This window comes from Solanum stenotomum, chromosome 7 (genome assembly GCF_019186545.1).
Source record: "Solanum stenotomum isolate F172 chromosome 7, ASM1918654v1, whole genome shotgun sequence".
Lineage (NCBI taxonomy): Eukaryota > Viridiplantae > Streptophyta > Magnoliopsida > Solanales > Solanaceae > Solanum > Solanum stenotomum.
In genome coordinates, this window is record NC_064288.1 from 58,831,105 (window position 1) to 58,902,778 (window position 71,674).

General features: G+C 32.6%; 6 protein-coding genes, 1 non-coding gene and 1 pseudogene across 12 annotated transcripts; 5 read left to right on the top strand and 3 right to left on the bottom strand.

Annotated features, from left to right (window-relative positions):
- Positions 1-17,832: 17,832 nt before the first annotated feature.
- Positions 17,833-21,204, bottom strand: LOC125870685 (NAD(P)H-quinone oxidoreductase subunit N, chloroplastic). Its single transcript, XM_049551182.1, has 5 exons — positions 20,948-21,204; positions 18,984-19,348; positions 18,776-18,892; positions 18,609-18,694; positions 17,833-18,045 (listed from the first exon to the last, which is right to left on the bottom strand). Exons 1-5 carry the CDS (start codon positions 21,084-21,086, stop codon positions 17,991-17,993), a joined length of 762 nt encoding a protein of 253 aa, XP_049407139.1. The 5' UTR covers positions 21,087-21,204; the 3' UTR covers positions 17,833-17,990.
- Positions 21,205-22,445: 1,241 nt separating this feature from the next.
- Positions 22,446-23,430, top strand: LOC125870096 (F-box protein CPR1-like; annotated as a pseudogene).
- Positions 23,431-25,577: 2,147 nt separating this feature from the next.
- Positions 25,578-29,364, top strand: LOC125870686 (F-box/kelch-repeat protein At3g23880-like). Its single transcript, XM_049551183.1, has 3 exons — positions 25,578-26,346; positions 26,490-26,994; positions 28,904-29,364. The coding sequence occupies exons 1-2, from the start codon at positions 25,687-25,689 to the stop codon at positions 26,532-26,534; spliced, it is 705 nt and encodes a 234-aa protein (XP_049407140.1). The 5' UTR covers positions 25,578-25,686; the 3' UTR covers positions 26,535-26,994; positions 28,904-29,364.
- Positions 29,365-30,129: 765 nt separating this feature from the next.
- LOC125870663 (acylamino-acid-releasing enzyme-like) lies at positions 30,130-36,948 on the top strand. 4 transcript variants are annotated; one of them, XM_049551153.1, is made up of 18 exons: positions 30,130-30,324; positions 30,852-31,027; positions 31,182-31,491; positions 31,770-31,991; positions 32,056-32,265; positions 32,429-32,503; positions 32,701-32,839; positions 32,963-33,114; positions 33,306-33,388; positions 33,621-33,742; positions 33,856-33,934; positions 34,161-34,338; positions 35,038-35,098; positions 35,211-35,333; positions 35,437-35,634; positions 35,823-35,891; positions 36,358-36,434; positions 36,510-36,948. In XM_049551153.1, the coding sequence occupies exons 2-18, from the start codon at positions 30,877-30,879 to the stop codon at positions 36,571-36,573; spliced, it is 2,313 nt and encodes a 770-aa protein (XP_049407110.1). In that variant the 5' UTR covers positions 30,130-30,324; positions 30,852-30,876; the 3' UTR covers positions 36,574-36,948. The 4 variants fall into 4 exon arrangements, with proteins under 4 accessions (XP_049407110.1, XP_049407112.1, XP_049407113.1 ...); XM_049551155.1 differs by having other exon boundaries at positions 30,132-30,324; positions 31,188-31,491; positions 36,510-36,945; XM_049551156.1 differs by lacking the exon at positions 30,130-30,324 and having other exon boundaries at positions 31,188-31,491; positions 36,510-36,946.
- A 721-nt stretch (positions 36,949-37,669) lies between these two features.
- LOC125870662 (acylamino-acid-releasing enzyme-like) lies at positions 37,670-43,946 on the top strand. 3 transcript variants are annotated; one of them, XM_049551152.1, is made up of 18 exons: positions 37,670-37,803; positions 38,406-38,564; positions 38,707-39,013; positions 39,183-39,404; positions 39,499-39,711; positions 39,864-39,932; positions 40,120-40,258; positions 40,502-40,653; positions 40,741-40,823; positions 41,062-41,183; positions 41,278-41,356; positions 41,505-41,682; positions 41,852-41,912; positions 42,017-42,139; positions 42,293-42,490; positions 42,983-43,051; positions 43,442-43,518; positions 43,603-43,946. In XM_049551152.1, the coding sequence occupies exons 2-18, from the start codon at positions 38,417-38,419 to the stop codon at positions 43,664-43,666; spliced, it is 2,304 nt and encodes a 767-aa protein (XP_049407109.1). In that variant the 5' UTR covers positions 37,670-37,803; positions 38,406-38,416; the 3' UTR covers positions 43,667-43,946. The 3 variants fall into 3 exon arrangements, with proteins under 3 accessions (XP_049407109.1, XP_049407108.1, XP_049407107.1); XM_049551151.1 differs by having other exon boundaries at positions 38,406-38,567; positions 43,603-43,939; XM_049551150.1 differs by having other exon boundaries at positions 37,694-37,826; positions 38,406-38,567; positions 43,603-43,940.
- Positions 43,947-44,308: 362 nt separating this feature from the next.
- On the top strand, positions 44,309-47,323 carry LOC125870659 (pentatricopeptide repeat-containing protein At3g23020). Its single transcript, XM_049551147.1, has one exon. The coding sequence runs from the start codon at positions 44,434-44,436 to the stop codon at positions 47,311-47,313; it is 2,880 nt and encodes a 959-aa protein (XP_049407104.1). The 5' UTR covers positions 44,309-44,433; the 3' UTR covers positions 47,314-47,323.
- A 4,574-nt stretch (positions 47,324-51,897) lies between these two features.
- TRNAK-UUU (transfer RNA lysine (anticodon UUU)) lies at positions 51,898-51,969 on the bottom strand. Its single transcript has one exon. It is a non-coding gene; the product is annotated as a tRNA-Lys (tRNA).
- A 3,606-nt stretch (positions 51,970-55,575) lies between these two features.
- LOC125870675 (CBL-interacting serine/threonine-protein kinase 7-like) lies at positions 55,576-57,254 on the bottom strand. Its single transcript, XM_049551170.1, has one exon. The coding sequence runs from the start codon at positions 57,156-57,158 to the stop codon at positions 55,845-55,847; it is 1,314 nt and encodes a 437-aa protein (XP_049407127.1). The 5' UTR covers positions 57,159-57,254; the 3' UTR covers positions 55,576-55,844.
- Positions 57,255-71,674: the final 14,420 nt, after the last annotated feature.

Sequence of the window (71,674 nt, forward strand, 5' to 3'; positions counted from 1 at the left end):
GTATCTCGATCTAATTTCTTTAAGTGTTTAGGAACGTGAAAAGGTGGTTTAGCATTTGATTAGACCCTTATTTGGGTGAAGAAAAACATGGCTAGGCTTAGAAGGACAAAAGAAAAGACCAAACTACCCTTCTAAGAACGATTGAGGTGCCTTTAGAAAAGAGGCTTCACTCGAACGGGGATAACTTTTTAATCCAAGCCGAAATGAAGCAAACTTGGTGGCGTTGGAAAGAGAACTGAAAGACCTTTAATTTGATAGGTCATGAGCCACCTAACTCTTTAAGTGCTAAAAGATATGGTCGTTTGAAGTTCACCCAAACTTAAAACTGATGGGTGAATTGTACGAACCTCTCTTTAACTCTTTCGAAATCCGAGGTGTTACATTTTGAGTTTGGACTCTTGTTATTTTTAGTACTCTATTTTATTTTTATTTTTTAATTAATTTTTATNAGCCCACACTAACAACTCTACTTCTCAAACAGCAAAGGCAAATTTACTCACTTTTCAAAATAATTCAATTTATCCATTTTAAAAAAAAAGAAATCATTATTTGACCATATTAATGAGTTTAGATTACTTGTATTGTGTAACGTTAGTATTTGATTTGACTTCTTTAATTTAGGGAAAGTACATTAAATTTCTTTTTCCAAGTTATTATTTCTCTATCAACCAAATGTCTTTGTTTCCCTATAAATACATTGCTAAGAATGACAATTAAAATCAATAATAGCAATCACATATATAGTTAAATCACTCTTGTGTTACCACAAAACTTGGAAAAGAAAATGGAGAAGGCAACATTCCTTAAGGTTTTCTTGATCTCCATTTTGCTTATGTTGTTTGGTAAGCAATTTTCTTATCAATTCATGTGTCTAAGATTTAAGCTATATGTATCGACCAGTAAAACTAATAATTTGTTTACCTTTTCAAATATTGATTATTTGTTATAAATTTTTTTTGTATATGTCACTGATTTGTTCAACAATGTAAATGTTGGTAGGACAAGGAAGTCATGCAAAACGAGGATGCACTAAGGATGCTGATTGTGATAAGACTATTAAATGCATAGATGCAGACCCCAAATGTGACTTGAAAAAACATAAGTGCTACTGTCCAGTTCCACCAAATTATGGAACAAAAAGGGTTCACAAGACTCACCAAAACTGATTTACAATGTTTGTTATTCATATGCAAAATTGAACCATGATTTATGTATTTCCTTTTCATATATATATGGTTCAATAAATTATAAAGAACCCTTTTTCATATTGATTATGTTTGAAAATGGTTTGGTTTGCTCCTTTTGACTTCTTGTTATTTGCGCCATGTATTTTATCTTCAATGAATTATGTTTAAGGATTTTAAAGAATCTTAGATTTTGACGAACCCCTAAACGGCCTTAAGAGACAAATTATTTATAAGTGTTAAAATCAAAAGAGAGTGATAAGTAGGAATTATTTAGAAGTGTTGTAATCTTGGTGCTTGCTCTTGATAAAAGAAACTTTTTTACTAAGTTCTTAGAGTGAAAGAACTTGGGAAAACCTAGCTGGGTGGGAGGCTTCTCTTTGTATCTTGATTTTTTGGCATGAAAGTTTTAGGGTTCTTCTTGGAGAAAAGGAACCCTAAACGTGAGTCTTAAGAGAATTTTCTAAATACTTGAATGTTTTGATTCATGAAAACTAGTTAGTTGAATGATATACTCAGTTAAAACACTAAAAAACGACTTAGAATAGGGTCTAAAACGACATAGGGGAAAGACCAAAATGACTCCAACTTTTAAAACTGAAAAGGTGCCTAAAACGGGCGGTTTCACAGACCGTTTAAGGCTTTAAGGACCGTGAAACTCTTTACGGACCGTCTAGCCGGTCGAGAAGCTTCACCTTCCCGACAGTGCTTCACTAAAACGGGCATAATGTTTTACTCCGGGCTCGAAATGAGGCAAACTTGGTGATGCTGCAAAGAGGGCTCAAAGACCTTTAATTTGATAGGTCATGACCACCTAATTCATTATGTGCGGAGAGATATGATCATTTGAAGTTGAGACAAAACTTAAAAATTGATGGGTGACTTGTATGGACCCCTAAACGGATCGTACAAGTCACCACGGGCCGTCTAGGGTCCCGTCAAGGTGACTTCTGTCTAGGAAACCTTGGATGGTCATTCACAATGCCCAAGATGGGTCGTGAACCCCTAAATGGACCGTCTAGGGTGTCGTGAAGGGTCCATTTTGGGTTTGTGGACTTGCTCGTTTCCCCTCTATATCCCTTTTTAAAGTTCGAGGTGTTACACGAATGATTCAAATTTTAAGAGTACAGTTGTGAGGTGTTATAGAATGATTCAGGTCATAACTTAGAAATTTTGGAAGTGTCACAATACGTCACTGACTAGTTCAACGATGTGAATGTTGATAGGACAAGGAAGTCATGCAGTAGGATGCACTAAGAATGTTGATTGTGTTAAGGGGCAAAGATGCCTATACGCACACCCAATATGTGACTTGAAAACACATAAATGCATCTATCTATTCATTCCACCAACTAATTATGGAACAAAAAGAGTTAACAAAACTCACCAAAACTGATTTATTATGTTTGTTTTATATGCAAAATTGAACCATGATTTATATATTTCCTTTTCATATATATATATATATATATATATATATATAAGGCACCAAGTGATTATTAAAAAACTCATCATGTATGTAATTGTGCAAATGAGATCTTAATTAATTTAATTGACAATAAAGAAGAGAAAAAAATGAGAAGAAAATAGTACAACAACTAACTAGGAGCTCTTATTACTGCTACAAGTTGATTGAGGATTTGGAAGTGAACAAAGTTGCATTGCTTAATTAGGAAAAATCATCAAGTTCCAATAATTAAGGAGGTGGATTTTATGAGTGAAAAAGTTGGAAAAATTTCAAACTATCACCATTTTACTAGTTTTATGTTTAAATTATTGGATATTTACCAAACATTTCTAAGCTATTATGAACTCATTAAAATACCCCCTGTATCAAGGAATATGGCATGTTATGTGAACATCACGTTGCAAAAGCTCTTTAAAAAGTTTCAAGTGATGGTACACGTTTTTTTTTTTGAGTGGTGAATAGGTTTCCCGGCAGAATCTACTACTCTCTTGGTTTCAATTTATGTGATACTGTTTGCTTTCCGAGAGTCAAACAATTTAATTTTGATCGTGAATTTGGGTATGAAATTTTTTGAAACAAGTTGTCAATATAAAATATTTAAAAGATATATGAAAAAATATTGGCAAAAATAGACTTATCTGAATCTCAAAATTTGAATAGTATCATATAAATTGAGACGGAGGAAGTACAATTTTGTGAGTATCATACCTAAACTATTGAACTGATGTGCCCAGTGAATTCATTTTTAAGACTTGTTTTTTCATCTTTCATGCACCTATAAGAAAGTTATCCCAAATATTTTCTCACATGTTCAGTTGGGCAATTTTTAATGTAAAATGAAATCATATATACACGGATAATCGAAATATTCAATAGTTTTAATATGTAACTTCCAATATGAGATAGTTTATGGGAGCTTTAACTTTTAAATTATGAGTTATTCCTCTTATGATTGTGATAAAGCTTCATATAATATTTCTGTAGCTATAAAAAAAAATTCATCAAGGACAAAATATCAAGCTTAAGTTAAACTATTCCACTTCAAAAATGTGTTAATTTTTTCATATATTCAAAGTCGACATTTTTCTAAATATTATGTCATGTTTAGTATCATATATTCAAAGTCGACATTTTTTCTAGACAATATGTCCAATAAAAATAGGTTAACATTAAATAAAACGGTGGAAGTCAATATTAAAATCGATAAGAGGACATCAATTTAAATCACGGATTTCTAAATTAAGAGAGGCATGGAGATACTATACGAAAATGATCGCGATAACTAATTAGCTGCAATAGTTTAATTGCCACTATATATATATATATATATATATATATATATATATTTTTAGAGGCAAATAATAGTTATCTTTGTAAATGTCTCTAAAGCCTATATCGATATTTAGAGTTGTTAATATGGAATAATCCATACATGCTTTGAAATTTAATGGTTCAGGTTGGGCTGGTCCATTTTACTATGAGAAAGAAAACGATCAGTCCAACCCACAAGTATGTGGACTACGGATTGTGTCGGGCCAACCCATTTTTTTAAAAGTATATTTTTGTAATTTTTAAATCAAATTATAATTTAAAAATATTTTCATAAATATCGACAAGAGAATATTATATGGTGTTAGTGTTATTACTTGTTAATCAAATCCACAAATAAAATTATTTTTATAATATTTATTAAGTTTGATTTCAAGTAAAAGTATAAATAGTTGAAAATAGAAATATATTGACTTAATTATTTTCAAATGATCACAAATTCATCATAAATCACAAAAAATATGACAATATTTCATAGGCTATGTCCTACGTAGTGATTTTCTAGAAAATTTTAGGGAATTTTTATTTTATGTAATACATATTTTATAAACATAATTTTTATTTTGGCTCATGGGCTGGCTCTACCCATATTCTCAAGCCCTACAAATCAACAGACTTATTCAAATCGGCTAAAAGCCCTTTTCTTAAATGGGCTCCAAAAATCTTAGTCCAACTCTATCAAATCACGGGTTGGGTCAGGCCAGCCCAACAGACTTAGTTCATATTAACGGCTCTAGCGACATTAGATTCATTAATGCGATAATGATTTCAGCACTCTTTACTAATGTACATATTTATTCCGTTAAAAAATATTTTTGTTATAGAGATATAAAGAATTCTCACCATTTTTAAAATGCATGCATCTACTTTAATTCAATGAGATCGTTTTTTATTGCATATTTAATCAACAATATTGAATTTAGATTACTTTTCAAACAACAAAGACAAATTAACTCACTACCAATATAATCACCGCAGAAAAAGATTGTCTTACCTTATTCATTTCTCCGTTTTTAAAAAAGGAATTAGCTATTGATTATGAGAATGTGAATGGCAAAAATTTATTTGACCATAATAATGATTTTAGATTACTTGTATTATTTGATTTCTTTAATTTATGGAAAGTACATTAAATTTCTTTATCTAAGTTACTATTTTCCCATCAACTAAATGTCTTTGTTTGCCTATAAATACATTGCTAAGACACAATTAAAATCAATAATTACAATTACTCTAGTGCTACCACAAAACTTGGAAGAGAAAATGGAGAAGGCAACATTCCTTAAGGTTTTCTTGATCTCCTTTTTGCTTATGTTGTTTGGTAAGTAATTCTCTTATAAATTTATGTGTCTAAGATTTAAGTTATATGTATCGATCAGTAAAATCAATAATTTGTTTACTTTTTTCAAATGTTGATCATCTTTTATGAAATTTTTTTGTGTATGTCACTGACTTGTTCAACGATGTGAATATTGGTAGGACAAGAAAGCCATGCGATAGAACACTATATACAAAGTCACATAAGTATATATTACTATCACTCAATTGGATGGATTTTCATTTTTTAAAATTTAAAATAAGCTCATTAAAAATAATATTTAATCACTTTTTGATATGTATAAGGCATCAAATGATTACGAAATAACTCATAATTTATGTAATTTTGCAAATCAATCTTTAATTAATTTCATTGATAAGAAAGAAGAGTAAAAGAAACAATTGGTTAAAAGTTTTGATAACTTACCAGAGGTCCACGATTCAAACATGGACAAAGTATCTTAAAGGTGCGTTGTTTCGTACTTGACCAAATGAGCTGCAATTAGGCTTAGGCATCGAATCGAGTCTAGCCTAGCTCAATCACCAAAGAATGAACATGTTAAAATAATATTCATGTTAAATTAATTTTTCTATTTAAATATGATTTAAGAAAGTCTATAATTATGAATTACTGAATGTGAATAAACAAGCTACTTTTTTAAATTTATGTAAAAAATAACTATTAGATATGTACCTATAGACTTTTTTTTATAAAATTTATTCATCTTATTAAAACTTATAGCTCTCGAGACATTTTCTCAGTAATTTAAAACAATTATAGTCACCATAATAAAAGGATATCAAAAATAAGTTGACAAAAATTTTAAAAAAAACTTTTTTAATTGGAGGACGAAAAAAAAAAGAAAGATGAACAGTATAAGATTTCTTAAAAATTGGAAACTGAACCACATTGACAACAATCAAACTAATGAATCAATATGTACTATATTTAGTTTCACTTTACTTTTAATAATTGAAAAATAGATTAACTTGAATTGATGATGAATAATTGAATATGTATTTATATTTGGTTTGACTTAGATTTCAATAATTGATTAAACTAATTTGATATTGATTATGATTTATGATAAAAAATCGATCCAAATCAAACCATGATGGATTATGTACTTAGTAATTAAATCTATTAAATGAATATTATTTCTTAATTGAGATAATTGATTCGAGATTAGACCGAGTTGAGTCAAAATTTAATTGAAATCGAAAATCAAGACAAATTGAATTTTTTTTTCGAAACAGAGTCGAGCCGTCTCTGGCTGTTGTGATCGTTAATCATTATGTCAACTGTCAAACAATGTCACTTTACCATATTTATCTTTGTTTTGTTTTTGCCTTTGAATTATATGTACATGTTTAATAACTTTTTCCACACAAAGTGGTGTCCCGTGAAACCATTTGACCTAAAATAGATTAGTCTATGATTGTATATCTAGAAAGAGTAGTTTCAAGTATCTTGAATTCATAAAATACAGTAATGGGGAAATTAATGAGGATGTTCACCATATTGGAGCAAGATAAGTAGGTATGGCAATGGGGTGGGGTGGGATGAATTTAAGGTTATGTGGGGAGGGGCGGGTTTAAGGTTGTGCAGGCGGGTAGGATGCGGGGCAGGTTAAAGTGGATTTTTATAAAACTAATGTGGGGCGGGTGGGTTGCGGGCATATGTGATTTTATGTGGGTTCAAACTTAATTTTAACTTTTTACATGTTATAAGAGTAACATAGCATTAACTATTAAGATAATTTATTTAAAGCTAAAAAATATTCAAGATAGTAATGAAAATTGTTCAATAAAAAATAATACAATTTCTTAAATGTTTTTCAATTGACCTCTAGAAAATAAATTTTTAAGTCACTATCCTATTAAACTAATACAACTTAATGAAAGAATGAATTTATTTTTAAGAATTTTTTTTTTTTTTATCAAACTTAACTAGAAAAAGAAAATATTAAAAAAAAACCCTACCCTGCACCGCTCCATTGTCATCCCTAGAGACGAGTGAAATTGAGGCTCTTTAATAATTTGGTAAATATGAAAATATACTTATATACTCCATCTGTCCAACAATAGTTGTCCACTATTGACTTGACACACCCCTTAAGAAACTATAAATAGAAGGGTAATAATTTACTATATCACCCTTTGAATATAATAAAGGGAAAAGGGTTTGATATACCCTCAACTTTGTCATTTAGAGCCAATATGCCCCTCGTTATGAAAGTGGCTCATATATACCCTTACCGTTATACAAACGGCTCACATATACCCCTACCGTTACAAAATGAGCTCACATATACCCTTCATTTAACGGAAGTAAAAAAAAATAGTTTTAAATTTATATTTTTGACTTTTGATTTTAAAAAAAAAATTATTTAGGGGAATATATGATTTTTCTAGCAAATTTCAAGGTATATTTTAATTTTTTTCGGACATAATTTTTTTTTTGACTTTTTGATTATCATTATTTGAGTTTCTTATTCTTATTTTATTTTTTCTTTCATTCCTTACTGTAAGTAAAGGAGAAAATTTAAAACTATTTTTTTCGTGGCTATATTATAATTTAAAACTATTTTTTTTGGATATATTGTAATTCAGTTTTTGTATTTGAAGAAAAAAATTGGGTCATCTATAATAAATTTTACAAGAATATTAAAAAAACTTAAATAAATTTGACCATCAAAATAATAAATCTAAATTAGTCATTGAAACAAAAAAAAGTTTTTTTTAAAAAATATATCTTTGAGGAGGATTAAATATACCCATATGAGATTATATTTTTTTTAAATAATTAGAATGATTAAACTAAAATTAATCATTATATAATAAATACAAATATATAATGTCTTGAAATATATAATAAGAAATGACTATACTTTGTCCCTGGATTTCATAAAGAGAACAATAATATTGTTGGACATATTTTTAGTATAGTTGACAAGTATTATTAGACGGGGGGAGTATTTGATAATATTATGTCTTATATGGTTATATGGTGTGAAACTCTCCTTTTTTTTTAATGAGTTTATTTGCAACGGACTTGGTTTTAGATTACTTGTCAAAACTTCAAAAGGAAATTAAGTGACTCAAGCAATCCTGTAAGAAAAGATTGTGTTACCTTTTTTTTTTAAAACAAAGATTGTGTTACCTTAATATTTATATTTTTATACAATTTCTTTAATTAGCTACACTAATTATGAAAGATACATAAAATTATTTGAACCTGTCAGATTCGAATTTAATATTTTACTATTTCTCCATCAACCAAATGTCTTTGTTTGCCTATAAATACATTGCTAAGAGTGATAATTAAAATCAATAATAACAATTACATATAGTTAATTACTCTTTGTGCTACCACAAAACTTGAAAGAGAAAATGGAGAAGGCAACATTCCTTAAGATTTTCTTGGTCTCTTTTTTGCTTATTTTGTTGGGTAAGCAATTTTTTTTAATCTAGCAACTTTTACTCTAGACAAGTTTATAACAATTTATGTGTCCTTTTTATATTATGAAAATGAAATTTAAGTTATATGACTTTCTCTATATGTTATCGTATATCAAATGTTGATTATTTCTTATGAAATTTTTTGTGTACGTTACTGACTTGTTGAACGATATCAATGTTGGTAGGACAAGGAAGCGATGCGTTAGGATGCCTTAAGGATGCTGATTGTTCACAAATGAAATGCATAGATAAACATCCGAGATGTGACTTGACATATCATATATGCACCTGTCAAGCTCCACCAGCTAGTTATGGAAGAAAAAGCATTCACAAGATTCACCAAAACTGATTTATTATGTTTGTTGTAATTCATATGCAAAAATGAACCATGATTTATGTATTTCCTTTTCATATTTATATATGGTTCAAGAAACCAAAAATATTTTCATATGCTTTAATTGGTTCAAATCTATTTTGAAGTGAAAAAATAGCATAAAGTAATCAACTCTAATTTCAAGGGACTTTGTGATTTCGTTATCAATATTTTCGTCAAATTATTTTTTACGAAATTCAGGTTCTATATCCATCTCATAAGCAATTTCCATAGTAGAAATCATAGCACTCATAGTATATAATTTTTTTTTTAAAAAAAAATGGGGGGCCCTAAAAATATGGGGCTCCAAGTGATGGCTTTAGTGGCCTAGGGATTGAGATGGCCCTGGTTGTAATTCATATGAAAAAATGAACCATGATTTATGTATTTCCTTTTCATATTTATATATGGTTCAATAATCAATAAAGATCCATTATTTGCATATTGATCATGTTGGAAAATGGTTTGGTTTGCTCCTTTTGATATGATGTCATATACTTGTATATACGTGATGTATTTTATTTTTGATAAATTTCTTCGAACCACTAATGTTGAAGGATTTTAAAGAATCTCATATAATTTGAAGAACTCCTAAATGGGCTTAAGAGAGATTATTTATATTTAGTTTACTCCCTTTGACTTGATGTCATATATATGCAATGTATATATTATAATGGAAAAATTACCTAACTACATATTCTTGTTTATTTTATTTTCTGTTATTTCATGACATTTCAAAAAATTATAAAAAATTCACTTTTCCACAATTCTCTCACTTTTCTGGACACATCATTGTAAACTAGCACCCTATGATTTTTTCCCTTTTTTCACGCTTAAAATTACTCCATGATATCACCAATTATCTCCATCACTCTATTTTATAATTTTAAATGTATTTTCTTTCCGATTTATCGATTGCAAGTTATTGAAGAGGTAGTTCTTCTTCATCCATTTTTTTCTTTCCACTTCATAAGGTATCGATTTTTTTATTTATTTATTTTAGATTTTTCATCTATAAATTTAGCCGAAGAAGAATGTATCTTCAACTTCAAAATCGATTGTGGATAAAACGCCCAAAAAAGTGGGGAAAAGGTCGAGTTGTTGGTGTCTTCGTTAAGGGCTTTGAGTCGAGATCTATGGGTGACGTCATTGTTGAAAGTGAAAAAAAGAACTATGGGAGTTGATACAGAGCAAAAGAGAAAGTGTAGAAGAATTTCTTTATCATTTTTTTGTTTTTAGCAGATCAGATTGTTGATTATTTTTTTCCAATTTTTTGTTGTTTATCTTTTTTTTATACATATAGTTTTAGTTTTTTAATGCATCTAATTGTATTTGTTTCTTAAATTAATGTATAATAACTTTGTTTCAACATTATGATACATTACAAATATATTTTATCAAGAGTTGTTGGTGGCTCCGATAAGGATTTTGGGTCTAGATCCATGGGTGACACTATTGTTGAGAGTGAAAAAATCTACAATAGTTGATATAGAGCAAAGGATAAAATGTGGATGAATTTCTTCGCCATTATTTATTTTCTTTTAGCAGATCAAATTGTTGATTTTTTTTGTTGCTTTCAACAGATCTTTTAATGTATATAGTTGATTTTGATTCTTAAATTATGTATAATTCGTTCGTTTCACCTTTATATACATTACAATTTTATCATGTACAATATATCGTTTTCAAATATTAGTTTTGATACATAACCCTATATTATGTTCATAGTTATGTATTGGATACACATCTTTTACAAATTTCGTTATCTTTTACTATCAGATACATACACCTAGCCTTATTCAACTAGAAGGCTATGTATTTGTAGACGCTATCAAATATTATTGTTTATACATAAACACTAATGTTTTATAACAAAATCAGTTTGTATCATATTCATAACTAGTATATGACACATAACTTTGTTGTGTATATAACATAATGTATCACATGTTGTTCAATATCTGCAACACTGTTTATAACCAAATTAGTGTATATCATATTCATAGTTTTTTTTTTGTATATGATACAGAACTATATATAATTGACGACTTTTTTGAATCTGTTACGATTTGAAAGAGATTTGAGAGAAGAAAATTTAAATTATTTGAAGTTGTTATAATTTGGGAGAGATTCACATCAATTTGATTTGCATGATTTGGGGAACTGACATTTCATTTTATTTCTAATTTTCTTTTTAATCTCAAAAAACTAGTTGTATAATGTATCAAATGTGATGTATCCAGAAGAATGAGATGTATCCTCATGTCAGCAATTTTAAGGAATTTTGTAAATTGAAAAAGAGTAGGTATTGAATGTAACTTGTTCCTTACACTATGTGATTCCTAAAAAAATTACTTTATTTTTTATGAATTTATTCAAGCCCATTATGTTTATGGGTTTTAGAGAATCTCAAATAATTTGAAAAACTCCTAAATGGACCTGAGGGAAGTTTTGATTTGATTTTAGTAAAATTGAAAACTAGACTAACTTGAATTGATGAATACATATTTATATTTGGTTTGACTTTTTTTTCAGAAGTTTCCTCAAGGAGATTCAATGGATAAGTCAAAAGGACAATGAAGGGGTGAAATTTGAGGGCACATTGTTACTCTTTAACTTATCAAAATTTGGTTTGACTTGATTTTAATAAATGAAAAATTGATTAAACTGATTTGATATTGATTATTATAAAATAAAAAAATCCAAATCGAATCATGAAAATCATAGTACTTTAAATTGAATTTCTATATACTTAATAATTAATCATTATGTCAAGCAATGTCACTTTCCTATATTTATTCTTAGTTTTGTTTTTGTCTTTTAATTTTATATACATATTAAAAGACACCATTTGACCTAACTATTTAATTTTGTCTTTTAATTTTATATATATGCATATTATAAAGTTTCTCATGAAACGGTGTTCTATATATGACACCATTTGACCTAAAATAGATTTGTTTATGTCTGTACCTAAGAATAGCAGTTTCAAGTATCTTAAATTCGTAATATAAGGTAACGAGGATTGACGAGGATGCACATAATATTGAAGTGAGATGAGTGAAATAGAGACTCACTTTAGTGATTCCATGTGATAAGGATGTGTCACCAAGATTTAAGAGTAAATTCGACAAATTGTTGGACCTTTTTTTTTGTATAAGGATATGTGAGGATAAATGTTGGTCATTTTGGTGATGGTGTATTGTGAAATATTTCTATGTTTGATAAATATAAAAATATTCCTATATATTTGGTAATATTATATAATATATAGTTATATGGTGTGAAAATCTCCTTCTCTTTTTTAATGAGTTTATTTGCATCGAACTTGATTTTAATTAGTCTTTAATCACTTGTCAAACCTCAAAAGGAAAGTAAGTGATTAACTTTCCTAAGTAGTTCCTGCAAGAAAAGATTTTGTTACCTTACTTAATCTTTAACATAATTTCTTTAATTAGCTACGTTATTTATGGAAAAGACATAAATAATAGTTGATCATGTCAAATTCGAATTTATCTTATTTAATATTTTACTATTTCTTCATCAATCAAATATCTTTGTTTACCAATTTAAATCAATAATACTAATCACATATAAAGTTAATTATTTTTGTGTTACCACAAAACTTGAAAGAGAAAATGGAGAAAGCAATATTCCTTAAGATTTTCTTGGTCTCTTTTTTGCTTATTTTGTTGGGTAAGCAATAGCAACTTTCACTCTAGACAAGTTTATAGCAATTTATGTGTCCTTTTTATATTTCATATACATAGGTCTATAATGATTTTCTTTTATATGTTATAGTTATCTTTTAATTGATTTGATTATACAAATATATTGATGTTGTTGTGCATAGAACTTTTTACCTAAATGAAATCTGTTGTTATTGTAGTATTATGTTTATTCATTTACTTTTTCAAATGTTGATTATTTCTTATGAAAAATCTTGTATACATTATTGACTTGTTCGATAGGACAAGGAAGCTATGCGGGAGGATGCTGATTGTATAAAGCTGAAATGCATAGATAAACATCCCATATGTGATTTAACAAAACATCAATGCATGTGTCAAGCTCCACCAGCTAGTTATGGAAGAAAAAACATTTACAAGACTCACCAAAACTAATTTATTATGTTTATTATAATTCATATGCAAAAATGAACCATGATTTATGTTTTTCCTTTTCATATATTTATATATATGGTTCTATAATCAATAAATATGTCTTATTTCATAACATGTTGGAAAATGGTTTGGTTTGCTCCTTTTAACTTGATGTCATATATACGCGATGTATGTTATTTTCAATAAATTTCTTCGAGCCAATTATGTTTATGGATTTTAAAGAATGTTAAATATTTTTGAAGAACTCCTAAATGAAGTACTTAAAGAGAGATTATTTATATTTACTTTGCTCCTTTTGACTTGATGTCATATATATGCGATTTATTTTTAATGAATTTCTTCGAGTCAATTATGTTTAAGGGTTTTAAAGACTCTAATATATATTTTGAAGAACCCCTAAAGCTTGTCAAGATTGTTCCAAAAAATTTATTGCTTTAAGATAGTAGAGGAAAAGATGTTCCATGGTTTAATTTCTGGGCTTGAATGACATTGAAAGCAAAATTATTTTGCTTTCAATGTCTTTCAGGCCATATGAAAAGGAATTGAGAAGGTGGGGAGAGAGTGGATCTCCTTGCCCTTATGTCATACGATAGTTGGAAGAAATCATTTTGAGTGCTATGTTAGGTAAATATGAAAGGGATGCACAAGTAGCCCTCAACTATACGCGAAATCCAACGACACATCTTAATTATACATGAGACCTATTACTATTTGAATTATTTTAAAGTATAATAAACTCAGCCCTTCGTGCTGAGGTGGCACAGAGAATGTGTTCACTATCTTAGAGGCATGTGAGATACGGAAAAAGGTATCAAAATCTGATTAATATGGACACGTGTTCATTTTTAATTGGACATTCTATAATTAATTAGTAGAGATAGTTAATTAACTTTAAAACTTAAATTGATATTTTTTTAAAGTTAAATTTCTTTTTTTCTTAATGAAATAGAGTCAAATTTTATCATTTTTCACAACATATTTAAATTGTCAGAGAATTCTTTTAAGTGTTTTTCATTAATTTGTATAGTATCGAGAGAATTTTTTTTTTCATTTTTTACTCAAATAAATTACTTGAAATTTGCTAATGAGAAAAAAAATTGCATATTAGGAATTTAATTTAGGCAATATATAAAGAGCATAATTTAAATTAGAGTTTTTTTAAAAAAATTATAAATAAATAATTTAATTACCATCCCCTCCTCAACTATCCATGTCATGCCCCTACCCCNCCCCCCCCCCCCCCCCCCCCCCCCCCCCCCCCCCCCCCCCCCCCCACTTCAGTTCTCCACAACCTCCATGCTGCTTCAGTTTTCCATTAATAACACCCTCTGACCCTCCCTCCTTCTCTTCCCTTCTCACTTCAATCAACCTTTATCTTAACCCAAATTCAATCAGAAAAAAATGATCTCCTATTTTGAATTCTTCTCGAATTTGGGTAGTTTCTTCAATGAAGATTTTGGATTATGTTTTATGAAATTTATTTGGACTATTTGGATTGAAAGAAAAATAAAATTGACAGTAGATATTGAATTCGGTGATAGTGAAGGGATAAATTTGGTGGTGGGTTATAATTGTCATGGTGATTGCTATGAGTTTTAATGTTTAAAATAAGTGGGTTTAGTGGTTATGGAGTGGGTGTTGATAATGAAGAAGAAGGAATCAAATGACATGAAATTTTATATATTTTTTTGATAGATCTGATCATTTATTGGCATGTCGCTGACATAATGATGACTTGGAGGCGAGTGTAAAACACCTCCCATCATGTGAGTGGCTATATAGGTTTTAGGTTGTGTTAAGGATGTATTTATTACACTTAAAAATAATTCAGGGGGTAATAGGACTCATGTATAGTTAAGGTGTGTCGCTGAGATTTCGCATATAGCTGAAGGGGGTACTTGTGCATTTTCCCAAATATGAAAATATATCCATATTTTGGTAAAATTATGTCTTATACAGTTATATGGTGCGAAAATCTCTTTTATTTTTAATGTATCTTTGGGGTAAGACTTAAAGTCACCTTTAAGTTTTCACATGGAATAGTAATAGTCTCTCATGTTTGTAACATTAGTTCACTTTTGGACCTCCCGCAAACTTTTGCCTATTTTTCAACATTGATTTTATCCACAATTTATATATGGAATGATCAACCGTCGTTTCATATATTTAGTAAAAATAATAACTCCATGTGAGAGAAGGTGAAAAGATGAGCACCTTATTTTGTTTAGTAGAAATATTATTGCAGCTTAAATTGAGAGGTTCATCACGTGGTTTTTGTAATAGTACAATTTTTTCTTTTCTTGCAACGTCATATGTCAAAGTGTTCTTAGTTTAGCCGCAATAGTATTTCTACTGAACAGAACAAGGTGCTCTTCTTCTCACCTGCTATCACATGGATTTATTATTTTTATTAAATATATAAAAAGACGATTGAACATTTCATACATAAAACTAGAGTTGTCAAAAAGGGTCATCCTAGCCCCACTCGGCCCAAGCCTTGTGGGCCAGGAAATTTGATGGGCTAGGGCGGGTCGGCCCTTCCAAAAAATCCCAGTCCAACCCAACCCTAGAAGGACCGCGAGCTGAGGCGGGCTAGCCTTTTTTTCTTCCTTTCAAACATAAAATTCTATAACATCAAGAAGATTTCAAATTAAATATGGCAAATAATAGTGTTGTTTCAATAACACTAACAAAAAAGTGTGATTAGCAAGTATCTAGGATACTAGATATATGTAATAGTGTGATGCATCCTAGATACGCGAATGTGATAAGAGATTGGCGAGTGAGATGGAAGGGAGGCGAGGGCGTGGGATTTGTTTATGTATCCCTAGATACATATGAATTCACAGAGATAGAGTGTATCTAGAACAAAATAACCTAATTTCGAGTCCATGTATCCTGAGATACATGTATCTGGACATACCAAAATTTTATAAGATTCGTAATATTACAACATAGCGTGCCTTTAAATAATTAGCTCATACACTAGAGAAATTTATGTAAGTTACCCTTAAATAAATAGTTTTGGCCCATGGGCCGACCCCGATCAAGCCTTAAGGGCCAAGGGCTTATATGGATTGGGCTTATGAGCCCTAGTTTAGTTTTAAATGGGCTTGAAAAATCCTATCCTAACCCTACCCCAATAACGGGTTGGGTTGGGTTGGACTAGCCCCATGGGCTAAGCCCATTTTGATGGCTCTACATAAAATTGTGGACAAAGTTTACAGGAGGATCAAAATTGCACCAATATTACAAACATGTGAAACTATTACTGCTCCATGTGAAAACTCAATGATGACTTGAGTATTAACCCAAAGATAAGAGACTATTTTAAGTTTTTTTCGAATTTATTTGCATTGATTTTAAATTACTTGTCAAACATCAAAAGGAAATTAAGTTACTCACTTTCCTAAGTAGTCCTGCAAGAAAAGATTGTGTAACCTTACTTAATCTTTAATATAATTTCCTTAATTAGCTACACTATTTATGGAGAATACATAAATAATATTTGATTCTGTCAGATTCAAATTTTATCTTATTTAATATTTTACTATTTCTCCCTCAACCAGATGTATTTGTTTACCTATAAATACATTGCTAAGACTGACAATTAAAATCAATAATACCAATCACATATATAGTTAATTACTCTTGTGTTACCACCAAACTTGGAAGAGAAAATGGAGAAGGAAACATTCCTTAAGGTTTTCTTGATCTCCTTTTTGCTTATGTTGTTTGGTAAGCAATTTTATTATCTATTGCATCTTATACTCTAGACTAGATATATATGATAATTCATTCGTTTGTTCACTTTTTCAAATGTAAATGTTGTTTATGAAAAATCTTGTATACGTAACTGACTTGTTCAACAATGTCGTCGATGTTGGTAGGACAAGGAAATTATGATAATTCTTTTGTTTGTTTACTTTTTCAAATGTTGATGTTGTTTATGAAAAATTTTGTGTACGTCACTAACTTGTTCAACAATATCGTCGATGTTGGTAGGACAAGGAAATTACGATACTTCATTCGTTTGTTCACTTTTTCAAATTTTAATGTTTATGAAAAATCTTGTATACGTCGCTGACTTGTTCAACAATGTCGTCCATGTTGGTAGGACAAGGAAGTCATGCGCAAGGAGGATGTACTAGCGATGCCGATTGTGCTAAGATTATGAGATGCATAGATGCACATCCCATATGTGACACAAACCATCAATGTGTCTGTCCACAAGCTCCACCAGCTAATTATGGAACAAGAAACATTTACAAGACTCACCAAAACTGATTTTATTATGTTTTTCAATTTCATATGATTCAATAAAGATCTCTTGTTTTCATATTAATCATGTTGGAAAAGGATGTTATTTGCGCGATATATTTTATCTTAAAGTAATTTCTTCGAGCCAATTATGTTTTAAGAGTTTTAAAGAATCAATAATGTTGAAGAACCCCTAAAAATGGTCTTAGGAGACAGATTATTTAGTGTTAAATAATAGATCGAAATGCATATAGGTTTTTCAATAGTTAATAAGTCGTAAAATATCAAACATGTTTTAATTGAAGTCGATGTGTATAATCAAAGTAGATGACATAATTTTGCTAAATTCATATATATTGATGTACATTGTACGACATTGAAGCATACAAATAATTCACAAGAACCAAGTAGCTCTTAAGTAAATGCCTATTTTACAGTGTCAAGTTCCAATATTGTGAACTTATATTCTTTTCCTATGACTGAGATAAACCTGCAATTTCCTTGAGTGGCTTCCACATGAACTTTCTCCTGTACATGCCATGAATAGAATAGTCATGTAAAAAGAAAGGATATGGCAGCCTGGTGCACGAAGGATCTTGCATCCATGCAACGTGCAGGGAAGGGCCGCAACTCAAGGGGATGTAAATAGAATAGTCATAATAATATCCAAACCTCTTAAATACAAAAATAAGGGGGTTCAATTCTCCAAAAAGATGAACAACAACACAACATACTTAGTCTAGTCCCACAAAGTGGGGTCTGAGGAGGGTAGAGTGTATGTATACCTTACCCCAACCTTAGAGGCAGAGAGGTTGTTTTCGATAGACCCTCGGCAATTCTCAAAAGATGAAGAAAAAGAAAACCAAAAGATGCTATCTATATTAAAATAATCGTCCTGACTCTTGCATCTACAACCTAAGAATGATAATAAAGTATGTAGCATTGACCACAGAAGGCTAAACTGAAGTAAATACAGGTAGCATTTGCATACAATGTTGTTTTAACCACAACGGCAAGATCTCAAAGTTTCCTTATTTACAAGAGAGTTGATTGATAAACAGGAGAAAAGAAGATGAAAAGGGAAATCTTACCAGTTACCACATTCAGCAATGACCCTCACGTTAGGACGAAGTGTCGGAAGTAAAGCAAGAAACTGCAGCTCTGCCTTTGATAAGACCTGAACAGTTTATGTCAAACAGTTAATAATAGATATGGTCAAAATAATTAGACTGTACACATTTGAAATGGTAGAATTAACCTTGGCTTCGATTATCCAAACCACTAGTCCTTTGGCATCCGGAGGAAGTAAAGAAAGCCTATAATCAACTTCCGGAGGAAAATACCATCTAGCTATTGGTTGCTTACCAACATGAGCCTGCACAATTAAATTTGCAAGTGAGAGTCAATTAGACACTGCAAGTTCGTGTTTGAGAATACGTATGTCATATGCGAATTGCTAAACTTACAGGGCAGACAGGGTGGAATTTGGTAAGAGTGGTTTCAGGATCACCGAGGCCACGAGCAGAAAGGTCCAAGAAATGATATCCCTGGTACTTAAGACGTGTAAGGTAGCGTCCTTCATAACCCCCTTCATGAGGAGAGTAAATTGCTATGGCTTTGTGTTCTTCCACATCTGATAACCATTGACCCAAATCAGGTTTAATGAGATCTCCACCTATGAAGTCCTGAAGTTCAATGTTACATCTAATTGCTCCTTTCTTTTGTCTTCCAACTGATCCAAGTCTTCTCGTTCTCATAGCCTTTGATATGCTATTTAATTGTACTCGTTGCTTCTGCAGACCATAAGACTGCACTGCCCCTTGATAACAGGCTGCATTTTGCCATTTTAATTCAGATTTCATGGTACACGACCGAAAGAACAGAGGCATCATAATGAAAACATTGAATGTTAAGACATCAACTCTTAAAATTTAATCAACGCGAACAGGATAACACTATCATTTTGGTGCTGCAAGTGTGCGCTTCCACATGTAAAAGGTAGAAACATTTACAAATAAGTCATTTTCCAAAGAGAACTGATAAGATTATGTTACAGGGAGACCTGAAAGGGTGCCTATTGTAAGCAACCCATGAAACTCGAGAACCAGAAGTCAGTTTTTACCATTGTCAACAATGGCTAGAAACATTGTCAATGCACTGTTTAATATGGCAGAGCATAACAGTTAGCACAAACATTTTCAGCTTTATAGACCAATATCAGGGCAAGTCTGGTTCTCATACCATGTGAAACAATAAAAATTGGGAACAAATGCGAGTTGGAGCTGAATCTCTACACACCCAAAAAACAACTTCAAAACATAATTAAGTAAAGTATACACTTTCACTCCCTACTCAACTTAATATTTACATATAACAAGCTTGAATCGCACATTATGATATCAAGTCTTGATCTTTTCAGTTCTTTAACCATCACCCTGATTTTGTAACAACACATAATAGCAACTAAGCATACATCATCACACACACGAACACCATGATATTGAACTATAAAGTTGAAAATTGGGAAGAATTTGTGAGTTGAAGCTGAATCCTCTCCACACACTAAAAACATAACTTAAAAACATAATAAAGTGAAGTCTATACTTTCACTCCCTACCCAACTTGATATTCACATTTAACAAGATTGAATAGCCCATTAAGTTATTAAGTCTTGATCTTTTCAGTTCTTTAACCATCCCCCTAATATCAAGATTTTATAACAACACGTTATACATCTTCACACACACACGCACACGCACACCATGATATTGAACCATAAAGCTGAAAATTGGGAACAAATGTGAGTTGAAGCTGAATCTGTACACACACAAAAACACAACTTTAAAACATAATTTAGTAAAATGTATACTTCCACTCCCTACATAACTTAATATTTACATTTAACAAGCTTGAATCGACCATTAAGTTATCAAGTCCGTAAAGATATGTCATCCGGACCTAACTCAATCGCAAAACCACCCGTCCATTTCCCAACCAATGTGACACTTTAACTCACTCCAACACCCTCCTTCGCACTTAGGTTTACATGGTATCAGAACCAGGTTCATCCCCGTTTGAGCGAGAACCGAAAGCTCAAACGGGTGGTATCAGAACCAGGTTCATCCCCGTTTGGGTGAGAACCGAAAGCTCAAACGGGGATGAATCTGGTTCTCATATCATGTAAAATTAAGTTTTGGGCCTAACTAAACTACCTCAAAGGTAGGAGGTGTTCAAGCCTTAACCACCAATATGAGCCTTTTTTTTTCATTTTTAACACCCCACCTCACAGCCAAGTGCAATATCTTTACCAAGTCTTGATCTTTTCACTTCTTTAGTCATCATCCTAATTTCAAGATTTTGTAACAACCCATAATAGCAACTAAGCATTATAAATCTTCACACACAGAGAAAGGGGTTATTGGGGGATGACCTGAAGAGGAGCAGGGTTGGTCTTCAGTGGAAATATTGGGGCGCCGCCGGCAAGAAGACCCATTGCTTGTAATCAAGAACCTCCTACTGCTGCTGCTGGTAATGGTGGTGCTAGGGAAGGTGTAGGAGAGAGTTGTCATTTGGGTATTTTGGTGGCAGTGTGTGAGGAGTGGTGGCAGTAGGCAAGCTATAGCACCAGACACTGTGGAAGGACCATTGCAAACTTGGACAAAGATGACTACTTTGTTCCTTGCCACTCAATAAATGTGCTGATAAACTTTACAATGAAGAAATTACAAATATTTAAATATGCATAATTTATTAAATTCTAAAGTCAATATAATATTAGCTATATAAATTTATGGGATAAGTTCTATATTTTAAAAATTGAAATGATGTTTGGAGAGAATTTAAAATTCAAAATCACATAATTTAAAATTATGATCTCATATTAGTTATTTAAACTTTGATTTAAAATTATTATTTCATATCGTATATTGAAACGTATATAAAATTATAATCATAAGATGAGGGTTCAAACTCTATTCTGGCTCCTTTTAAATGAAATAATTTTGTGATAAAAGAAACAAAAGCCAAACTAAAACCTAATTTATATATTTTGGATTGAAAATCCAAAATCCAAGTAAAAATAATGAAACATTCCGAACATTGTATTTAATTGCATAAATTATCCTTCAAATAAATTAATCTTTATTTTTTATATTTTAAATTTTTTAAATAAAATTAAGTTGAGTATTCATTATAGAATTCATAAGGACGTTCTCCATGGATAAAAGATGGATTATGGTACGACCATTAGTATCATTATTACAACATAATATGCTTCTAACAAAACAAGTTTCCGCGATGTCTGCTTGTAAAACTTTTGAGGCACACACGAGAGAACTTCAAAAATAATAGGGGCACCCATATCTCCTCGCCTAGTTCCTTCCTTTAATTAGAACATATGCTATCATGTTCTGCTCCCCTGAATACGTATTGTAGTGCTTTATTTCCTATATTATATTTTGAAGTTAAATTTATACCTTATAAGACATAAGTTGTTAAAGTTAACGAAACATAACTAATAAGATAATACGATCTAAAAATATGAAATAACCCGCCAAAATATCATTTATATAGTATTAAAATACAAAAAAATAAAACCAGCTCTGTTGTAAGAGGGGAAAAAATAGGCAAACTTTAGGGCTTTTCATATAGTAATCACCCTATCAAAACCTAAAAGATTTCCCATTTCTGCAAAACCCAAATGGAATCCAGAGAAGACGAAGCCCTCCCAAAACGGAGCAAACCCATGGAAATTCAGTCCATTTCAAGCAAAGATTCAGTCTTGTCAATGCCTAAGCTTCCTGCAGAACTCATCACTGAAATCTTTGTTAAGGCTTCCAGTGAAATCCCTCTAACAATTCAGGTCTGTGTCAAAATCTTGGCTTTCCTTTATCTCTAGCCCTAAATTTGTCGTGAAGACCCATTCTTATTATGTGCTAGTAACAAGGACTACACCCATCTTGGAGTTATGTTTAAGGTTGTTAGTTATGCTGGCATAGGTGTTACGGACTGTTCTCTTAGTACTTTACTTCACCATTCGGTAAAGGAGGTAATTGACTTGGATTATCCAGGTAAAAATCCCAAAGACTATCCTTGGCTTGTGGGTTCGGTTAAGGATTGATTTGTGTTACTATTAGTCTATGTAACAAATTACATGACTTGTTTATATGGAATCCGTCAATTAGAAAGCATAGCAAGTTGCCTAGTTATAGACTTAATCGATGTGGTGGATATCAAGCGGAGGAACCTGGGCATAGCAGATTTGGTTTTGCATTGAAAAGCTTCAAGATGATTACAAGGTAGTGGGAGTTTTCCCTGTTCACAAAAATGTGCGTCTGTGTCGTGTTGAGGTCCAGATATATAGTCTAAGGAGTTTCTTGGAGGCGAATTAGTGACTTTAAAGATAGATTTTTTTTCCATTTTCCGGGTAAGCTTATGTAAGGGAAACTTCATTGGATTGAAACGGGCATGAACATTTGTTCTATTGATTTCTGTGATGAGAAATGGGCAGAGATAGAAAAGCCCTGCAATTTTAATTTTAATGATTATGGTCATTTCGTACTAGGAGTGCTTGGAAGTGATCTTTCTGTGTTCTGTAATTACACGCGGGGTGCAGATATCTGGGTTATGACGGAGTATGGAGTTAAAGAATCTAGGACAAAGTTGTTTACTATCAAGTCTCATAATGAATTTATACCATGTTTGTATGGTTTGCCCATTTTTTTGTCAAATGGTGACATTTTGCTTGAAATTGGATCACGTTTGGGGAAATATAATCCAAAGGATGACTCGATCAAATATCTAGATGTTACTAACTTTGCTCCATATGTTGAGGCAGAAATCTACGTTAAGAGCCTAGTTTATCCCTTTTTTTAGAAAGGACTACGCCTGCAATAGCAACGGAGGTTCAAATAACTCAGATGAAGACACCCATGTGGCTAATACCCTGTAAGAGTTACATTCTATGTATTTTCTGAAGTGTTGTTAAATTTTGTTTCCATAATTCTTGTGATCTTATGAGTCATTTTCCTTTTATGATCTATTTTCAGAAAACGATAATCTTTTGCTAAAGCAGTTATTTTTGCTGTGTTACTTGGTCTCATGAACTTATTTTGAGCAGTGTTGTAAGAGGGATGTTGTGCCTATAGATAGAGTAAGAATAGAACAACAGAGATTCTAAGTTTTGTTTTTTGGATCCATTCTCTCACTATTCTTCTTTAGGTAAAAGCTTAATAGGGCAAAGGTTTGACCGGATGAGTTAACTAGTACTTGTATTAGTGGGAGATAGCAAATACCAAGTGGAATAGCCGAGGTGCAAAGCTGACTAGGGCACTGCCATTATCCCAAAAAAGTTTCAATAGGAGGAAACAAAGGAATATTTAACAAATTTTAAGCTCTGAGATAGTATCTAGTTTTGGTGTTTTCTCCTTGCTCAATATAACTGATAACTTATTTTCTTCTAGACTATTTGGTGTTCTCTTGCTGCTAATAGCTACTCCCTCCATCCTAATTTATGTGGCATGCTTTCTTTTTTGTCATGTCCCAAAAAGAATATAATACTTATTTATTTTGAAATAATCTAACTTTAGACTTCTTACCTTAATAAGATGATTTATAGCCACACAGATATCCATGGATTGCTTTAGACCACAAGTTTCAAAAGGGGAAATCTTTAGGATTCCATTTGGGTTGCATAAAGGGAAATCTTTGGGAGTGCCATGAATCTTTGCTTGAAATGGATGGAAATTGAGCAGGGTTTTCGGGATTGCTCCATTTTGGGTGTCGATAGACGGCTTCATCTCCTAGGACAAGATTTCAGTGGCAAGAACTACTGGAAGATTAGGCATTGGCAAGACTAGATCATTGCTTGAAACACATCGAAATTGAACAGGGTTTCCGGGATTGCTCTGTTTTGGGTGTCGAGAGACCGCTTTATCCTCTTGGGACTTCATTTGGGTTGCAGAAAGGGGAAATCTTTGGGAGTTCTCAGTATGGAGATTACTATGTGAAGGCCTAAATTTTCTATCTTTTTTTTTCTTACAACAACTTTTTAGGTCCTTTACACTTTTTGAGCTGGTTGTAATTTTTATCTTTCAATCTATTTTTGCGATGTATAATTTTATATTTTTGCATTATAATATCTTATTAGTTATGTCCCGTGTTTTTAATAATTTATGTCTTACTAGGTATAAATTTGATTTCAAAGTATGAAAAGTAAAAATCAATTCTTTTGAAGAACAAATCGTGCAATTAAATGTAATGTTTTCTATAAGTGGGAAACATTCATTGTTTTTACTAGGGTAAATACATCAAATCCCCTTGACTTGGTAGTATAACTTACTTTAGCCCTTTAACTATACGGGCATTTAAATACCGCCTATTCTTATTCAAAGTGAAATTAATATCACCCTATAACATTTAAACCACCTTCATCATAGTTACTGTTGTTCACACACCTTTAAGATTAGAGGGGTAAATAAACGCCCGTGTAGTTAAAGTGCTAAAGTAAGGTTTTGTTGCCAAGTTCAAGGAGGATTTGATGTATTTACCCTAGTAAAAACAATGAATGTTGCCCCCTTCCAGAAAACACTGCATTTAATTGCACGATTTGTTCTTCAAAAGAATTTATTTTTACTTTTCATACTTTGAAATCAAATTTATACCTAGTAAGACATAAGTTATTAAAAAACACGGGACATAACTAATAAGATATTATAATATAAAATTATACACCGCAAAAATATGATTTAGATTTCATTCTCAAAAAAAAATGATTTAGATTGAAAGATAAAAATTAAAACTAGCTCAAAAAGTGTAAATGGCCAAAAAAGTTGTTGTAAGAGAAAAAAAATAGATAGAAAATTTAGGGCTTCACATAGTAATCTCTATATTGAGAACTCCAGAAGATTTCCCCTTTCTACAACCCAAATGGAATCCCTAGGGGATGAAGCCGTCTCTCAACACCCAAAACGGAGCAATCCCAGAAACCCTGCTCAATTTCCATCCGTTTCAAGCAAAGATCCAGTCTTGCCAATGGCTAATCCTCTTGTAGAGCTTGTCACTGAAATCTTGTCCCAAGGAGATGAAGTCGTCTCTCGACACCCAAAACGGAGCAATCCCGAAAACCCTGCTCACTTTCCATCCGTTTCAAGCAAAGATTCAGTCTTACCAATGCCTAATCTTCCTGTAGAGTTTGTCACTGAGATCTTGTCCCATGGAGATGAAGTTGTCTCTCGATACCCAAAACGGAGCAATCCCGGAAACCCTGCTCAATGTTCATTTGTTTCAAGCAAAGATTCAGTCTTGCCAATGCCTAACCTTCCTGTAGAGCTTGTAACTGAAATCTTGTTTAGGCTTCCGGTGAAATCCCTCTTACAATTCAGGTCTGTGTCAAAATCTTGGCTTTCCTTAATCTCTAGCCCTGAATTTGTGAAGAACCATCTCTTATTATCCGCTAGTAACAAGGACTACACCCACTATGGAGTTATGTTTAAGGTTGCTAGTAGCGCTATCCATGTTGTCACAGTCTGTTCTCTTAGCTCTTTACTTCACCATCCTGTAAAGGAGGCAATTGACTTGGATTATCCAGGTAAATATCCCAAAGACCATCGCTATCCTCGGATTGTGGGTTCTGTCAATGGATTGATTTGCCTTGCCAATAGTCTATTTAACGGAGTACAAGAATTGTTTCTATGGAATCCATCAACTAGAAAGTATAATAGACTGCCTAATTATAGACTTCATCGACCCCGTGGTCACTGCTGTTTGCAGGAACATCGTGGTAAGTGCAACTTTGGTTTTGGATATAATGAGCTCCAAGATGATTACAAGGTAGTGGGCATTTTCCCTGCTTACAAAAGTACACAGCTGTGTCGTTTTGAGGTCCATATATATAGTCTAAGGAGTAATTCTTGGAGACGTATTAACGACTCTGCTTGGGAATTTTTGCATGTTCCGGGCAAGCTTGTGAATAGAAAACTTTATTGGCTTCAAAACAGAGGGAATATCAGTTCTATTGACTTGGGTAATGAGAAATGGACAGAGATAGAAAAGCCTTTCAGTTTTAAGGAATATGGTTATTTCGTACTAGGAGTGCTTGGAAGTGATCTTTCTGTGTTGTGTAATTACAAGAATTTTCATGCAGATGTTTGGATTATGAAGGACTATGAAGCAAAAGCATCTTGGACAAAGATGCTTACTATCCGTGCTGATAATGATGGTATGCTACATATACGTGAACCACCCTTGTTAGTGACAAATGAAGGTGATATTTTACTTGAAATTGGATCACGTATGGCGAAATATAATCCAAAGGATAATTCATTCAGATGTCTAGATGTTACTAACTTTGCTCCATATATTGAGGCAGAAATCTACGTTAAGAGTCTAGTTTGTCCCTTTTCACATAAGGATCAACGCATGCAAAAACAACGGAAGTTCCTATTACTCAGATGAAGACAACCGTGTGACTAATAACATGTAAGAGTTACATTCTATGCATTTTCTTAAGCGTTGTTAAATTTTGTTTCTGTAGTGCTTGTGGATCTTGCCTCTCTACCTCCACGAGGTAGTGGCAAGGTCTACGTACACTCTACCCTCCCTAGACCCCACCTAGTGGGATTTCACTGGGTATGTTGTTGTTGTTGTTGTTGTAGTGCTTGTGGATCTTGTGAGTCACTTTGTCATTTTCTTTTCTGATCTATTTTCAAGAAACGATAATCTTTTGCTAGAGCAGTTATTTTTGTTGTATTACTTGGTCTCATGACTTCAAACTCAATGGTACTGGACATAGTTTCTCTTCTTGAGCAGTGTTTTAAATGGGATGCTGTGCGTATAGAAAGAGTAAGAATAGAGCACCAATGACGGAATCTGTTGATCACTTGTTTTTTGCACTGTCCAGTAGCTACTGGTGTTTGGAACATATTTTGCATCCTCTTTGGCCTGAGTTGGGTTATGCCAAAGAACATGAGACAGGCACATTTGAGTTGGAGTTTATGGAAAGCTGATAAGGCCATCAAGAAAATCTGGTTGATGATTTTACCTCTCATGTGTGGTTTGCGAGCTATTGCATAGGAGCGGGGATTTTACCCTGTGCACACCCAAAGGGTAGCGGCTGCGGATTTCCCTTGTCATATAAAAAAATCTGGTTGATGATTCCTGCTACTATCTTTTGGTGTTTGTGGATAGAAAGGAACAAGAGATGTTTTGATGCCATCTCAACTCCAAATCACTCTCTTAAAGCTAAATGCTTGCTTAACCTTTTTTTCTCGTCAAAGTTGACCCCAGTCCTTAGTGCTGGACATTTTCTAGACTTTGTTCGCACCCTAGTTCTAGATTAACACTTTGTATAGGAGCTGAACTGAGCTAAATATTCCTTTTTGTCCTTCTGTTACTTGTAACTATGCTCCTTGTATCTTTGCATCTCCTTGATACTTTTTAATGAAACATCTTACTTCATCCAAAAAAAAAAAGAATAGAGCGCACCAGTGATTAGGAAATTGTGGTAGTCGAATGCACCAATGATCCCTGGTCCTAGGTTTTGTTTTTTGAATCCATTCTCTAGCTATTCTTCTTTAGGTAAAATCCTTATAGGGCAAAGGTTTGGCAAGATGATTGTGTTAGTGAGAGGTAGCATCAAGCATGTACCCAATGAAATAGTTGAGGTGACAGTAGTAGGAAACAAAGGAATCATATATCGAAGCTGAAGTTCTGAGATAGTATCTGGTTTGGGTGTTTTCTCCTTGCTGCTAATAGCTGGCAACATATTTTGTTCTGGACTGTTTGGTGTTTTCTTGCTACTAATAGCTACTCCCTTTGTTCCAATTTATGTGACATACTTTTTCTTTTGTCCTTCCCAAAAAGATTGTAATACTTTATTTTGAAACAGTTATTTTGAAACAGTTTAACTTTAAACTTGGTATTTTACGCTAAATGAAATGTTTTATAGATACACAAACAGCTATGCCTTGTTTTACACCACAAGTTTCGAAAGTCTTTCTTTCTTAAAATTTGTTCCCAGTCAAACACCACCATATAAATTGGGACGTAGGGAGTAACTTTGTATTTTTCACTGCAGAATGATCTTATTCTTTCACTTTAGCTGTCATATTGATGAAAGGAAGTATACATTGCAAGGTGTAATCAGTTCAGGGTGCTAATTTTGCTGCTATGATCATGAGAGTTAGGTTGGGCGTACAGAAGAATTTTGGAATATAGGAGAAACTGACTTTGGGGATGAGCTTTGTTTAAGAGGGCCTTGTCTATTCTAAAAGTAGAATAAAGTTGTCATCTTTGTTATTTTGAACAAGAATCATTTCCAGTATAGTTTATTCTTTTATGTTCTGAACAACCCTAAAATTGTGTTTATAATTTGTATTTTGAGTCTCAGGATACTTGAGTTGGTTCGTCTGAAGGAACCTTACTCTTTGTGGAGAGGCTCAACAGCTTGTTCAGGAGCGCAATTCCAGCCGTCATCACTATGAGCATGACTACAATGTTATTCAACAAAGAGTCAGAAAAGAGTAATTAGAAGACGGTTCGAGTATGATTTACAGTTTATTGAAGTGTTCATCTCTTTCCCGAGCACAAAACATAGATAACTTGGGTATGCATAGACTGCACAAAAAGAGAAAACAATGAAACTTTGCTGTTTTTACGTGCAGACAGACACTTGGTTTTCCTCTCCTATGTTTTATTGTCTCAAATTTATTAAGTACTGGATTGTTTCTTGTTTGCTTTCATAAAATTGCGTACTTTTTTTTTTCTTTTTCCGTAAAGTGAATGTTCAAAATAGTAAGTGAAGTTTGATTGAAGGGTATATAAGTCATTCACCCTTGCCAACGAAAGCAAGGAGTTTGCCTTCTAGGTCGAGCTTGTTGCACCGGGTTTGCCTAGTGCGGGACATCTCTCATGTGTGGTTTGCTGGCAATTGCATAGAAGCAAGGTTTTACCCCATGTGCACCTAAAGGGTAGTGGCTGCGGGTTTCAATTTTATTTGTGTGTTTTTTTTATATGGGAGAGGACCATTATTGGAACCCAAAGACGCAACTTTTAAGCACTGACGAAAAAAAGTTTACTTTGAGTACCATTTTTGTTATGACATAATACAAAAATGTGTCAGCTGATATTTATGCCCTCTAATTTTTTGTGTGCATAAATAGATACTTGAACCATTGCAAATCCCTTATCTTTAGACAAGAGTTAAATGCAGAAATTCAATCATATGCAAAAAATAATTTACTGCTAATTCGATTTAGCTACAAATCTTTCTGAGTAGGTTAAATTTTTTATAGTCGAAGCAAAAATCATGATGAATCCATTAGACTTTATGATAAATAATTTTTCCCCTTGATTCAAAATTTAAACAATGATACTGAAAGATTGGAATCGGGCTTATCTTCATCACTTAACAGAAGGCCATGAGGAATATTATCTTATCCTCCTCTTTATCTTTTAACAAACAAAACAAATAATTTGACAAATGTCTTATTCAGATTGAAATAGAAGGAATCTTTGGGCAATCAGCACTATATTAGACCACTTTACAGCAGGAGGGGAAGATTTTAAACATGGTGCGCGTGAATTCAAGATCTTTCTGCAAAACTGGGTATTTTTCATATATTTTCTAGAATTAATTTGTATTACTTGTTGATACTCATGCATTTGGTATCAATTCTCACTCACTACTTCCCTTTCGTAGTGGTGCAGCATGTTCTAAAAATCCTAAATACGTGTTTGCTTTACAGCACCAAGTTGTAACACTGTTGCTCTGTTGGCCTTCTCAAGCAGCTCAAACTTCTCTCCTCTCTTGTAAAATCCTCTCTCTTACTCTCTGTGATTCAAATATGTTACCTTATGCTATGCATATTACCTTTTATTTAGTGCATACCGGAATTTATTACATGTTTTATGGTCAATTCTACTGTGTACATTGACAAATTATGTTTATTTGCTAGTATTGTGGATTAATCAAGAATAGACAATTTTCATTTGTTTCATTTTTGTTATTGTTCTTTTAGTGTTTGTTGTGTAATGTTCTTCATTTCGATTAATTTGTTGTTGTGACTGCTCCCATATCTATATATGTCCCAAACTGTTTGGCTGGTTCCATTTAAGTTGAGGGTCGATCGGAAACAACTTCTCATAGAGGTAGAGGTATGATCTACGTACACTCTACCCTCTCCAGACCTCACTTGTGGATCACAATGGATTGTTGTTGTTGTTTTAGGGTGTCCCAATGTATCCTAAGTTGTTTTTCATGATTGTAAGCTAAGAAATGTCTTGGCACTATCAATAGTTCTATATTAATTGATCCTTTATTGTGTTCCAATTTCTAGACAAAATTTGTCTGTTTGTTCAGAAATGGAAAATGCTGAAGCCAGCCCTCTCAAAAGATCCCCTCGGGGTTTGGATGAAAACTCGGAGGAAGAATACTCTTCTCTGTCTACTCTACTCCAACATTTTGCTAGCATCCCTACCGTTGACAAAGCATGGACTTTCAAATCTACCAGTGGTATGATTGCTATTATCCAATCTCCCTTTTGTATATTCAAACATTTCACTTTAATGTTTGATTTTAGTGAAGTATTATTTTTCCACCTTCGATTAAGAAGAATCGTGGTTCTTTAAAACCTGCTGAATGGCTTTCTTTTGTTTTTTTGTTTCAGAAAAAGGTTCCCAGTGTATGTTCTCAATCAGCCAGCCAAATCTACTGGCCAACCAAAACAGGAGATACATATTATCTAGTCATATTTCGAAGGGAAGTCCAAATGGTGTAATCTTTGAGTGGGCTGCCTTCCCTATTGAGATGCCTAGTGGGTCTATAATGGTTCCATCACCTTCAGGTTCAAAGCTTCTTGTTGTTAGAAATCTTGAAAAAGGTTCTACAACCACATTCGAGATTTGGGGTCCATCTCGAGTCGAAAAGGAGTTCCATGTCTCGTCCTCTGTCCATGGCTCTGTATATTCAGATGGATGGTAAAATATCTTAACCCTTTTGTTCCAATTTATGTGATGTTGTTTGAAAGAGCATGAAGTTTAAGAAAGAAAGAAAGACTTTTGAAATATATGGTCTAAAATAAGTCGCAAGTATGTGTATGGCTGTAAATCATCTCATTAATAAATCTGAAGTTTATCAAATCATTAATAGATATAAAAATGTGTCAGATAAATTGGAACGGAGGGGAAACTACTTTTTAAGTGTCTGATTTTTCACTTCACCATCATATGGTGTTCGTTAGCATTTGACAATGCAGGTTTGAGGGAATTTCATGGAATGATGATGAAACCTTTGTTGCATACATCGCTGAGGAGCAAGCTCCCTCTAAACCCGTGTTCACGAATTCAGGCTACAAGAAAGGGAGTTCTTCAGACATGGAATGTGGTAGCTGGAAAGGTCAAGGGGATTGGGAAGAGGACTGGGGTGAAACCTACCCTAGAAAAAGAGAACCTGCAATTTTCGTTATCAATGTTAACAGGTATGGTAACTTATACTGTTTGCTTATATCAGTCTCAAGGGTAAATATTTGACTTCTTGTGCAGTGGAGAAATACGTCCTGTTGAAGGAACAAATAAGCTTAGTGTTGGACAAGTTGTATGGGCTCCAGCTTCTAGAGGCTTGCAGCAATATCTGGTTTTTGTTGGGTGGCCATCGGATACTAGAAAGTTGGGCATTAAGTATTGCTATAACAGGCCGTGTGCCTTGTATTCTGTTAGAGCTCCGTTTTCAAAATCAGAAGATCGTGAACCCGGGTATGTAATTTGATAGCTTCTCGAGATGAAAATGTTGTGGATCGGCCGCAACTGTATGATCTGTGTGAATATAGTGCAGAGGGGACTGACCTAGGGGAGAATTTCGTTTTTTTATTTATTTATATTCATCTTCATTGTTTTGATGGAGTTTTTTCAATTTCAGAAAACATGCAATCGAAGAAGCATCTCCAGTTAAGCTGACACAAAGAATAAGTAGTGCGTTCTTTCCTCGTTTCAGGTATATCTGCTTATGTTGATGCTAGAAAGATGAGATATGTATATGAATAAGAAATTCATAAGTTTGTGGAAGCATGTTCTACTTATTTTCAAATTGTTCTTAGTTGATAATAATTGAGAATCAACAATAGCATCATTTCTAAAGTTAGTTTGTTGGGAAAAGTTTAAACTAATTGTTACTTCTACTAAATTTTCCAGCCCCGATGGAAAGGCCCTTATGTTTTTATCTGCAAAAAGTTCTGTAGACTCTTGGGCGCATTCTGCAACTCAATCACTCCATAGAATTGATTGGTCCATAGATGGAAAGCCCACTGCAGATGCTGACATTGTTGACGTGGTTCGCTCTATTTCCATGTCCTTTAAACTTTAATCAGCACTTTGAGGCTAGTGAATTATCATTTGTTGTTATTATTATTTTTCCGTGTATTAACTAACTGCTGGTGCAACACTTATGTGACAGGTTCCTGTTGTAATGTGTCCTGACAATGGATGTTTCCCTGGCCTCTATAGTGTTAAGTTTCTAAGTAAATCTTGGCTTTCTGATGGATCTACCATGATTTTATCTTCTGTATGGGGCAGCACTGAAGTAATACTTTTAGTGAACATGTTGAGGTAAACTTTGTATAAGGTGACTCAATTTTGACTGACATTATGGTGTCATGGCATGCAATAGACCCTTATGGTCCAATCCTTCCCCGGACCCGTGCATAGCAGGAGCTTAGTGCACCGGGCTGCCCTTTTATTATGGTGTCATGGGATTCTTTAAATTTCCTCTGAGCTAATGATTGCTTGTTAATTAATAGTGGAAAGGTGTCACGCATTAGCCCTGGAAACTCTAGCTTCTCTTGGAACTTGCTTGCACTAGACGGTGATAACATCATTGCTGGTAAGACTTAATTTTTCTATAGACGGGTGCCTATGTTGCACAAAGTGTCTCTATTTGTGTTCTTCATTTACTTGTTTATTTGAGTAAATCTGGTACTTATCTCTTGTAAAGTCAGTAGCAGTCCCTCCGATGTTCCTGAAATCAAGTACGGTAGCATTGCACAAAGTGTCTCTATTTGTGTTCTTCATTTACTTGTTTATTTGAGTAAATCTGGTACTTATCTCTTGTAAAGTCAGTAGCAGTCCCTCCGATGTTCCTGAAATCAAGTACGGTAGCATTGTTGGAAATTCATCTGCAGAGGCCTTAGCAAGTTGGCAAGATATTTCAAGCCCCATATATAGATGCTCTGAAAAGGTTCATCTGGTTGTTTCACTCATTTACAAAATGTTACATCCAGAATGTTCTGCTCAATGCTTACGTACGAGAATGCCATTTCTATTATTCATAGACATCTGTGATGCTCACAGGTCATTTCTCTACTGTCATCCCGCCAATCTAGTATTATCAAAATTCCAGTCAGGGATATCTCTGAGAACCTTACTGCAGGTATTAATTCATCAGTCTGACTAAAATACTTGCTTTAATCTGTGAACAGTGGTGTTTTAACTGTTGAGAAGGTAGGAAAGGAAAGGAAACGAAAAAAATATTGAGTAATGGTAATTGGATACTTGCTCATGCGACCAACTTATTCGTTCTATTGAAATTTTAGATTCTTCAAGAAGCACCATATGTAAATTCTATGCCTCTACTCCCTCCGTTTAACTTTTTTCAGGTGCCAACAAGCCGTATGAGTCTATCTTTGTATCCTCCAAGTGTAAGAGCCATGATCTGTGTGATCCGCTAATTGTAGTCCTTCATGGGGGTCCTCACTTCATTTCATTGTCAAGCTTCTCGAAATCCTTAGCTTTCCTTTCCTCAATTGGTTATAGCTTGTTGATTGTTAATTACAGGTGAGATACTTTCCATGCCTCTACACTTGTAAAGCATGTTCAAATTTATATACTGATAAAAGCAAAGCTCATCAACAACACCCCCTGCAAATTTGTCTTTAGATTAAGATGTTACACTCAACTGTCTTTCTTGGTTTTAGTACCAAGGAAATTTACATGTTCAATCCAATGTCAAAGTTTGTCTGCACAATTTCTGCGATTGTTTCAGTAGAAAACTATAGCTAAGGAATCGAATTTTAGAAGTTATAAAGTTGTTGATGTTAAGCAAACTTTGAAGTTAGCAAATTCTTATTTCAGTTACACATCTGAAAAGAAGTAAAAGGAAACATGTTATACTAATTAAAAATCATATGCTTAGGAACAGCCCTCAAAATTTTTTACCAAACAATAAGATGCATATTATTTCAGAAGCTCTTGGATAACTAGAAACTTGTAAACCTACATTGACCTTCTGTGAACTGTAAATTCTCTGAAATTAAGAGCAGACACAGGCTAAAACTTAAGAACTGTTTAAAACATGTCTTCTTATTTGCCTCGACCTGCAAGAATGAGACTTCTTCATCATTGGCAAGCCAAGTCAGGCAATTGCATATATGGATTTGCTACTGTTCTTGAGATATTTCATTTGCTATCTTTTGTTTTGGCTAAGCAGCAGTTAATGAATTGATTAAGTACATTCTTTTTCTTACCTTATCTTAGAGGCTCCTTGGGTTTTGGTGAGGAAGCACTGCAATCTCTTCCGGGCAGTATTGGATCACAGGTACTCATCTGTAGTCCTCCTCTTTTGTTCACTTAAAAGATTGCTTATCAAGGATTTGAAACCTAAAATGTTCTTGCTTGTTTGAACCTTTATGATATGTCTGTATGTGTAGGATGTTAATGATGTACTAGCTGCTATAGATCATGTCATAGATATGGGACTTGCAGATCCATCTAAAATAACTGTCCTCGGTGGTTCCCATGGTGGATTCCTGACAACACACTTGATTGGCCAGGTCCTCTAGTTATGAATATTTATGGTTTCTACCGCGCTCAAGCTCGACAAGCTTGCATATCTGAAAGACTATAGATTTGACAGTTCTGCTACTATTACTGCAGGCACCCGATAAGTTTGCTGCAGCAGCTACTAGGAACCCTGTCTGCAGCCTTCCTTTGATGGTTGGAACAGCTGATATCCCTGATTGGTGCTATGCAGAGACATTTGGACATCTCGGAAAATCAATGTATACTGAAGCCCCATCGTCTGAACACCTTGCTGTCTTTCACAGCAAATCACCAATAGCACACATCTCCAAGGTCTGCTCTAATCAACAAAATCTGGATTTGAAAAAGCTTTCCATTTTACGCAACTGTGTTCCCAATCATAGTGAAAAAGTCGAAGTATTAAGTTTTTCTAGATTTCAAGGATCATGTCCCTATGTATGTATTTTCTGGATCCTATATTTCTGAATACATTTGATACTCTGTGTTATCTAATATTGCAGGTCAAAACTCCTATACTCTTCTTGTTAGGTGCCAAGGACCTCCGTGTACCAATATGTACCGGCTTGCAAGTAAGGTTTAATATAATCCTCTTCTTGTTTCTTTTATCAATCACCTGTTTATGTTTCATTATCAACATGATATTGGCATGTTTATATTCTTAAGACTTTAGCGTATACGTTATATGGATCATTCATTTGCCTTGACATATTCGCGTTGAATGGGAAGATTTGTATTCTTTTTGTATTTATCAATAATTCTTTGTAGAAGGACCTTTCTTGAATGAGTCAACTACACAACAACTTTGGTACCGAATAACATTTCAGAAACATGAATAGCTGAATTGTGTAAAATATATGAGTTAGAAGCTGGCCATTTAAGTTGTTTTGTAAAGTTAAGGCCAGTTCATTCTATCTAAAACCTTAATAGTACCATTAGCTCTGAACATGACTGACTACTTCCCAAATTATGGTTAGTCGATTTTCATAAGACTTAAGATTTCAGTGAGTAAATGGTTTTCCTTTTTGTTGCACGAAGTATGCACGTGCATTGAAGGAGAAAGGAACTGAGGTCAAGGTGCTGGTGTTTCCAGAGGACAATCACGCAATTGATAGGTTGGTCCTGCACCAATTTATGTGCATCTTGGTAGTGCTTGAGTTTCATGTTTGTAACCTTTTTCATCTTTGCAGGCCACAGTCTGATTTCGAAAGCTTTCTTAATATTGGAATGTGGTTCAAGAAGCACTGCAAATAGACATATATGATTCACTTCTTGACCAAAATATCAATTTTAGACCTCCTCAAGAAGAACGACGATTATCCTCCTTCTGTGTTCATGTTCAAGCTCTCATCTGAATTGAAGATATGAACATTGCTATAAACAGTTCCTAGATTGTACAGTTCAATAAATCATCAAAAAGGAGTTTATCTTTGAATTTTTGTGTAGCAGCTTGTTTCAAAAGTATTGGTCATATGCAAGAACAAATTGCATAAATTCCCGACTGTGTAATCTACTGCAGAATACTATCCCCTCTGTATCAATTTGGTTGTCTGGTTTTGACTTAATTTTAAGATTTGACAGATACTCCTCCATGTGAATATTTATTTTTCAATAAATAGTAGTTTAATTGAAAGCATATTATGATGCAAATGAGTGAAGTCATACTTTATGCTAATAATGTCTGTCAAGATAATATTTTTATTAATTTCATTGAATTGAGATCTACTCTTTTTTTTCCCTTCTTAAAACATCAAATACAGCTTAGATTACAAAGAACTTATCGAGATGTAAAGAATATTTCCAAAATTTAGCTAAAAAGTAACCCTAATTTGTGGTTAGTACTCGTTCATCCTTAATAAGAGGTCTTGAATTTGTGCCCCGATATGAAATTAATTTTGTTAGGAAAAATTTCATGCGGCTACGAAACATCAAGTTCTTGCAAGGATTATCCCTTATTTGTAATGATTCTTAATTTTTGTCGTTCAAATTTATGATCCTTAATATTTGTTCTTGTTGCTCGTTCAATGAAAATTTATGGGTCAAAGTATCTTTATGGATAACCAAATTTCACTTGGAATAAGTTAAAGAGAAATTTTATATAGGAATTAAATTATGTCTCTCATGACTAACTTGTGAGTTCTGAAATTGAACTTATGCCTCTATCGGCATTAATTTTTTAGGAACTAAGTTATATCTTTTACGACATAACTTGTGGGTTCTGAACTAAACTTATGCCTCTATCTACATAAGTTAGGTAAAAACAGCATAACTTGCGTTATATTATAATAAGAAAATATAAACTTATACGATCATGCCCCTCCCCCCAAACAAAACCAACTAAACATTGGGTGGAATGAATAAAGAAAATTTAGTTATAGATGCTCTTGGCAAGTGGGACATAAACTGACAAAAGTGATCACTTCTGCTTCTTCTTCTTTTTCTTTCATCCATTTTCATTACAATTCTCCATTTCCCTCTCTCTATGTAAGCTTTCTTGATCTGAATGTGTAAGTGTGATATCAAATATACTGAATTGTACTGTATGTAATTATCATTGAGTTTTTTCTACACCATGTTTGAATACTCTTTCTATAGTTTCTGTTAGCCAAGATTTGATTTTTATGTTCATAATGAACTGAATAATTCTAAAATATAGTACAATTTACAATTAGAATGTATTAAAGAAGGAAGGAACTTGATTCCTTGACTTTGTTTAATTACAGTGGGAATCAAGATTGAAGAGAAGTGATCAGATTGTGTTTTTGTTTTTTTCTGTTCAGTTGTTACTCCCTCTGTTTCAATTTGTTTGTCTAGTTTTGACTTGGTACGGAATTTAAGAAAGTAAAGAAGACCATTGAATCTTGTGGTTTTAAACTAAAGATGAACCTAAATGTCATGTAATCTTGTGATCTTAAACATGTCATGTGGAAAGTTAGAAATTGAAGAGTTGTCAAAGAAGGGAAGAGGTTTTCTGTTTTAAACGGTATAAAAAGGAAGTAAGGGAAACCAATTGAAATGAAGTGAAATGGAAACTAACAGTTCTTGTTAGTTTAATTCTGCCTAATTGAAACTGAAAACTTTTTCAGTTTGTTTGCGAATGGAAAATCCTGGAGCAAGCCCTTTCAAAGATACTCCTGTTGGTTTAGATGCAAATTCAGAGGAAGAGTACTTTTCTCAGTCTACATTACTCAAAGAGTTTACTGAAATCCCCACAATTGAGAAGGCATGGACTTTGAAATCTAACAGTGGTATTGCTACTTCAACTCTGTCTAGATATTTTGTCGTACCGGTTCATTCCTGTCAAGCTTTTATTTCTTATGTATATCATGATCTGTGAGAGCCAAAAGATGATTTGTGGTGTACTTTTGGTTGTTTTGCGGCATCCAGGAGCCTCACAGGTTATGTTCTCAATTAGTCAACATAATCTCCTGGAGAACAAGAAGAGGAGATATGCATCATTTAGTCACATTTCCAAAGAAAGGGATGATTCTGTACAGTTTCATTGGGATGCTTTCCCTATTGAGATGGGGACAACATCTTTGATGGTTCCCTCTCCATCAGGTTCAAAGCTTCTTGTTGTTCAAAATGCTGAAAATGATTCTCCTACTCGCTTCGAGATTTGGAGTTCATCTCAGGTGGAAAGGGAGTTTCATGTTCCTTCATCTATCCACAGATCTGTACATTCTGATGGATGGTAACTTAATTTACTACCGAAAAACACTACTTGCATTTTCTTATCATGTTCTCTTTTCATCGTGGATACTTGTTACTTCCTGCTATATCCTGCAACCAGTTTAATGCTACAATTTAGTAACATTATTAGGAGTTGTTAGTCGTTATTTCTACCGGTTGCCTGGTCTCAGGTTCGAAGGGATTTCCTGGAATTCCGATGAAACTTTGATTGCTTATATTGCTGAAGAGCCTGTTTCTGCAAAACCAACATTTACATATTATGGCAACGAGAAAGGGAATTGTCCAGATAAAGACTGTAATAGCTGGAAAGGACAAGGAGATTGGGAAGAGGGTTGGGGCGAAGCATACGATGGGAAAAGGCTACCTAAGCTTTTTGTCATCAGCATTAACAGGTTAATTTTGTCACTGATGTCTTGCTTAAGTAGTTCTGAAAAAAACATTATCATGTAAATTTGACGTGGTAACTGTTAAATGGACGTTGTGCAGTGGAGAGGTACGCGCTGTAGATGGCATAGAAAAGTCACTAAGTGTTGGGCAAGTTATTTGGGCTCCATCAGCAAAAGACTCATTACAATATCTAGTTTTTGTTGGATGGCCATCGGGGACGAGGAAGTTTGGTATCAAGTACTGCACTAATAGGCCTGCTTCTTTGTATGTTGTTAGAGCTCCTTGTTTCAGATATGAACCATGTCAATATGGGTAGGTTGCTTGCTCTGAAGAAGCCCTTCTTTTTTCAAAGACTTTGACAGCATGCTTACATTATACCATTCATTTCTATTTCCGCTGAACCAACTAAGTATTTATTGATATGTTTCTTTGATAGTCTTGTTATTTGATACTTTTCTTATCAGAACGGATACAAAACTATCAGCAGTTGTGCTGACAGAAAGCATAAGTAGTGCATTCTTCCCTCGTTTTAGGTACGTCTTTGGCTCTCAACAACTGTTTTAACGTTTACATTGTTCTATCAATTTAGTGGAAAATATCTTGTAAAGTCTGATCAGATTTCTCTCACACTTCAACACTCGGTGGTGTAAAGTGTAAACAACTTTTTTCAGACTATAACAGAAAATCTATTAACCCATTCTTAATTTTCTCAATTCTCAGCCCAGATGGAAAATTCCTGGTGTTTTTATCTTCAAAAAGTGCTGTAGATTCTGGAGCACATAATGCAACAGATTCACTTCATAGAATTGATTGGTCCATTGATGCAGAGCAACATCCGCGTAACAAAATTGTTGATGTGGTATTATTTTCCTGCTTTGCTCACAAACCTATATGAGTAGTTGAACCTTGTTAAATACTTAGTCACTTACAAGTTACAACTCTTATTTTTGTCATATCAGTACTTTTGAGTTAAGTAATGAAGTTTCTCAAGGATGGACTATGAATTTGTTGTTTGTTGTTTTTCCTTTTTTCGAATTATCCTTAAATTTGTTGTTTCACTTGATCCTGCTGATTATATTAGTAGGTTCAATGACCACTGTAGGTTCCCGTTGTGATGTGTGCTGAAGATGGAAGCTTCCCTGGGTTATACTGTTCAAATATTCTTAGTAACCCGTGGCTTTCTGATGGGCACACTATGATTTTATCAGCTGCCTGGGGCAGCACCCTAGTTGTACTTACCGTGAATATCTTGAGGTAAAGCAAGGAAGCCATTCTATCTCCGTTGTACTCAAACGTTATGTATCTTCGTCTGTGTTCAATCACATGCTCATTTACTTTCAGTGGAGATGTATCGCGAATCAGCCCGTGCACATCAGAGTTTTCATGGGATGTCCTTACTCTGGATGGTGCCAATATAATTGCAGGTAAGAGTCAATGCTGTCTTTTTAACTTACAACAACAACTATGCCTCAATCCCAAGCAAGTTCAGGTCAGCTATATGTATCGTTACTGACAATGTTGCTCCATTTAAGCCAACTTTTTAACTTGTCAAAAAAAGAGATTCAAGGTTAACACCTGAAATCTTCTGTCTGACATGCGTGAAAATGTACTGCGGAATGAAAAATCAATAAGAGTTTTATGGTTCTGTTTATTACTTTGTAGTATGTAGCAGTCCAGTTGATGTTCCTGAAATCAAGTATGGTTATCTTGTCGAAAATGCTTCCGATAACACCAAATGGAATTGGCTAGATATCTCAAGCCCCATAACCAAATGCTCTGAAAAGGTGATATAATGTCCATATTGTTTAAATCCTTTTGGCTTGGGCTATAACGATTAAAGACTAGCCAGTCCCAACATTTTTCTGTGATTCTTCAAAGGTGAGGTCTTTGCTGTCATCCAAGGAGTTTTCTATAATGTCGATTCCTGTTAGAGACGCCTCTGAGAATCTCACAAAAGGTACACTTGCATAATATTTATCAGAATAAACATTGTATCCTGGTCTCCGAGAAACTAAAGATGAATCAACAGATGTAATATTTATTTTCAGCTCACCTTTTTGTTTCTCTCTGCTCCTAATTTAGTGCATAAATCTGATTCATGGTAGGTGCAAGCAAACCTTATGAAGCTATTTTTGCATCCTCCAAATCTAAGAAGCACGATGCATGTGACCCGATGATTGTAGTCCTTCATGGGGGTCCTCACTGTGTGTCATTATCAAGCTTCTCAAAGTCTTCAGCATTTCTTTGCTCACTTGGTTTTAGCTTGCTTATTGTAAATTATAGGTAAGTTAAGAGTACCATAAGCACCTTTTGGCATCCGTTTATCTGTACTACAACTTGTGCTGAACTAGCTGACAGTGTTGCCAATCTGAATTTCTGTTAAGATAAACTCACAAATAAAGCCTTATCTTGATTGTATTACAACACGAATATCTTATTGACGTCCTTCCAGAGGTTCCTTGGGATTTGGTGAGGAAGCAGTGCAATCTCTTCCAGGGAGGGTGGGTTCACAGGTGCTTTTTTGTCCAACCTTCTTTATGACAATAGATTTCTATTCATATTTATCCGAAATGAGGACATTTCTTTTAAATTCCTTTCCATTGTTTCACTTCCACAGGACGTTAACGATGTACTTGCTGCCATAGACCATGTCATTGGTATGGGACTAGCAGATCAGTCCAAAATTGCTGCTGTTGGCATTTCTCATGGTGGATTTTTGACAACACACTTGATAGGCCAGGTCGAGTAGTTCACAAACAACCTGTTTCCTACACCTAAATCCATATCTAGTAAATGTTTGTGCATGGCCATTAGACCATCCGTTCTGATACTTCGTCTATAAGGTGATTGAAAAAGTTAAAATTATTCTGTTCTTACAAATGTACCTGTGCAGGCACCAGACAAGTTTGCTGCTGCAGCTGCTAGGAACCCAGTCTGCAACTTTGCTCTAATGGTTGGTACAACTGATATACCTGATTGGTGCTATTTTGAGGCATTTGGAAGTGAAGCAAAATCAAGTTTTACAGCAGCACCTTCAGCTGAACACCTTGCTCTATTCTACGACAAGTCCCCAATTTCACATGTATCCAAGGTTAGCTTCATCAACTGTGTTGGTGTTATCGTTGAATAGGTCTACTAGGTTTTATTGCACAGGAGTCAGGACTCAGGAGTGTAGAACTAGCAACTTAAAAATGCGAAGATTATAGTAATCAATTTTCATCTGGTTACTTCTACTTCTCATTGACATTCAAACAAAATCGAACTAGAAATGGGAGCAAAAAAGAAATTACAGTTAATTCCTTTTAGACATGAGATTTTCTGGTGCCAGTGGCGGAGACACCTTATGTTAGTTAAGGGGTGTCTCCTCGGAAAATTACACTGTTTAGTTAGGTCAGAATTTTAGTTTAATGTATATATACTATATGTTGACTCCCCTTATTTTCTATGTGTGTCTACTTTTTTTATATTGTGATACCCCTTAGTAAAATTCCTGGCTCCGTCACTGGCTGGTGCCTATTGGAATTTGGATGAATCTGCATTGTTTTATTGATGCTCCTATACTCACTTGGAGGTAATCCTGCAGGTCAAAACTCCCACACTGATGCTTTTAGGTGTTAAGGACCTTCGCGTGCCCATTACTGATGGATTACAGGTACGTATTTTCCTTTTCCTTTTGTGGGGGGGAGGGACGTAAAACTAGACTAACAATGGAAAACTGAGTATACACCCCAAATTTTAATTGCTTCCATAGCTGCACTTAAACATGTCACTGCTTATGAATCCAAGAAGCTATTATCTATCGCTTGAGTTTTCCAAATTTCTCCGAGTCTAACATGAATGATGCATTCTCCTATTAATTGAGACTCTCAAAGAACTATCATTCAGCTCATTTGATCATCTTGTGACGTGAAGTTAAGTATTCCTTCAAGTATGAACACTTCCTACAGTGCTCTCTCTTTCGTTCTGCTGGAGGAACCTTACTATGTCTTGCCTGATTCAATGTTTGATATAAACATTTCTTCATTCTTCTGTATCTGTGCAGTATGCAAGAGCATTGAAGGAGAAAGGCGTAGAGGTTAAGGTGATGATGTTTCCTGATGACATACACGAACTCGACAGGTAATTGTGTTCCTTCCCCTAATTCGAGAACTAAATATCCCCCCCTACCTGAGGAGTTCATTAACGCATATACTCTTTTGGCAGACCGCGAACAGACTTTGAAAGCTTTCTTAACATTGGACTGTGGTTTAAGAAGTACTGTTCATAGATTGCCAGATAACTCAGTGTTTCTACAACAAGAATGTTAAGAGATCCATGGTTAATATGAGAACTGTTGACTCAAATTGATCAATGATCAGACTACTGAACTGATAAAATGCTTGTAATGATCTAATGCCGCACTTGAAACTATATTGCTAGGACTCTTCACAAATGCATCAAGTGCGTGTCATATCATATTTTTAGGATCCAACATGGCTGGCTGTGTGTCATTTTTGGAGAGTCCGAGCAACAAATGCATGGTGCACTTCTTCAAAAGTGTAATATGAAGTACTTGAATGTATTGAAAGTCTTTACATAAAGGCAGAGGACTCTTTCCAACTTCCAAGTGTAACATCAAAAATAGCAGAAATTCAGTATGTCAAAGACAAAACAAATGAATAATTTTCTTTTTATTCGAAAAATCTTGTACAAAAAACATTTCATTCCAAAATGGATTTTTTTTTATTAAATATGTAGATAAATCGAAAACTGTTTTTAACCAGTTTATAAGCTTAGTCAAACACACTCGTACCAAAACAAATATAAAACAGCCATCTATCGGGATCGAACCCATGACCTCCTTGTTAAAAACACAGCTAAAACGGCTTACTACTGCTTGTGATAAATCTTTAACCAAAAATAGGCACAATTCTGACTTGATTTTTCCCTCCTTACCCATTCGTCTTCTTTACATTTTCCTTCTTTTCCACCATTTTCTTCTGCAGCTCCTAATGCTTTTCTTCCTTCATATCTTAACCTGAAAGATTGAGAAAAATGTATGTGAAATTTCAGTATGTTGACACCAGTAATTGTTTCCATATACTGAACTCAACTAAACCCACTCCCAGTGTAGGAATTTCAATCCCACCCACCAAGAAATACAAGGACCAGAACAAATTGAATGACCCAAATGGAAGAATTGAGAAAAGCAAGAATCTTGGGGTCAAATTCAGGCCGGGTGTTGGGTATGGTAATGATGTAAAAGAGAAGTTGGATTATCAAATTGGGAAAAACTCGCATACCCGTGTTTGGAAAAATGGTGTTTTGAAGACCCAAAATGGATTCTTGAGAAAACCAGTTGATGAAATTGAGAGTGAGGAGAAAATTGATGGTCAGTCGAGCTGGAATAATGGGGTGCAGACCAAGTGTTCGACAAAATGGCGCAATGACGTGAAGGAGGCCCAAAATGGTTTCTTGAGAAAACCAATTGATAGAACTGAGAGTGAGGAAAAAATTGATGGAAAATTGAGCTCGGTAAATGTGGTGCAGACCAACTGTTCGACAAAATGGTGCAATGACGTGAAGGAGACCCAAAATGGTGTTTTTAGGAAACCAGTTGATAGAACTGAGAATAAGAAAAAAGTTGGTGGTCAATTGAGCTCGGGGAATGCGATGGAGAAAGTACAGACTAAGGGTTCGAAAAAATGGGCCAGATATGGAGGATGTATTCCTGTAATGCTGGAAGCTTTGGAGACAGTTAGTAATTTGGATGAGGCATTAAAGCCATGGGAAAAGAGTTTGACTAAAAAAGAAAGGACTATTATATTGAAGGAGCAGGTGGAGTGGCAACGAGCAATGGAGATTTTTGAGTGGTTTAAGAGAAGAGGATGCCATGAATTGAATGTTATACATTATAATATTGTACTTAGGATTCTTGGGAAATCACAGAGGTGGGATGAGATTGAGAGACTGTGGGGCGAAATGAGGGAAAGGAGAATCGAGCCTATAAATTCAACTTATGGGACTCTGATTGATGTCTACAGCAAGGGTGGGTGTAGGGAGCAGGCAATGGAATGGTTGAAGTTGATGAATGAACGAGGTATGGTACCAGATGAGGTGACAATGGGAATTGTTGTTCAGATGTATAAAATGGCGGGGGAGTTTAAGAAAGCGGAAGAGTTTTTGAAAAAGTGGTCTTTATGCAAATGTCAAGTGGAGGAACGTGTAAATGGTGGACCAAGAAGTGGTATTAGGGTCAATGGTTCTTCGGGCTCAAGTGTTTGTTTGAGCTCACATACCTATAACAATTTAATTGACACTTATGGGAAGGCAGGACAAGTGAAAGAAGCATATGAGACTTTTCACCAGATGCTGAGGGAAGGGATCCTGCCGACAACAGTTACTTTCAATACAATGATTCACATGTGTGGTAATAATGGCCGAATGGAAGAAGTTGCTTCCTTGATGAGAAAGATGGAGGGGCTTCAGTGTCATCCTGATACAAGAACATACAATATTCTTATTTCCCTTCACGCCAAGCATGACAACATAGAAATGGCTGCCACCTACTTTAAAATTATGAAAGATGCTTCTCTAGAGCCAGATGCAGTGACCTATCGCACTCTTTTGTATGCATTTTCTATAAGGAATATGGTTAGTGAAGCAGAGAAGCTCATTTTGGAGATGGATAAGAAAGATCTACAGATTGACGAATTCACTCAGTCAGCTTTGACTAGGATGTATCTAGAAGCTGGGATGGTAGAAATGTCATGGTCCTGGTTCCAGAGGTTTCATCTTGCAGGAAAAATGTCTTCTGAATGTTATTCTGCCAACATTGATGCCTATGGTGAACGTGGCCATATTTTGGAAGCTGAGAGAGCTTTTAATTGTTGTAGTGAGGGGAAAAGACTTACTGTTCTTGAATTCAATGTAATGATCAAGGCGTATGGAATTAGCAAGAAATACAACGAGGCGTGCTACTTGTTCGATAGCATGGAGAAGCATGGCTTATCTCCTGATAAATGCAGTTATAGTTCACTCATCCAAATGCTAGCTGGTGCAGATCTGCCTCTGAAAGCAGCATCTTATGTGAGGGAAATGAAGGAGGCGGGATTAGTTGATGATTGTATCCCTTATTGTGCTGTGATATCTAGTTTTGTTAAAGTAGGTCAGATGGAAATGGCAGTAAGCTTATTCGATGAAATGATTGTGTTTGGCATCAAGCCTGATGTTGTTGTTTATGGTGTACTGATAAATGCCTTTGCTGACATGGGAAGTGTTAAAGACGCTACAAAATACTTGGTTGAAATGAGAAACTCTGGTTTAGAGGCAAATGCTGTTATATACACTTCCTTAATTAAGCTATACACCAAGGTTGGGTATTTGAGAGAAGCACAAGAAACGTATAAAATGCTTCAGTCATTTGAGGAAGGGCTTGATGTATATTCTTCAAATTGCATGATTGACTTGTACAGTGAGCGCTCTATGGTTAAACAAGCAGAAGAGATTTTTGAGCACCTGAAGAAAAAGGGAAATGCAAATGAATTTTCTTATGCAATGATGCTGTGCATGTACAGGAGAAATGGAATGTTTAAGGAAGCCATTCTAAATGCCCGGAAAATGAAAGAACTAGGACTTCTGACTGACTTGTTGAGTTACAACAATGTGCTTGGATTGTGTGCAACTGATGGGAGGTATAAAGAAGCTTTGGCGACTTACAAGGAAATGCTTTCTTCTGCCATCCAACCTGATGATTCAACATTCAAATCACTTGGAATTGTTCTTCTTAAATGTGGTGTTCCAAAGGAGGCAATTAGTAAGCTGGAATCTATGAGGAAAAAGGATCCTCAGAGTGGCGTGCAAGAGTGGACTTCAGCCCTATCTTCTGTTATCGGTGTGCTTGATACTGACTCTCCTGATAGTAAAGATGCCTAGCTCTTTTAAAAATATTTATGGTTTTACAATAGGAGATGATTATATTTACCGTTCTAAAAAAAGATGGGAGATTGCACCATGAGGCAGGGTCTACAGAGATTAAACTTTATACGAGAACTCTCTCAAAGAGAAGCTGCTTCATACTCTACTGACGCAGGTAGATTCTAGTAAAGTGGCTCAAGCCTCTCATGTAATTTTCACAATTTTGTTGTTGTAAATACAGATGTATTGAACTTTTGCCAGATCTAGGCATCATTTATTAAGTACTATCTCTAGTAGTATCCTTCAGTCTCAAACTCTGTTGTTGATTATAAAACTATTCCATTATAAAGGCTCTCTGAAATAGCACCTTCATGTACGCCAGAAGCTTCTTAGTAACAGCAACCTCGTATTATAAAAACGTTGAGTTAATGGTTTGTCATCTCGTCAGTTGGGGATGCCTAGGGGAGTCTCCTGTCTTCAACAAGAAGCTCATACACATGTTGTACACCTTGTAGTATTTGTTATATGCTGGCCTACTAATTTTCTGTGCTGTATAACTGACTCCATTTGGTCCAAGAATCTTTTTCTGCAGTTCATTTATCTTTGTTTACAGCAGCTGATTACCTGGTTGAATCTTTAGTTGAAAGAAATACATTTTATTCACCCTTCACTGTATTCAATTGTTGGTCCCTCGGTGCATCTTTCCTGTTGAAACTGGGGGCGATCAATAATTTTTCATTGTTACTTACATTTAAATAGTCTTATAAATATTAATAACTGTAAAATACCCTGTATACTAATTAGTATTCGTTTGTCATTGTTACTTTTGTTCATTTCATGTCTAACTGTTGGTGCAACACTTATGTGACAAAGCAACAACAGGTTCCTGTTGTGATGTGCCCTGAAGGATCTTCCCTGGCCTTTACTGTTTTAATCTTCTTAGTAAACCTTGGCTCTGTGATGGATATGCCATGATTTTACCGTCTGTCTGGGGAAGCACTGAAGTAATACATTTAGTGAATGTGTTGAGGTAACTATGGATATAATATGACTAAAATTTTGACTGATATTATGGTGTCATGAATTTCTTTGAATTTTCTCTGGACTAATGATTGCTTGTTAATTTAATAGTGGAAAGGTGTCACACATTAATGCTGGAAACTCTAGCTTTTCTTATAGCTTGCTTACACTAGATGGCAATAATGTTGTTGCTGGGAAGACTTAATTTTGCTGTAGACTCGTATCTGTTTTGCATGAAGTGTTTATTCTGTATTATTCATTTGCTTGCTTATTCTGATCAATCCAATTTGAATATTTCTGGTTTTTATCTGTTTCAAAGCCTGTAGCAGTCCCGCTGATGTTCCTGCTATCAAGTAGAGTCATCTGCAGAGGCCTCATGGAGTTTGGCTAGATATTTCACGTCCCATATGTAAGTGCTCGTTTTTTTTTTTTTGAGAATCCCTTATACTGATGCTCTGAAAAGGTTCTTTGTTTGTTTACCCATTAATTTTATCATCCAGACTGTTCTGCTCGGTGTTTACTTGTGAGAATAACGTTTCTAATATTCATATCCATCTACGACACTCATAGCATATATGTTGGGGAGATCAACTTCTTGCCACAACCTTATGCACTCGTGTCCAGATGAAGACACATTGCATTATCCTTCGCTTGTAACTAAAATATAGTGTATACATCCTGATTCACTGATTTATAGACTATACTTATCCTTCAGTTGTAACTGACAAAACAGAAAACGTGTCCCAATTTCCTCGAGCCCTCTTATGTGTAGGAATCAGTTCCAGTTAAAAGAGCTTCATAAATAGTTCCAATTCCTGAAACTTTTTATACAGACCTATATTTGGTGTTTGTTTAGTACTTTCTCAACCTCTTACTCATAATTTCTGAGGAGCTATCAGTGTCAGACCTCTTCTTATTTAGGATATTCTTGCAATCGCTATATTTATCCTCCGGCACCCTACCTATGGATATTTTCTTTGCTGGCAATGTCCTAGAAAGGGTGCTGTTTTGGCACCAACTGAATGTTCTTCCAAATCTCTTAGTTTACTGCACAATTTGCTATAGATTTACTAGTGGATATTTTGTTCGATGATTCATTTTCGTAACAACCTCTCTTGTCTCTACCTTTACAAGGTAAGGGGTAAGGTTGCGTACACACACCCTCCCCAGACCCCACTTGTGGGCTTAGTTGCGCGGACTCTTCACTTTTGATGCCACACCCGTCTCGGATTCTTCAAAAATACACTACTTTTGGCGAATCCGACACGCACCCATTGGCATTTTTGAAGAGTCCGAGCAACATAGCTTGTGGGATTACACTGGGTATGTTGTTGTTGTTGATTCGTTTTCCTAATGAATGATGCTAGACTTGATCACTAGCTGAATCTAGTTTATTTTACATTGCGGGAGACATCTGAAACCCGCCAAAGCTATATCCATTCAAAGCTATTCTAGTAACTTAGAATGTCTTGCCTAGTTCAATGTTTGATATGAACATTTCATCACAAAAACATGTTTTATTCTTCTGTATGTGCGCAGTTATGCACGAACATTAAAGGAGAAAGGAGTAGAAGTTAAGGTGATCGATGATGTTTCCTGATGACATACACGAACTCAACAGGTACTTGTGTCCCTTCCCTCTAAATCGAAGCACTATTTTTCTTACCTGCAGTGTTACTCATGAGAAATAACACCATTCGTGTACTTATTTGGAGGACAACAAACAGACTTTTCAAAGGCTCTCTTAACATTGGAGTGTTGTTTAAGTATTTGCTCATAGAGTGTTTCTGCAACAGAATGTTAAAGAGAATTCGCGGTGATGTTGAAACCTGTTTTTCCAAGAAAATAGTCATTATTGGCTCAAATTGATCATACTACTACTACTACAACAACAACATACCCAATGTATTCCCACAAAGTGAGGTTTTGAGGAGGGTATAGTGTACGCAGACCTTACCTTTTACCTCAGAAGTGAGGTAGAGAGGTTGTTTTCGATAGACCCTTGGCTCATTACTAGCATACTAGGATATACCAAAATGCTTGTAATTCTCTATATAGCACTTGAAAATATGTCTGTCATTCAAGGATAAGTGCTTTGTTTGTTTTTTTGGGTCCTTCCAACATTTGTTTCAATCAATGTTAAGTTTGACTACGCCTGCAACGACTGCTTATTGAAAGACTTGAAAGTGCTAATATCTTCATTCATAAGTTCTAATTGTTTTGTGTATTCAAATTCACTTTATTTATACGTTGTGATATTCTTTTATGAGAAACTTTTACATATAGCAAACAAAAAAATCATATTTGTATGTTATAGCAAAGTTTGCATAATTGCACTCCATAGCAAACATATATATGTATAATTCGATATACATATACATTGAAAGCTATGTCTATTTCGCTATACATATATACAAAAAGAAGCAATTGTATAATTCGTTGGCTCCTCTTCAGATTTGTATAATTTCACTGGCAAGCCATTTGTATAAATTGTTGTTAGCCTCTCGTTTGTATAAATCGTTGACAAAAATATTTGTATATCAAAAATCGCTCTCTCTTTCACTTTATACAAACATAAATTATATATTATATTTGTATAATCTGTGTTTGTATAAAACGAGAAAGAGAGAAAGGCAAAAGAAAACTGGGCAGGGGAATATTTGTATTGTATAATTATAAGTGTATAAGACGAATATATATGTATTTGCATGTGTATATACATTTTTCTTTCGCTTTATACAAACATAAATTATACATTATACAAACATAAATTTTACATTATATTGTATAATCTGTGTTTGTATAAAACAAGAAAGAGAGAAAGGCAAAAGAGAACTGGGCAGGGAAATATTTTTATTGTATAATTATAAGTGTATTGGACGAATATATATGTATGTGCATGTGTATATACAATTTTCTCTCGCTTTATACAAACAAAAATGCAATTTATACAATTCTGTTGTATAAAGCGAGAGAGGCGAGCACAGAGGGAGCGAGCGAGAAAAGGAGAGTGGCGAGCGAGAATTTGGAGGGAGAGAGGCGACTAGCAAACATTTGCTACGGGGCACAATTAAATCAAACAGTAGTTACTTCATTTATTTTTTTAGATTATAAGTTTGTCATTCTGTACAATTATCCCTTCTTTTATTCCCATGGTACTTATATAAATAGACGTCATATAAGGAGTAAAAAAAAAAAAAAAAATTAACCCTCCATGGTATAAATGTATTATATTTCAATCAAATTAATTTTTTTAAACATTTAATCTGATATTATTCTTCACTAATACTCGTATATTCTTTCTTATTTAACACTATTACCATTCAGAGAGTTAAGTAGGAGTTAAAATAAGTCTTCGAATAAAAGTAAAGTTGTTGTGTGGCCTATAGTTCAGGAATTCGAGCCGTGAAATCAACCATTAATGCAAGATTATTTGTCCACCGGATTGCCCCTACGATACTAAAAATAACTTTTAATTTTAATTATAAAATGGTTTACTTGTACTTGTTTTATGTGACTAGGTAAATTTACAAGTTTAGAGTTTATTTAGTTGCAATAAAATAAAGGAAAAAAATTAGCTCCCGCCGTCTGTGGGGATCGAACCCACGACCACGTGGTTAAAAGCCACGCGCTCTACCACTGAGCTAAGACGGCTTATTGTTTATTAATTCTTACTTTTGTATTTTAACTTATTCTACTATATAATAAAAGGGAGTTTATGCCCAAGTATAATATATAATATTCAAGATTAGAACTTTCCCAATCTTGAATATTATATATTATACTTGGGCATAAACTCCCTTTTAAAAGTCCCAATCTTGAACATAAACTCCCTTTTAAAAGTCTCAATCTTGAACATAAACTCCCTTTTAAAAGTCTCAATCTTGAATATTATATATTATACTTGGTTTAAACTCTCTTTTAAAATAATATATATATATATATATGTCACAAATGGAAAAGTCTCAATCAAAGAAGCAACATATATCATTTACAAATGACTTAAAAAGCATTAAAAATTACAATAATTACCAATTTAAAATATTTAAAAGTTATATAATAAAATAGGTTGACTCTCAGAATTCTATGAGTCTCACATATATTGGGACAAAAAAAATAATTCATATCATTTTAAAATTACCAAAAAAGTATTATAAATTATAATAATTAACAACTTAAAATATCTTAAAGACATTTTAAAAGGATTAATTTTGTAATTTTATCCATATCACATAAATTAGGACAAAGTGACCAGTAATGTACGTTATTTGAAAATTACATAAAAATATTATAAATCACAATAATTAATAACTTAAAACATCTTTTTAAAAAATGAAAATTTGGATGACTCTCCAAATTTCATTTGTGTCACATAAATTGAGACAACAAAAATAACATATATTGGGTCCATTTTAATTTATTTGTCTTATTTTTTTTAGTTTTGTTATATTTAAAAATTGCGTAAAAATACTATAAATCATGATAATTGACAACATAAAATATGTTTTGAAAAAAGTACAAAAAATTCCACTGATTCTTGAAGTGAATCTATCATAAAAATACTATAAATCATGATAATTGACAACATAAAATATTTCAAAAATATTGTATGTGGGTAGTCTTATTATGCCTTAAATAGCATCAAAGAAAGTACAGGTTTGTGATAAAAAACTTATTCCTTTATCACGCAAACAATCGCTTCAAAAATTCGGTTATTAGCCCCAAAACATACCATTTATATTATTGGGCCTGTGCATAGCACGGACAACATTATCTAGTATTATAGACACAATTGACTTCCTCCACAACCATTTACTTCATTTTTCTTTAGAGATAAATGTCAAAAACACATTTAAATTATTTTTTTATATATAATTTCATACCTAAATTATTGTGAGAGTATTCATGTATAAACTACTGACTTATCGGTTTGAGAAATACACCATCAGTGTTTTGTGTGGTGCAACTTCTGTAGTGTTCTCTGTATTCTGTCAGAATTTGTGCAGCAGCATTATGTCATTGAAATAACACCATCAACTAGCTATTACTAATTGTCTTGTACTTGGATTTGGTGTACTTGAGCCGAGGGTCTTTCGGAAACAGCCTCTCTACCTCCACGAGGTAGTGGTAAGGTCTGCGTACACTCTACCCTCCCCAGACCCCACCTAGTGGGATTTCACTGGGTATGTTGTTGTTGTTGTTGTTGTAACTAGCTACTACTAATTGTCATTTTTAGTTTAAATTTTTTTGTATTGTTTTACTATAATCTATATTTTGCAGCCAATCATATATTTTGATTCTTGATTTTTCATTGATTACATTTGCATATCTAGCTTGTTAATGGAATTACTATTTGGACAAAAGATATTTTTTACTGTTGTGATGTCAACCATCAGTTCTACCTCTCTTTCCTTAATCAGAGGTCTCGAGTTTAAATTCTGAGTATGAAAAAAGTTCTTAATAGAGAGTGTTTTCTCTCGAATGAGGCCCTATGTATAGTCGAACTCCAATGCGGATACTGAACATCGGAAGAAGAATCAAAAAAAGAAAGCCTAATCTTTCATTTAACCCGATACATCACAACTACTTATTCATCTAACCCGTGGTAATAGAAACCTGAAAATCAAATCGATTAAATTTATACTTTCCATAAATTGCACACAATTCTTTAAAATTCTGAATATCTACAGCATCTGATGATCCAACAAGTAGGAGTGATGAGCTGGACGGCAATTTATTGATTATCTTTATTTACAGCATATTAAAAAGGCACAAATCCCACTAGAAGAATAAAAATTACTCAATTGAGCTATTATTATTATTTTATTGGAATAAATGAAAATATCTATAAAGGTTCACGGAATAATACTAATAGGATAACACCATCAAAACCTTAGAAAAAATCATAAGAATCTTTATGACTTGGAATTTGAGTCTTTACATTGTTAGCTGGACCACCATCTTCTCAAACATTATATTAGTAGAGAGAAAATAACAAGGTCTCAACACATAAATTAAAGTTTTAGAAGTAAAAAAAATAGAATTGAGTTGTTAAACCAATAAATCAAATTGATTAAAATAAACTTTGATCTCGAGTTCATCATATTTAAATCTTGAATCGTTCCTTCAAAACTCTATGATAAAACTTCTATCTCCATATGTATTTGTTTGAGTTCGAGCTTTATGTCTAAATCAAATTTTGGAGAATCAAAATTGAATTTTAACCCGTGTGTATGATGATCTGGAAGGCAATACGTGTTTATCTTTGTTTACAAGCATATACTTACTTTTCTTGGTTGATTCTTTTTGAGTTGAGAAAAAACAAAAATAATTACACTGTTTTTTGTTTTTGCATTTTACCTTATTGGAAGTTGGAACTATACTGTTGGTTGGGGACCAAGATTTTTTTTACTGCTTTGATAGCAGCCATCAGTTTTTTTTCTGTATATTAATGTCATTTTGTGATGTCTAGCTGTTATGTTTTAGACTGGAAAACACTGGAGAAACTCAATAAGTTGCAAGTTTTTTTTGTTTTAATTTTTTTCTTTAGTTTCTCCACTAGTTTGGTACCTATATTGGAGTCCGAAAACTCATACTGAAAAGTCTAACATTGAAAATATCTATATTGGAGTTCGAAAATTCATGCCGAAAAGTCTCACATTAAGCGTATCTATATTAGAGCTCAAAAATTCACGCCGAAAAATCCCACATTGAGTATATCTATATTGGAGCACGAAAAGTCCCACGTCAGGGTAGAGGCTTCCTAACAAAGGGGTACGCAGGAACCCGACTAAAAACAAATTCCACATTGCGGGTGAGGGTAAAGGCTCCCTTACAAAAGGGTACACAGGAGCCTGACTAAATCCAGATTCAAGCTGGGAAGTCCCATATTTGAGGTAAAGCGCTCCCTAACAAATGGGTGCGAAGGAGCCTGATTAAATCTGAAATCACGCCAAAAATTCCCACATTAGGGATAAAGCGACTTAGGAGCCCGGCTAAATCTAGATTCACTTCGAGAAGTTCCACATTGGAGATAAATCAAGCGACTTAGGAGCCCGGCTAAATCTGAATTTGCTTCGAGAAGTTCCACATTGAAGATAAAGTGCTCCCTAAAAAGAGGTATGGAGTCTCCCTAAAAAGAGGTACGGAGGAGCCCGGACTCTGTACCACGAACTCAAATCGAAACTTTTTGGTTAAGGACGAGTATTAAATTCTACTATCTTCTTGTAAATCAAACTCAAATATACATACAAAAAAAAGAAATGATTAAAAAATTGTTCAGCTAAAACAAGAAACTGATTTTCATATCCATTTACATAATTCAAAAAAAACTAAAATAGCATCATAATGGTAAGCCTAGTTTACTAACTAAACATCCTGAAACATGAATCCATGATGTCTACTTCCTCTATACAACGCCTCCGGCCACCGTCATTACCCGCCAAAATCGCCGTCCACCACCACCACCAATATCGATCACTCATCGGTATACCATTGAAATGACTACTACTTTCAATTCTTCTCGATCACTAATTGTTGTACCATGAAACAACTATTTCTTTCAATCCAGCTTTCAGTTCTTCCCATTGACGATCCTCGAATTCTGATCCTCCATTAACGACTTTGAACTCCACCAACAACAATTCCTTTGCCACCTCCAAGATTTCAACTAACAAAACAGTTCTCCCTTTCACCAACCCAATTCCACCATTCTTCCTTTTCTCTACTCTGTGTCCTGCATTTTTACCAACATTCATCACCTTCTCTTCTATCACGTTTACTTCTACATTCGTCGTAAATCTCATCTCCTTCTTGTTCAATTCTTCTTCAAATATCCCCGATAAATCCAACCCTGAAGACATTGAAATTAAATCAAATGCATTTATACTCTCCATGTGTTTGCTTTCTTTCTCCAAAATCCCCTCGCCAAATTGCTTCGTGCTTTGTTCTGGTTTCATCGAAAATGATTTCTTAAACCATAGAGTGTTCATGAGCTCCTCAATTCCGTATCTCGTTTCCGGATTAGGATCAAGCAGCCGGTTAATTATCCTCCGAGCTGACTTTGAAACCCAATCGGGAAACTGATATTCACGCCGGTGTATAGCTTTATACATGTTAGGCAAATTGCTATCATTGAACGGTAACCTACCGGCGAGGAACACAAAGAGAATAACCCCACATGACCAAGCATCCGCCTTAGCTCCGTCATACCCTCTTCTGTAAACTACCTCCGGAGCAGTATACGCCGGCGTACCACACGCGGTATGAAGGAGACCGTTCTGTAACTGCTCCGGCAAGGCGGAGAGTCCGAAATCGGAGATTTTGAGGTGACCCTCTTTGTCTAGGAGGAGATTTTGTGGCTTGATATCACGATGAGCAACGCCGTTTTGGTGGCAGAAATGTAAAGCGGAGACAAGCTGATGGAAGTAAAACCGGGCGGTGGATTCAGAAAACCGGCCACGGCGGTTAAGCTTTGTGAAAAGCTCACCGCCGTGAGCTAGTTCCATAACGAAATAGATCTTAGTTTTCGTAGCCATAACTTCAAAAAGTTCGAGGATATTCGGGTGGTGATTAAGGCGGCGCATGGCGGAGACTTCACGGATAATCCGTGGCTCCATAGAAGCATCAATGGCAGTACTGGATTTATCAATAATTTTAACAGCAACTTCAGTATTATCATCTAAACAACGACCAAGGTACACTTTAGCAAAGCTACCTCGACCCAATAGACGACCCAATTGGTATTTCCCAAGAATGATAGATCCAGATCCACTACCGTCGGAACTGGTGGTTCTTCTGATTTTGACGGTGGAAAGAGGTGGTTGGGGTTGTTTTACATCCATCCCGGCGACGACAACCACGGCGGCGGGGACGACGGCGGATGGAGGAGAGGGGAAGTTGCAGAAGATTAGTGACAGAGGCAAGAAGAAATAGGGTGTGAAGGTTGAGTTTTATAGTGAAAATTGGTTGGCTGTATCTAATCTGTCAATTTTTCTAATTTTTGGACTTTTGTTAAATTTGGTATTTTAGAGAAAAAAAATTTAATTTTTTCACAACTAATTTAAGAGTGTACAAGTATGACTAGAGAAAAAAATGATCATGTATTATAAAGAAAACACGTTTTTAATAATTTATGATATTATGCAAATAGGTTGACTGCCTCCTGTTAGTACTAGTAAATTTAATCGCGCTTCATATTATCGTGATGATTCATGAATGTACTTTTAAATACATGCAAGACATATATATGAATTACAGTATGATGTGATATAGCATATAAACTTATTATTTTTTTAATTAGAGGATTTTAGTTTGAATCCCGGATATAAAATAAAAAAATTAATATGAAGCACTTTGCTCGAATAAACCCTACGTGAAGCGAATTCTAATTAATTAGGTTTTAATATGGATAAATACAAATTTAAAACCCTAAAAAAAGAGAGGCATATATGTGAATTCTTTTTTAAATAAAAAGTTAATATGTAAGAGAAAAGATGTATATGAATAATACGTGTGTTTTACTTGTCGTATTATACTTATATTTATTATTTACCATAAAGTGATTTGATAAGTTCTTACGCCTTAATAAAAGGTTTTAGATTCGAACTTTTAGAATGAAAATATAACCAATTAATGAACGTTTTTCATGGTTAAATTAAAAAAATAAAATTTATATATGTATTATTGTTTTGACAAATCAAGTATTTAAATTTGTCATTGAAATATTGCTTAAAACTATACAACTAAATTAAATAACTAATATTTTCATATTATTTCAAACTCAAGTATTCAAATTTACCACTTAAAAACTTTTACATATGAAAAAACATACTCTCCTTGTCCTATTGTGTATGATATTTTTCCTCTTTTAATATGTTGCAAAAACATATTAAAAATAGACTTATTCGAAAAAGATCTAAAATATCTCTAAATTATTTAAATTGATATAAATTTTCCTTCGTCCACCCTCCGATCCTCAAATACCTCTAACACCAACACTAGCTAACACTATATATATGAATAACTACCACGATTTGTTATCGCAATTATCATTATATCTTATTATATATCATCATAATTATTAGTCAATATCACCAATTATCATCATTATCATCAACCACCATGATTAATCAATTATTAGTCACCATCTCTACCAGTTATTAGATAACTCTAACTATCATTTACTATCAACCAACCATTATTGTTAGCTATCGCCATTTAAATTTTTTTATCGACATAAGTGTTTTACATAAATTTATATATATATATATATTAATTTTAAAAAAAGACAAGTTTCATCATTCAGATATTGAAGGGTGGCTCACGTATAATGTGATTAAGATAATTTGTCTTCATTATAACCATGCTAAACTTGTTTGTAAGCTAATTATGCGAATATTCAAGCGATGAATCACGCTTCTAGGAAGACGGCAAAACACATGCAATAAGAAACAAGGGTTAATAATTTGGACTCTTTACTTGGAAGATTTAGAGTCGTTTAATACGTGAAATAAGAATGATAATCGTGATATAAAATTTAAAATTAATTTATTTTATTATTTTATTTAAGGTATTAATTGATTTCAGAATTATTTTCTTCATTTATATTAAAATAATAGAATTACTATCCCAAAAAATGAGATAATTAAAATATAAAGAACATGTTTGGTTAATGTTGAGAGCCGAGAAACACTTATTTTGAGAAAAAGATATTTTTTTTTAAAAAAATAGATGTTTAGCAAACCTGTAAAACTGCTTTTAAATGAAAGTAGAAGCAGTTTTTCTGCTATTGAGAAGAAACTAAAAATTTATGTTTCTTACAAAAAGCAAAAGCAAAAGCAAAAATTAATATTTTTCAACTCCAATTTATATAAATTATTAATTAATTAAGATATCTCATATTTTTTGGTTAATTTCATTTAATAATTTTATTTTTTATTCTTATACAATAAATTTTATATTTTATTTTACATTTATGTATTATTATTTTACATATTAATTTGTGGAATTAGAGAAAAATGTAACAACAATGTTTTTGCAAGATTAGAAAAAAGATAAAAATAACAATTAAAGATTCAACCCTCCAAAAAATGTATAATATTGATTGAAAATTTGAATATGAATATTTTAATTTAATAAAAATAAAAATTTAATTTAATTTTTTTGTAATAGATGGTTAAACTAGTTTCTCTCTATAAAATAATCTTAGTATTAAAAGTACATTAATACTTGTCCTTTATCATAATTTGACTCTCAAAAACATTTTTAAAAAAAGATTAGCCAAACACAATATGCTTATAAAAAATCATTTTTCAAATGAATTAGCCAAATACAAATTATTTTTTTAAAAGCATTTTTCTGAAAATCTATTTTTTTTTATAAAAAAAAAAACTTATGAAAATAAGCAGTGTTTAGCATCAATGTCAAATAGGCCCTAATACATTATTTTTCGACATTAATCTAGCTTTAAATTATTTCATAATTAAGAGCGTGAAAATTTCGTCTTTCTTTCTTTACATATCATAGATCAGATTTTTCATCTTAACATTTTTCCTTAATTAGTATGTATAATTGATGATATCATGATAAAAGCTCAAGGGAATAGGATTAATTTTAGTTAAACACTTCAACTTGAATTTGAAGATTCAAAATAGGACGACGTTTTTATAATTAAAAAAATGCAATTTATAGCTAAAATACTGTCTTACATGACATCTAGACTGCAACGTTCACTTATATTATGATTTTTCCCATAAAAAATCTTTTTTTTATGTGAATAGTAACTTAATGAAAAATTAATGAACAATAAGGTTCGAGATTAATTAATTATGTAGCATAATTTCAAAGATTCGAGAAATAATTCCATTTACTGGAGCTACCAACATGTTAGTACTTTCTTATTTAAAAATCATTTTATCAATGAAAAAGGTGAACATTGTTAAAAGAAAAAGGATTGACCAATTATTTACATGCTAGTTATTAATAATATCTTTTCCCCAACCTTTTCTCTTCAAATCTGATTATGATTTTATCAAGAATGTATCGGTTAATTATATTGATGGTCGTGGTAGAGTGATAAATATCTTTCAATTCTTAATTAGAGGTTTCAAATTTGAGTCCTTTTGTGTACAGAATTGCTTTAGACATCGAGATTTTGTAGGACTTTATCCGACAAGTTCTATTTCAGTAAGTATTCTTGGAGATTACTTTACCCAAACCCTATCTCGGAGGGTACTTTATCATAAACCCTAACTCATGTCTATATATATAAATATAATATATTTTTTTGAAAAAGCATCTCGAATATTCCATAAACTATTGAGATACTCATTAAGAGGTTAAAATATGTCAGACTCCTCTTGATAATGAAATACTTTAACAAGATTCACAAATTTATTTCATGTAGTGAGTTCAAATCCACTAACCGCGTTCGAATCATGAAGTAATTAAGAGGAATCAAGACAAAATTATTTTCATACTATTTATTAATAAAATATTGTTGTTTCTTAAAAAAATTATGATTGAAATTTATTTTCATCACTTTAAAGTTTGTTACAAACAATCATAGCATTTTACCCCTCTTAGTGTAGGGCTTTCAATGTGAATTCAAATTTAATCTGACTCTGCTAATAATTAGTAAACAAAGGAAAGAGAGAATGTACCGATTAATTTCCCCCAAAACTTGACAAAGAAAAAAAAAAATTGAACTAAATCATTCTCATCTCCACTATAAATTACGTAATTATTATACTTGGACGGTATGCATTTATTTCTGATTATTTAAAGCTGTCAATTCTCCTTTTCCTTGATTTAACAGTTAAAAACACTAAATTAATTAAGTTCACCATATCTTTTAATTTTCTTTAAACAATTATTTTCCTTTCTTTTCTTTTTGTCCCACCCAATAGAAGTAATTTGATTGACAGACAGATCAGAAAAATTATGCAAATTGCAAAGAAACACATTTGCAAAGTGATGAGCCGACTTACATGGCACAGATATTACATAATACTACAAAATATTTTCCCCTAATACAATTATTAGTTAGGGTTTTGATAAATGAGGAACGATAAAAGATTCGATTTCGTAAAGTTCACTCAAGTACATTGTAACGTAACTATCGCATATTTCATCACTATCTCAATTTCATTCATTTAATAAATTTTTGATGTCATTCACATAACAAATATTGTTTCTAGCTCCTTTTTCTATTCCATTGTTACATATGGAAAGTTCAAAAAACATCATATACTAATTCAGAAATTGAAATAGAAAAGAAATGAGCAGAATATTTGTGATGATTTTTCAATCTTTTCATAATAATATTTATACTAATATTCTTCAATAGACTTATTTTTTATACTCATATCATTGCTTTCACTTTTACTTGATATATCTCCTGATCTTGTGTGTATCATTTAATTTGGTGATATATAGCTTTAGTTTTTACAAGAGTTTATATGCATAGCATATATATATTTTGCCCATGCATTTTCTAATAATTATTCCCATCGTTTCATTTTACTTGACTCTAATTATTAACTTGTAAATCTTCTTGAGAGACTATTTATTAGGGACTTATTTTATTTAATTAAATCCTATTAATCATGTTTAAGAATCTAAGTTTGATTATTATTTTCCATGTCCCAATTTATGTGACATTATTTGGATTTCGAAAGTCATGAAACTGTATTTTAACTGTGAATTTGAGCATAAAATTTGCATATATGAAAACTACGTAAAAAAATTATTCTTAATTTACTAAAATAAGTTTATTACTAATATATACTACACAAAAATGATCTTTAGCAGCAATTGACGTTTTTTGTAAATGTCTTTAAAATCTATAGCGTCATTGAATCTAATGACAATTAACTTATGTCGGTAAAAGCTTAAGCACTCTGTGTATACTTATTGTCACTAAAAACTATTTTTTTTTATAATGATAAGAGCCCAATAAAATTAAACAGATATAAATAGAGTAGAACTATTTGTGATATTGTAAAGAAGCCAAAAATATAGTTATCTTACGAAAATCAACGTAAGCTATCAAGTGTACTTAGTTATCACCAGTTTAGTGGGGGTCTATTTCTTGGATTTTTCTTTAATAATGGAATATATCTTGTTTAGTCATTAATTAATTATCATCACAATTGGGAAAATTATTAACTCTTAAACGTTTATTAATTTCTTATTATTATTGTATGTACAGTACAGCTAAGTAGTAGATTTATTACCATGTAAATTCTATTCTCACTATATTTTTCTTCTTCGATCAACAACATATTCAATGCGATTATTGTATACGTAAATTCGATTCGAAAAAAATAATATCATGAAAAAGAGAAGCCACATGCGTGCCCTAATGAATATAGGGGAGATAAAGATGCTCTGAGAATATGTGGATATACTAAGAGAGGCAGTGGCGGAGTCAGGATTTTCAATAAGGGGTTCAAAATCTGAAGGAGTAAACATACGAACTAATCGAAGGGGGTTCGACATCTATTATATACATCTAATATTTTCCGCCTAAGGGGGTTCGGATGAACCCCTAAAGACATGTTGGCTCCGCCCCTGAAGAGAGGTATAATTCGGAATGAAGTTTATAGAGAATCAGATAGAAATGGCCTCCGTGACAGATAAGATGAGAAAAACAAAACTGAAATAGTTCGAACATGTAAGGAAAGAGTGTATAGAGGCACTAGTACGGAGATGTAAGAAATTAACTATAACAAAAGTTAGAAGAGATAAAAATAGACTGAAGAATAACTCGAAAAGTGATTAATTACTTGAATAGAATTTAAAGATCGAAAATTAAAATAGAAAAATAATATATAATCAATTGCTTGTCGCCCTTTAGATGGTATCAAGAGACAGCGGCATGACCTCATCTCCTCACAACCTTATTATTACTATTAATATTATAGTTTCTTATTCTTCAAATAAAGTTCATTTATTTTATATCTTGTTATTTTTCTATAGTTTTATTATAACCCTACGTCAAATATATCTTCTCTTTTGAGTTGATCATGCATCTTATCAAAAAACAACCTCTCCTCTATAAAAATAAAAATAAAAATAAAATTTATATATATTTTATTCTCTTCAAACTCCACTCGTAAAATTACGAGCCCATAAATTGATCATCTTATAAGGAATGAAATAAAAATAAGTGAGGCAAGTGATGATGAAGGGTCTCTTCAGGTGGCCATATAACTATTCTTCTAGAGTACGTTAGTTGTGTCCACTTTTCCAAATTTTTTGGTTTTTTATTGGAGACAGTCGACACATGGGTTCTACTACAGCCAGCAACTTGTAGCACGCCCATGTGTCTTAATTGCTCAAAATACGTCTCTATTTTAATTTATTTATCTAGTTTTAATTTGACATAAAAAAAAATTAAAAGAAAATTTTAATTAAAAATAAATTAAATATATCAAAATATCTGTTAATTTTATGATATTAAATATTAATACATATATGAAAACACACTATACCCATTGGCTACTATTCACAGGTTCAAGTCTCAAATTGATTCCAGCCTTGTTTTGAAGTAAATTTATAAATTTGAATACTTTTAATAGTGAATTTTATTTTTTTTCGTAAATTTAATTTGTTTGGAAGCTTACGATTTCATGTTCTATCTCACTTTCGAGGGTTCTTTACCCTCACATTACTACTTCGCTATGAATCGCCCAGATGTATTTAAACTTGGAAGATGGTCCTTGGTGATTCACACGAAATTCTACGTGCCCTATACTACTTGTGTGGGAGCCAATTAGTCAAATCATATAGAAGTGGAGTAATTACTTTTCCTTTCTTCTTAATTGTACTGTATTTTGTTTGTTTGTGCGTTGTTTAAGTCATAACCTGATGGAATTTAGTTGCAATTATTAATTAAGACTTTGAAGTTTGTATTATTATATATAACTTAATGGAATTTCTTGTGAAATCAAATGATATGATCCTTCTTTTTGAGTTATTTATATTTCTTTCTCTCTCTTTTTATCGGCAATATTTTTCTTGGAAAAGAAGTGTGCAAGCGAATGATTGGAAAGAAACAAGAAGGAAATATCATTAATTGTTCTAATTGAAAAACGTACTCCCTCCGTTTATTTTTATATGTCATTTTTATTATAAATAGTTGGTTCACAATATTTGTCATTTCATAAAATCAATGCATAAATTATAATATTCTTTCTGAGTAATGCTAAATGGCTAGAAAATTTGGCCAGAATTTGACCAGGAATTTAAAAAGTCTATAATATCCTTTTTATTTTAAAATAAACTGATATTTTTTTTTCATTTTTTAATTAAAAGATATTAAAGTTAAAAGGGTAAAAATGTTCAAAAAGGTAAAATAACATAGTGTGAAATATGTTATTTTATCATTCTGGCTAAATTTTCTGGCCAAAATGATTTTTCCATTCTTTCTATTATACCCTTGATAGTTAATTAGTCTTGAAAATAGATATTTGACCAACCTAGGAAAATTAACAAGTAATTAGTGTTCATTGTAATTACTTCATATATTGATTAATTACTCTCACCATTGCATTACATTATAAAATATGATTTTGAAAAAGAAATCGCAACAAACAAATTAAAAATAAAAGATAGATTTATTTATCATTTATTGAAAAGTTGACTTCAAAAAAACATTAAATAAGAATAGAATTATAAATTTACTTAATTTCTTAATACAAGTAAAATCTAAAAAGATGACATAAAAAGGAACAGAGAAAGTATTTTTTTAAGAAGTAGAAATAAAGTTGAGTAGTACTTTTTTTAGCCGGTGTATGGAGTCCATAATTGGAGTTCTAACTAAATTTAAATTGTGCATTGTAGAATCCATTTAAGGGTGACATATCTAATAAAATTATTTCTATACCTAGATTCGAACACGAGATTTCTGGTCAAACATCAAGCAATGCCACCTTTTTTTTTTGGTGTTGTTGAATAGTATATTAATTAAAAGGGTTTGCTACTTAGTTTACTCTTCCTACTTTTTCTAGCTGGATATTAATTGTTTTCTTCTGTATTTGTNTTCTGGCCAAAATGATTTTTCCATTCTTTCTATTATACCCTTGATAGTTAATTAGTCTTGAAAATAGATATTTGACCAACCTAGGAAAATTAACAAGTAATTAGTGTTCATTGTAATTACTTTATATATTGATTAATTACTCTCACCATTGCATTACATTATAAAATATGATTTTGAAAAAGAAATCGCAACAAACAAATTAAAAATAAAAGATAGATTTATTTATCATTTATTGAAAAGTTGACTTCAAAAAAACATTAAATAAGAATAGAATTATAAATTTACTTAATTTCTTAATACAAGTAAAATCTAAAAAGATGACATATAAAAAGGAACGGAGAAAGTATTTTTTTTAAGAAGTAGGAATAAAGTTGAGTAGTACTTTTTTTAGCCGGTGTATGGAGTCCACAATTGGAGTCCTAACTAAATTTAACTTGTGCATTGTAGAATCCATTTAAGGGTGACATATCCAATAAAATTGTTTCTATACCTAGATTCGAACACGAGATTTCTGGTCAAACATCAAGCAATGCCACTTTTTTTTTTGGGTGTTGTTGAATAGTATATTAATTAAAAGGGTTTGCTACTTGGTTTACTCTTCCTACTTTTTCTAGCTGGATATTAATTGTTTTCTTCTGTATTTGTGGAACTCAATTGGTGTTTTGGTTGGACATTTGAGGTTTCTATGAAATTACCCACGACGTTAACGACTAGAATAATATACTAAAGTTGTTTACAATTGGGCAAAATATGAGAAACTAATAGATACTTCTAGTTTAAATTTATCTGTCTTATTTATTTATTTTTATTTTTAAAAAATAAAATTTGACATTTTTTTTATTTCAAAGTTTCTATACATATACTAAAACAAAGAGATATTTAGTTGTAATATATTATTTTTGTATTTTACTGCAAAAATATTTAGTGATAATTGAGTTAATGTCATTGCGTCCACAATCACTAAAATCTTTAGTCATTTGTATATGTGAAGTGTTGGTTATAAATATTTATATTTATTTTGCTGCAAAATATAATATAATGACAATTATATTATTATCAATAAATAATTATTGCAAAATCACTTTCATGATACGTTACAGTGATATGACATGTTTAAAATCACAAAATTAATTAATACTGATATTTTGATAAATTCTATATATCTTTAGTTTAAGACCGTACAAGAATTAATTTAAATTTTTGCTTTATTAGCATAAACTTTATATCAAATCAAAATCAGACAAGTAATTTAAAACAAAAAAAAGTATGTGGTTAAGGGACACAAAAATAGCTAGGGTTTACGAAAAAAAATGCTCTAAAAAATGCTATACTCCATTATATTTGTAGTCTTATCGAACATCTTTTTATTCTTACTCTCCTCCCAACAAATAAATGTAATTAAAGCACATACAATAATATATGTATCGTCGCTATCAAATTAAATTATTAATATTGTGTGGTTTGAATTTCACTACATTATATTCCTAGGAAGTATGCTTTTTTTTTATAATATTCTTTTATTTTGGCGATCAGACATTTAATTTAATTATCAGAGTTGTTTTGGTCCTCAAATTTATAAGCGGTTGTAGTTGTACATCGAACATATAATTGATGAGAGAGAAACTAGTTCAATTATAGACACAACTAAATAATACTATGAATTTTACTAAAAACAATTGTAAAATAAAACGTGTCTAAAAGATGACTAATATAATAATATTTATTTTGACTAAAGTCGTTCATAGAGGACAAGTTTTCTGCATAATTAATAAATAAATAAAAGGTTGGTTTCATGGAGGTAGCAAGGATTAAAAAAATAATGTATTTTTGGTTCCATAATGGTATACTCCTCTTGTTTCAATTAATAATCACTTAAACTCAAAAAATTGTTTCAAAATAATATTCATTTCATAATTTAAAATTAAAATTGATAAAAAATATTTAACTATATTTTCAATATCAAAAAAGTATGCAAAATTATTTTTTAAATATCAATTTACTTTTTAAATATGATAATGACCAATGGTCTTTCAACCTAAGTAGTGGCCTCAAGGGGATAAGAACTAAAACATTGAAAAAATTAGTAATTCACTATCACTAATATCATTAACGAAGGATACCTTGAAAAGTCAAAGATTAATAAAAAAATTTAAAAAAATCAAATGGATTCGATTTTATATATAAGCGAGAAGGAAAATGAGATTCGTCTTTCTTTTATTATTTAGGAGTTGTGTGAGATGGAAATTTCATCTACGATTTTAAATGAGAAAAAAGAGTTGAGGAATGGTAAGACAAGACTTGAAGGTTTCTTTCTTGAAACATAAAAAAGGAAGGAAAAAACAATTCATGAAATTGGAGGACAAGTAAGACTTGTTCAAATAATTAAACACCTATGAGTTGAAGATTCAAGTTAGGTCGAAAGATAAATATTAATAAATATATAGGTAAACTATAAATCTAAAGAGGAAAAGAAAAATCATGAAAATGGAGGGGCCATTAATTAGGCCAATAAAGAGATAGTATTAGATTTTTCATGTCATTGTCAAGGCTCTTCATTACTAAAAAAAGATATAGTCATGGTAGGTGCTATTGGTGAATATATAACAACCAAGTGGTGACAAAGACATTGTGATAATTACTCATTAACACTATAGTTTATTAATAATATATAAATGGTTCTTAAGATATTAATCATTTAAAAATGCTCTACCTATAACACTATGGACTTTATACTTGCATAAGTTAATTAATACTAACAAATTAATGAATCTACATATTAAAGTTTGAAGTTAGTTAAAGGCAAATCAACTCAAATCATTTGCAGTTTGTTGCTTATCAGGAGTATCAAATACACGAATTAAATCAAAATAGCATTAACTAGCTAAATTAATGGATGTAAATTTTATTATTCAATCAACCTGTTAATCTTTGGACGTTAAACGACAATGAATTACTATTAACTAGGGCTAATTTGATATTCATGTATGTGAATAATAAAAACTAGGGTTTTGTTAGGAAGTCTATGAGTTTAGAATGAAATTTCTTCTCAAGTATTAACCATAGTAGAAATATTATTATTATTATTTATTGGTTAAGCTAAGCGTGGTTAGAATTAAACGTTCATCATCATGTCAAAATCAATAATTGATAGCTTATGATTTTGACCTGGACCAACCCATGCCCCTCATGGACAAGATGTTGACATTACCTAACAATTCCCCTCCCAACACTTGTTTCATGCAAGATGCATGTTGTTTTGGAAATCAAACTCATGACTTTGTCTCTGATACCAAAAGATATGATCAAGCACCTATCATCATGTCAAAAGTTATAGTCGATAGTAAAGATGCAACTTTATTTCTAAACTAAACTCACTAAGCAAACACCATGTTCGAACATGACTTTGATCCGGTCAACCAACACCCTTGTGCGCTTTGTCATAGGTAGGATGTTGGTGTTACCCAATGATCTCCCTCCCAACACCTACCTCATGCTGCATATTGTTCTAAGAAATCGAACTCATGACCTTGACTCTAATATCACTTGTTAGGATCAAGTGTTCACCATCATGTCATAATTTATAGCTGATAATAAAGGCACATCTTTATTTCTTAAGTAAACCCACTAAACAAGCATCATGTTTAATCATAATCTGAATCACCCTGGCCAGCACCCTCGTTGATCTTGCCATAGACAGAATATTGACATTACCCAGCAAATACTAAATTAGAAGTCAAGAAAATTGAAAAGGAAAGGCACTAGGAACCAAGGGATTAAAGGACAAATCCCATTTCAATGTCCAAATGACCTCTAATATATCGAATGTTTTAATGTTATTAGCAGTAAAAGACAATAGGGATTTATGTCGGTTCAACCTAATAGTTGTTGGAATTGTTAGTTTACTTGGTAGAAATAATATATGAAGGAGTAGCTAAAGATACATACATTTTTTTATTGTACAAGAATGAAATAATTTATTTGTTATAGTTTACCTATAGTCCATGTCATAAATGGTCCAAGAGAAAGAAAATTGGAATATTCTGCTCATAACATTAAATTATTGATTTCATTAAGATATTGAGAGAGTACTTAGATGAAGAGTTAAAAGATCTACACTATTTAATAGTGATATTGATCATCATCATGACTTCTAAAATTAATGATAGAAAATGTTTCACTCTTTAAAGGATCTTAGATATATAATGTGAATCTAAACTATTAAAACTTTAAATTAAATACCAAACACTGGGTTTAAAAAAGAAGAAGATATTAGCTATAATAAAGGTAATATATCTATTTAAGCATTATGCAGCATTACACATTTACAATAGAGTTGGTTTCATTAATGCTAGCACTAAATTGTTATGATAACGCCTAGAGGCTTTTTAAACATAATAAAGAGTTTCTTCGTTGTCTGCGTCTAATGCCTTTAAAATAGATACGAAACCCTTCCTTCTATGATACTCCAATGTTGTAACTAATTTCTTAAAAATATTTTTCTTATTTATGCGATAAAAAACAATATATACATGCACACATGCAAGAGAAAGGGTATCAAAATAAAACGAGAATAACATGCAATTGCACCACCATGTGTCTCACAATTTCATTTTTTTCTTGTACATAGTCCACATAAATACATTTTTTTTCTTATTCCAAATATTTCATTGCTTCACGCATCGAAATAACTTTAGTCTAACATTTTATATTCTAAAAGTCATAACTAGAGAAATTCGTTTTAAGAATTAAATGTAGAGTTTACTAACAAAAAACAAGGTGCACACTTGCTCTATCAATCTGGCTGTGGAACACGTCAATACTAAAATTATGATCATATAACCTATATAATTATTACTTAGCAGGATTATTTTGAAAAAAATGTTTATTTTGTGAGTATATGGTGGGGTTGATTTCTCAGCGATAATCACTCAAATAATATAGTTATTATCTATAAAAAGTTGTCATTTTTCTTGATTCTAAATTTCAATAAAGAAAATAACTATTATTTGAGTGACCGAAAAATTAATTCCTATATGAAGTATACAATAGCCAATAAATATGAGTTCGGCGGAATTCAATAGCTTTTAATAGTGTATATATTGTATTCATTCTATAGAACTTCTTGATCCGAAATCGAATTTAATCAAACTTCAATACGAATATCAAACTTCTATGTATATGCCAAAACCCATCCGAAGCTTATCGCATTAAGTAACTATATCTTCAATGTTTCAAAGTCTTTTCTTATGTCAAATTCATTTTATCTTTTGAAAAAAAAACACTCACCTATTTTTTCAGTAATTAATAAAAAGAGACATGACTAAATTTTCAATCATATTTCTTCTTAACTTTTTGTTTTCATATCTTATATGATTCTTAGCGAGAACATACTGCTTCTTATTTTATTTTTTTAATTTTTTCCCTCAAAAATTGACAAACAAGAACTATATATAGTTTGTATAAATCTTCTTCTAATTCCACTAACTATAGTCTATAAATTAATTATGGAAAGTTCAACGGTACGTATTGTTTCAAGAATATTTTTTAAAAAAACATATCACTTTCACATGTTACTACTATTATAAGAATATATGCAATTTCAAAGCAACACCTTTGCATAATATTATAAGATATTCACTTATAATAATTCTAGTAGCATAACTTTATAATAATAATTCTTGAAAAAACTTCTGCACAATTTAATTCGAGATTGAACAGATACTAAGATCGTCATTTAATTAAGAAAAATCTTTGTTTAAAAACCGTACATAAAATTTATTTCATACGACTCATGGTTATGAAAATAATAATGAGAACAATACATCGAATCAAAAGAAATTCAACCATGAAATATGAACTCAATTATAAGATTAGTGTTTTTAAAATCTCTAGCCAATCTTTCTACGAGAGATTCTTTCTTACTTATTTTTAATACTAATTACTAATCCTCATGGAATTTTTATGGTATATATTGTTATAAATAATACCTAACCATACGACAAGAAAATGTTCTAATTAACAATTAGAGTAATTTTTTAGAAGGCAAGTAAAAATATCATTGCCGCCTCATGCACTAAACTTCGAAGCTGGTAGGAATAAATTAAAAATTCTGATGAAATATAAAATCGCATTTACTAAATACAATAACAAATAATTAATGCATGGAATTAAGGAAATGAAAAAAGTTTTTCCGTATAAAGTTAAACATCTTTATAATACTCCCTCCATTTCATATTAAGTTATTTTTTGAGACATTTTTCATTTTTCAAATTAACTTAATTGTTAAGTTTTCAAGACTACTTTTAGAGTGTT

What these genes read in the sequence shown, in the direction of transcription:
- LOC125870685 (XM_049551182.1), bottom strand. Translation starts at nt 21,086, where the DNA reads ATGACAACTCTCTCCTACACCTTCCCTAGCACCACCATTACCAGCAGC. An exon ending in CCAACCCTGCTCCTCTTCAG is followed by an intron (nt 19,349 to 20,947) that starts GTCATCCCCCAA and finishes GGCAAAATGCAG; the next exon opens with CCTGTTATCAAGGGGCAGTG. An exon ending in ATTGCTGAATGTGGTAACTG is followed by an intron (nt 18,046 to 18,608) that starts GTAAGATTTCCC and finishes TGGCATGTACAG; the next exon opens with GAGAAAGTTCATGTGGAAGC.
- LOC125870686 (XM_049551183.1), top strand. Translation starts at nt 25,687, where the DNA reads ATGCCTAATCTTCCTGTAGAGTTTGTCACTGAGATCTTGTCCCATGGA. An exon ending in AGCTCCAAGATGATTACAAG is followed by an intron (nt 26,347 to 26,489) that starts GTAGTGGGCATT and finishes GCTTGTGAATAG; the next exon opens with AAAACTTTATTGGCTTCAAA.
- LOC125870663 (XM_049551153.1), top strand. Translation starts at nt 30,877, where the DNA reads ATGGAAAATGCTGAAGCCAGCCCTCTCAAAAGATCCCCTCGGGGTTTG. An exon ending in CTCTGAGAACCTTACTGCAG is followed by an intron (nt 33,935 to 34,160) that starts GTATTAATTCAT and finishes AACTTTTTTCAG; the next exon opens with GTGCCAACAAGCCGTATGAG. An exon ending in CAATATGTACCGGCTTGCAA is followed by an intron (nt 35,892 to 36,357) that starts GTAAGGTTTAAT and finishes TGTTGCACGAAG; the next exon opens with TATGCACGTGCATTGAAGGA.
- LOC125870662 (XM_049551150.1), top strand. An exon ending in GTAACAAAATTGTTGATGTG is followed by an intron (nt 40,259 to 40,501) that starts GTATTATTTTCC and finishes TGACCACTGTAG; the next exon opens with GTTCCCGTTGTGATGTGTGC. An exon ending in CAATTTCACATGTATCCAAG is followed by an intron (nt 42,491 to 42,982) that starts GTTAGCTTCATC and finishes GTAATCCTGCAG; the next exon opens with GTCAAAACTCCCACACTGAT.
- LOC125870659 (XM_049551147.1), top strand. Translation starts at nt 44,434, where the DNA reads ATGTATGTGAAATTTCAGTATGTTGACACCAGTAATTGTTTCCATATA.
- LOC125870675 (XM_049551170.1), bottom strand. Translation starts at nt 57,158, where the DNA reads ATGGATGTAAAACAACCCCAACCACCTCTTTCCACCGTCAAAATCAGA.